Source organism: Mobula birostris, chromosome 10 (assembly GCF_030028105.1).
Source record: "Mobula birostris isolate sMobBir1 chromosome 10, sMobBir1.hap1, whole genome shotgun sequence".
In the NCBI taxonomy this organism is placed as follows: domain Eukaryota; kingdom Metazoa; phylum Chordata; class Chondrichthyes; order Myliobatiformes; family Myliobatidae; genus Mobula; species Mobula birostris.
Genome location: NC_092379.1, coordinates 41,049,774 through 41,121,862, shown reverse-complemented (window position 1 = coordinate 41,121,862; position 72,089 = coordinate 41,049,774). Strand labels below are relative to the sequence as shown.

The following is a 72,089-nucleotide window of genomic DNA, read 5'->3' as shown; positions in this document are numbered from 1 at the left end:
GCATTGTCTATAACTTTTTAAGTAGCGATTGCCTTTGTGTTTAGCATATAAATATTGAGCCCGCATTGGGCTAGCAGACCTTTCTACGGAAGGTGTTTCCGTCCGTAAGATGCCTGCTGTAGCTTTTGTCGAATAAAGAGGCTGCTTTTTACCTACCAGTGACTCTGTCTCTCTGATGATTTCGTCCACGCTCCAACAATGAATAAACTGTTGATGCTTCAGGCTGGGACATTCCATCAGGACTGGTAAGGAAGGGGGAAGATGCCAGAATAAAAGTGTAGGGAGAGGAGAAGGAGACCGAGCTTGAAGGTGATAGGTGAAGCCAAGTGGATGGGGGAGGGGGGAATGATGTAAGAAGCTGGAAGGTGACTTGCAGATGTCGGTGGGATGCAACTGAAACAAGAGGGATAAAATGGAGTTGTGGTATGTGGATGTGAGAGCAGGCAGAAACAATGGGCCTACCCAACCATTCAGCTTTGTGAATCTTGGGACCAGGTGTCAATTCTCTGGACACCTCCTCTTACTGACCCCTTGAAAAGGACCTCACTTGGGACCATCAGGATATTGTCTCTAACACCACCAACAACCTCATCGACTCTGGAGATCTTCCATCCACTGCCACCAACCTCATTGTTTCCGTATCCCACACTGCAACACCTCGTATTACAACTAAGTAGTCTTTAAGCTGATGGCATGAACATTGATTTCTCTTACTTGAATTACTTACGGTAATTTTGCCCCTTCCATTCCCCACTCTAGCCTCTTACTACCTCTCCTCCCTGTTTATCACCTCCCTCTGGTGCCCTTCCTCCTTCCCTGTCTCCCATGGTCCACTCTCCAGTCCTTTACCTTTTCCACCTGTCATCTCTAAGCTTGTTACTTCCTCTCTCCCCCACCCACCTGTCCACACCTATCACCTTCCAACTTGTCTTCCTTCCCTTACCCCTCCCTTCATATTCTGGCATCTTTCCCTTCCTCTCCAGCTCTGATAAAGGGTCTTGGCCCAAAACATCAGCTGTTTATTTATTCCCATAAATCTGCTGAGTTCCTCCAGCATTTTGTGTGTACATCCCTTTAAGACTTTTCTGCACCATCATTAGAAGCCATACAGACCCCAACTTGGTATCATTAGCAAACATGGATACTGTATATTATTGTAAACCCTCTCAACAAGATCATTGATATTGACTGAATATTAGAGCTCAACATCAACTCCTGCAACACTAGTCAACAACCTCCCAATCTCAAAGTGACCTATTTATTCCTAGTCATTATTTTCTGTTTATTAACTGATCCTCAACGCACACAAGAATATTTCCTTCAATCCCATGTGCTTTATGATTTCTTCTGTGGCACTTTATTCAAGGTCTGAAAGTCTAATGAGCAGCATAGCTGTCTTCCTCATCAATTCTCAGCAAACTTGAACAAGTTACACGCCAATTCTGATCAGTCCTATTTTTTTAAATGTGCTGTTGCCACTCACTCAATGATAGGCTTTAAGTATTTTCTCTGCAATTGTCTTCTCCTAACTTTGTTAAAGAGTGGGGTTACGTTTACTTCCTTCCAGTTGAGGGGAACCTCAAGAAGAAAGAGGTGGGATTTTGGAAAATGTATTCTTTATACCATAGTACTATGGTAATTTTGCTCATCCATTCTGCAGTCTCTTGAATAGATACAAGGACTGGAGTTTCCTTGGTGTTGTCTGGATCCACATACTAGCCTCATTTGTAATTTCAATCTGTTCGCCTTACTCACCAGTTCTACAGTACTTATTGTTAAGGGCATGACGAGCTCCTGGAGCAAAGTCTCCAGTCAGACCATAACCAGGTCCATTAATACTGTCTCATATGACAGGAAATTAGCTGCTTTGCAGCAATTGTAAAGTGCAAAGTTGCAAAAGTACAGCCCAAAGACAGTAAATTGCTACAAGTTTCAAAATAAATAGTGTTTAAAATGCATAATGATGCGTTGTTCGTGGACCTTCATTATAAAATCAGAATCAAATTTATTATCACTGGCATATGTTGTGCAATTTGTTTTTTGTGGCTGCAATACAGAAAACAAAATAACTAAGTTACAATAAGTCTTTGATGATTGTCTTGGAGGCGGAGATGTTATTTTTGATCTCCCGATCAGGAAGTCGATGGTCTAGTTGCAGAGGGAGGTACAGGAGCTCAGGTTTTGAAGCTTGTTGATCAGTAATGAAGGAATGATGATGTTGAACACTGAGTTATAATCAATAAACAGTAGGCTGACGTAGGCATTGTTGTTGACCAGCTGGTGCAAGGGTGGGTGCAGTGCCAATGAGATTCATTCCCTATAGAACTGGTTGGTTGTGTGGCACAGGTTTTCAGTGCCAATGAGATACCTTCCCTATAGAACTGGTTGGTTGGGTGGCACAGGTTTTCAGTGCCAATGAGATACATTCCCTATAGAACTGGTTGGTTGGGTGGCACAGGTTTTCAGTGCCAATGAGATACATTCCCTATAGAACTGGTTGGTTGTGTGGCACAGGTTTTCAGTGCCAATGAGATACCTTCCCTATAGAACTGGTTGGTTGGGTGGCACAGGTTTTCAGTGCCAATGAGATACATTCCCTATAGAACTGGTTGGTTGGGTGGCACAGGTTTTCAGTGCCAATGAGATACATTCCCTATAGAACTGGTTGGTTGTGTGGCACAGGTTTTCAGTGCCAATGAGATACCTTCCCTATAGAACTGGTTGGTTGGGTGGCACAGGTTTTCAGTGCCAATGAGATACATTCCCTATAGAACTGGTTGGTTGGGTGGCACAGGTTTTCAGTGCCAATGAGATACATTCCCTATAGAACTGGTTGGTTGTGTGGCACAGGTTTTCAGTACCAATGAGATTCATTCCCTATAGAACTGGTTGGTTGGGTGGCACAGGTTTTCAGTACCAATGAGATTCATTCCCTATAGAACTGGTTGGTTGGGTGGCACAGGTTTTCAGTGCCTTGCCAGGTGCACCATTGGGCCTGAAGCTTTGTAAGGGTTCACCCTCTGGAAAGCTGTTCAGATGTCGGCCTCTGAGACAGATATAAGATGCTGCACGGAATTACACATGTATAATTTTATTCTGCCTTTCAAAGTGTACATAAAAGGCATTCATCTTAATTCAGCCATTTATGATGTTAGGTTTCACCTTGTAGGAAGTAATGGCATGCAAACTCTGCCAAAGCTAAGGTGCATCCGATTCTGTCTCTAGCTTCCCTTGGCACTGTTTTTTCATACTTAAGATAGCCTTCCATAGGTCATACAACACAGGAACAGGCCCCAGGCTGATCTATTTCATAGAAAACCATTTAAGCTGCCTACTCTCAGCAACCTGCACTGGGTTAATAGCCCTCCACACCACTGCCACCCAGGTACCCATCCCAACTTCTCTTAAATGTTGAAATTGAGCTCACATGCACAGACATCCCGCCTCTCGCGGAAGTTGCAGGAGTCACCCGCACATTGACAGCGGCTCCCTGATGGCTGCAAATTATGTACAATATCCTGGAAATCGATTTTTTTTCACACAAACACACACACAGATGGGGGAGGGGGGAGAGAGGCGGAGGGGTAGGGAGGGGGGGAGAGGGGGCGCAGGGAGAGAGGATGGATGGATGGCAGAGTGTTCCAAAAAAAGAAAAAAGAAAATATAAAACGTACTTCACCCCAGACTACACTAAAGTGTACCCCTGCCTAACAGGTGTCAAAAATAATGACAGTGTTGCTCGCTGCACTGCTTGCAACAGTGACTTTTCTATTGCCCATGGTGGGTTAAGACTGTAAAAGACATGTTGAGGTGAGTTTAACAGGTGTCATTCATTCATTATCATAACTAATGTTATTTAAACTAGCCGGCTATCTGCTAAGGAGCTGCTCTATTGCAGCTATCCCACCTCTCTGGAAAGTTCCAGGAGTCTCTCGCAAATTGATGGTGCTACCTCCCTGAAATGAGTTTTTGCAGGGTGGGATGTCTGCGTGCACCACTTGCATTTGCAGCTCATTCCACACACTCATGACCCTCTGAGTCTCCCCTCATGTTCCCCTTTAAGCTTGTCACCTTTCACGCTTAACCCACGACCTCTAGTTGTAGTCCCACCCAACCTCAGTGGAAAAAGCCTGCTTGCATTTCCCCATCTATACTCCTTCTGTGACCCGACTGGTGGTGTAGTGGCATCAGAGTCGGACTTGGGGACGAAAGGTCCCCAGTTCGAATCCAGCCGGCTCCCCTGCACACTGCTCCATGCTAGGTCACATACTTCTCCTTATTTAGTGTGTTTCCACTTCTCTCCAACAGCACTCCCTGCAAGAAAACACACCAATGAAGACCAGGATTCAGTGAGAACAACCTGATTACCCCACTGCTCTTAACTTGAGTGACCTTGAAACTGGAATCTTTCTTGTTGGAACAGCACAGCTCACACTAACACAGGACTTTGGCAGGTCAAGCACCATCTCTGGACAGGAATAAACAGACCCCTCATCAGGACAGACTGAAAAGGAAGGGGACAGAAGCTGGAATAAAGTGGTGCGGGGACAGGAAGGAGTACAAGCTGGAAGGTGATAGGCGAGACCAGGTGAGGGGGAAGGGGGAGGGGGGTGTGAGAGGCTGGAAGGTGATAGTTGGAAGAAGTAAAGGGCTGGAGAAGAGGTAATCTGATAGAGACCATGGAAGAAAGGGAAGGAGGAGGTTGTCTCCTCTACTGCTTGAAGAGGCCACCAATCTGAGTGTGGCCTCTTCAAGCAGTAGAGGAGACAACCAACACTCCAAAATGGGAATAGGAAGTTGAATTGAAATGGACAGCCACTGGGAGACCCTGCCTTTTGTGGCAGATAGAGTGAAGGTGCTCAAATATATGATACCCCAATCTACGCCGAATCTCACCAATGTAGAGGAAGCTGCACCAAGTTACAGCAGGTGACCCAGGCAGACCTGCTGGTGAACTATCGCCTCACACGGAAGGACTGTTTAAGGGTCTGAATAGTGGTGAGGGAGGTGGTCTAGGGGCAGTTCACAGGGATAAGTGGAGGAGGGAGATCAGTGGGGAGCGATGAGTGGACAAGCAGAAAGCGAGAGTGGGGGGGGCAGGGAGAAGATGTGTTTAGTGGTAGGATCCCGTTGTAAATGGCAGAAGTTTTGGAGAGTGAAGTGCTGGACACAGAGGCTCGTGGGCTGGTAGGTAAGGACAAAGGGAACCCAGCATGCTGCAATGACAGTGTTTTCTCAAATGTTGCAAAGATGGACCAGTAGTAGTCATGGGATCGACTGCAAAGGCCCATGGATACAGCAGTAAATGCAAGAAACTTCAAACAAAAGACCGGAGATATTGGAGAAGCCATGGAATTAATTTTCATAGTTCACAGTTGCAGCAGAAAGACTGGACAGGTGCATGATGGAAACAAGTCTAAAGACAGATAGGAGCTGATTGGGTAAATATGATCAGTACTATTTTCTTGTATGGGGTGGGGGGCAAAACACTGAGACAGATTAGTTGAGCCAATTGGACTGTTTTGGAATTCAACTCCCATATAATACTATGGTACCAAAGACATTTCCACATCAACAAGTGCTAATAAGAACAATCTGTGCACTCAGCAGAGAGACAGGTGAATAGTTGCCACAAAGAAACAGCCGATCGAAGCCAGATGCAAGACGTCATCTGACTGACTTGGCCTCCACTTGTCCCTTCTCCACCCGCCCCACCGTTAAGGCTGATTTATGCTTCTGCGTCGGCTCTAACCTGTAGCCGATGCCGTAGCCTGTGCAAGTGGTCTATGCCCTTGTGAGCATTTATACTTCTGCACTGGTGTGTCCGCGTCGCTCTGCAATTCACCGCCAAAACGCTAGTTGGCGATGGGGTTTCTATGCCACTGTGTTGAGTTTCTTCGTGTACTTCAAGCAGTGGCGACTGAAACTGAGCGCATCATGTTGCAGTTGGAGCTAATAAATGTTGAACAAGAGTTACTTTTATTGAAGTTACTGCAACGTAGAAAGGAGCCGAGACGTGGGAGGAGATGGTGTGTACGAGCATTGAATGGATTGAGGCAGAAGGAGGGTGAATTTTCTGTGCTTGTCCGGCCACTGAGAGACAAAAGGCAACCAGAAATGCACAGGAGGAAATGCGATGCTACCAAGCCAACCAATCAGTTGTTGCTGTTTGCGTCACCGCAACGCGTGGTTACATTTTTCGGGAGGTGTACGTCAGGCTACGGCATAGCGTACGTGGCTACACCGTACCTACGGCGTAGATTCAATGCAGAAGTATAAATTGCCCTTAACTCCTTTCCCATGGGCTAGGGAACATTTAAGTGACACCCACCTGACATGGGAACACAAAAGAAGAAACTGACCAAAATAATTAAGAACCAGCAGGTAAAGATAGTAATATGCCTGAAGTCATTTTCAGATACGTCTGATAAAAACAAAACTGGTGTTTATAATGTAAAGAAACAATCTTTCACAAAGGTAGGGTCGAATTTGGAGTATCGTGTGCGGTTCTGTTTACCTACTTAAAGAAAAGATATCAGTAAGATTGAAAGAGCACACAGAAAATTTACAAGGACGTTGCCAGGACTTGGGGAACTGAGCTATAGGGAAAGGTTGAATAGGTTAGGACTTTATTCCCTGGTGTGCAGGGGAATGAGGGGAGATTTTATAGAGGTATCCAAGATTATGAGGGATGTAGATAGGATAAATGCAAGCAGGCTTTTCTCATGGTGGAAGGGTGAGACTAGAACTAGAGGTCATAGGTTAAAGGTGAAAGGTGAAATACTTAAGCGTGAACCTTCACTCAGAGGGTGGTGCAAATGTGGAATCAGCTGCCAGAGGAAGTGGTGGATGAGGGCTTGACTTCAACATTTGAGAGAAATTTGGATAAGTACATGGATAGGAGGGGTACGGAGGGCGAGGTTCAGGTGCAGGCAGCTGGGACTTAGTGGAATAATAGTTTGGTACGGACTGGACAGGACAAAGGACCTGATTCTGTGCTGTAGTGGCCGATGAGCCTAAAGGTGAATTATGACGGAACTGGAACTGACAGCTACACAGCAAAAGGTCCTGAGACACTCATAGCAGCAGCATCAAACACAATTTGACACCAGGCCGTGAAAGGAGATTTTAGAACAGGTGACCAGAGTTTGGTCGATGGGAAGTTTCATAGGAGCATCACAGAGGTGGGGAGAGAGGCAGAAAGGTTTTGGGAAGGGATTCCAGAGCTTGAGACACAGACAGCTGAAGGCACAGTCATCGATAGCAGAGTGCTTAAAATCATGGTTGAACAAGATGCTGGAATTGGAGGTGCAGAGATTGGGGGTGGGGTGATTTGTAGGTGTGGGAGAGGTTGCAGAAACAGACGGGATTGAAAGCAAGAGTCTTAAGATTGAAATGTTGTTTAACCAGGAGTTTAGGTCGTTTCGTGAGGACAGAAGAGATGGATGAAAGGTCTTGGTGCATGTTAGAACAAGGCAGCAGTGTTTTGGATGATTAAAAATTGTCAGTTGTTAAACAGGAGATTGGACAGGTGGTTTGACATTTTTTGGAAGGAGGTGCAGAGATAACAATGCAAGGTGGGAGTCTCAGAGTGTGGGAACATCTGGAGAATTAGAATCCAGAGCTGGAACAGGGGAAGACAAGATTTGGGATACTTGGCCGGGAAAGGCTAAGTGGGCTAGGTGGGATGAAGCCATGGAAGGATTTGTAAATAAGTACATGAATTTTGATATCAATCCCCTGTATTGCCAAGTCAATGGAAGTCAATGGGAGTAACTAAGGAGTATGGCATAGAAGCATTTGCAGCTCCTCAGTATGGCCATTTGCAAGAGTGCTACCGGACCTCTTCCTTAAAGCTGTGGATCAAAGGGCTCCCCTCTACCTTTTGGAAGAGGTAATGTGAGTACATCTCATCCCACTTCATGGAATGGATTCTGAGTCGGAAGATGATCTTGGAGGGTTCTGAGACAAAGACTGAGGCCTGTTGGCTCTCCACTTCTCGGTGTTCCTCCCTAATATCCACACCCTTGACTGCAACAGGAGAAGATTCTGCAAGCATGTCAGAAGTTGACACAAGTCCTGCTGACCCTGTCTTGGTTTCTGAATACCTTTTCATATGAAGGATCTCTTGATGATTTCAATGCATTTGTTCTATTATTCATCCAAATCAAACTGGCTTTATGCCAGGTAGACATATGCAGTTTAATTTGCGACATCCTTTCAATACTTTATACACAGAACATGCAGAAGAGGCTGTAGTCATTTCATTAGATGCGCAACATGCGTTTGACCAAGTGGAATGGCCATATATGATGTTTGCACTTAAGAAATTTGGATTTGGACCATCTTTCATTAAATGGATTGAGATAATTTATTCACACCCATCTGCTTCTATTATCACTAATCAGAATATTTCCTCCCCTTTTGCAATTCATCGTGGGACTCGTCAAGGCTGCCCCTTTCTCCATTTTTGTTTGCAGTTATCATTGAGCCACTGGCTGTTAGCATCCGACAGGACCCTTTGATAGCTCCTTTTGATATGCATGGACATAAACATCACCTTTCGTTATACGCTGATGATGTCAAGCCAGCGAGCACTGTGAGGGTCATGGTTTTTGACTTCTCCAATGCGTTCAACACCATCCGCCCTGCTCTGCTGGGGGAGAAGCTGACAGCGATGCAGGTGGATGCTTCCCTGGTGTCATGGATTCTTGATTACCTGACTGGCAGACCACAGTACGTGTGCTTGCAACACTCTGTGTCCGACAGAGTGATCAGCAGCACTGGGGCTCCACAGGGGACTGTCTTGTCTCCCTTTCTCTTCACCATTTACACCTCGGACTTCAACTACTGCACAGAGTCTTGTCATCTTCTGAAGTTTTCTGATGATTCTGCCATAGTTGGATGCATCAGCAAGGGAGATGAGGCTGAGTACAGGGCTATGGTAGGAAACTTTGTCACATGGTGTGAGCAGAATTATCTGCAGCTTAATGTGAAAAGGACTAAGGAGCTGGTGGTAGACCTGAGGAGAGTTAAGGTAATGGTGACCCCTGTATCCATCCAGGGGGTCAATGTGGACATGGTGGAGGATTACAAATACCTGGGGATACGAATTGACAATAAACTGGACTGGTCAAAGAACACTGAAGCTGTCTACAAGAAGGGTCAGAGCCATCTCTATTTCCTGAGGAGACTAAGGTCCTTGAACATCTGCCGGATGATGCTGAGGATGTTCTACGAGTCTGTGGTGGCCAGTGCTATCATATTTGCTGTTGTGTGCTGGGGCAGCAGGCTGAGGGTAGCAGACACCAACAGAATCAACAAATTCATTCGTAAGGCCAGTGATGTTGTGGGGACGGAACTGGACTCTCTCACAGTGGTGTCTGAAAGGAAGATGCTGTCTAAGTTGCATGCCATCTTGGACAATGTCTCCCATCCACTACATAATGTACTGGTTGGGCACAGGAGTACATTCAGCCAGAGACTCATTCCACCGAGATCCAACACAGAGCGTCACAGGAAGTCATTCCTGCCTGTGGCCATCAAACTTCACAACTTCTCCCTTGGAGGGTCAGACACCCTGAGCCAAAAGGCTGGTCCTGGACTTATTTCATAATTTACTGGCATAATTTACATATTACTATTTAACTATTTATGGTTTTTTTACTATTTATTATTTATGGTGCAACTGTAACGAAAACCATTTTCCCCCGGGATCAATAAAGTATCACTATGACGATGAGTATATCCCCAGCCCACAAACATCAATACCCGCCCTTCTGACTCTAATTAATCATTTTGGTAGTTTCTCAGGTTTCTCTGTTAATTGAGATAAGCGTGAACTAATGCCAGTCACTGCAGTGGTTTAATACAGCATATTTACAGTCCATTCCCTTTAAAATAATTCATGATAATTTTTCCTATCTTGGTGTGACTAATACAAAAAACCCAGATGACCTTTTGCAAGTGAATTGGCGAAACAAAGGTGAGCAGGTTAAATGCAATATTGACTTTTGGAAAACCCTTCCGATTTCTTTGGTGGGGGGGGTTAATGCAATCAAGGTAATTGTACTGTCACGATTTCTTCATCGTTTCCAGTCAATTCCATGTTTTATTCCTCTGTCATATTTTAAGCAATTGGATTCAATTATTATACCCTTCATTTGGAATTATAAAGCCATTAGAATTACTAAAAAGCACTTGTCAAAGCCCAGGGAAGCAGGTGGTTTTGCCCTACTGGACGTTAAAATGTATTACTGGGCTGCCCACCTATCCATGCTTGCATGGTGGAAAAAAGGCCCACCCTCTACCTCAGACTCGTGCCCAGCATGGTTACTCAGAGAGTGAGTGCTTTGTAAAAAGACTTCCTTACAAGCTCTCCTTATTAGCCCCACTGCTGTTAATAAGTCACATTTTAGTAACAGCTTTGTGGTTGGCAGCACTACAAGAATTTGGAAGCAGATTCAACTCCACGTTAAGGCCGCAAAAATTTATATTAACACTCCGATTTGACAATCATTCCTTTTTGCCTGGCCTGAATGATACTGTTTTTTGCTACCTGGAAACAGAGAGGCATCTGTAGTGTAGGTGACCTATATAGTAATGGAAGCTTTGCCTCATTTGCACAGTTACAAGCAGTTTATAATATCCCTGCATCTAGTTTTTTTTAGATATTTACAAATTCAGATTATGTTAGGAAATATATACCTAACTTCGAAGTTTTAGACAAACATGAGTCCCTGGAGGCAATAAATAAATTTGATCCTGTTACTCGTAGTGCAGTATCCTATCTTTGTCAGATTCTACATAATGGAGCTCGGGTGAATGCTGCAGGTCTTAAACAGGCATGGGTGGATGAACTGGGTATAGAACTGACAGAGGAGGTCTGGGATGAGTGTTTAAAGAGTATACATGATTGTCTCGGTCAACGTCAGACACAGACTTATACAGTTTAAAACAATACATAAACTTCATTATTCCAAAGTAAAGTTGCACAGTTTCTACTCTGATGTTTCACCACTTTGTAATAGATGTAAATCTGTGAGCAGTAACTTGTCACATTCATTCTGGTCATGTTGTAAGCTTTATGCATACTGGAAAAGTATTTTTCACTCTTTCTCTGCGGCTTATGGGAAGCGACGGGAACCAGACCTGCTTATAGCCATCTTTGGAGCAACAAGCTCCCTATCTTCAGCCAATAGGTATGAAAAAAAGGCTGTATTGTTTGACAGGGTGATTGCTAAGAAGTTAATCCTGCAAATGCCGAAAATGGACTCTGTGCCTACGTACGATCTGTGGCTGAGAGAACCGGCAAATACCGTACATTTGGAGAGACTGAGACTATGTAATGAGGACAGAGGGGACATCTTTGAAAGGATATGGGGCCCTGTATTGGACTTTCTCATGGGGTGAGGACTGAGGTTTTTTGGTGCGGTGCACCTCTGCTACGTATGTATACTTTAGCCTTCATATTTTTCTCCCTTTTGCTGCTCGATATTTAATTAGATTTTGTTGAGGTCGTGGTTTCTGTAGATGTGCTGTTTTGTTTTGTTTTTCTTGTTTGTAATAAAAAAATAAAAAGAATATGAAAATAAAAATAATTCAAGAAATATGTTTCAGAACTTAAGGAAAATACTCAGGTTTTAGGGTTGAAGCCCAGGGTGCAGAACTGCAACAACAAATAGAAGTACCCGACAAGAACAACTGTGAATTGGAAAGGAGATTGGGAAATGGAGGAAATTATTACAAGGATACAAAAAGAAAAGGAATGTGTTGCAAAGCGAATTATCTACATTTGGATTATAAAATGAAAACATGGAAGCAAATGAAGAAGAACTCCGAGGTCTCAGTAAACAACTGCAGGCTACGATCCAAGAAAAGGAAAACCTGAAAAAGCAGCAGACTTGGAAAAACAGCAATTTTAAAAGTATCACGTGCAATAGTTACTATTCTTTAACAAGACGATTTTAGTCTTACAAGTGATGCAGATGAAATCAATGTGACTGAGGTAATGCAACTACACGAAAACATCTGACAAAATTATGGAAGAATAGCAGTTTCTGGCATTATCTAATGAGCGCATTAAGCATTCACGAGGAATTGCAACTACAGAGTGATGCTAATAGAGAACTGCAGGCTGAACTAGATTGTCTAAAGTAGAGAACTCCAGGACATATTTGGTTGGAACACCACGAGTCTAGCAGATGGCCGTAATGCACTGAAAAACTGGTTGCCAACCGCCATAAAACAAAAAAGCAGAAGAAGAAGTAGAGGTCCAACTGCTGGTGAGTGAGTATCCTGGCAAAAACTACACCACGAAGACAAAAGAACACTCCAAGCAACTCCGCGAAAAGGTTATTGAAAAGCACAGGTCAGCAGATGGATACAAGAATATTTCTCAGCCGCAGAATATCCCTTGGAGTACAGTTAAGTGAATCATCAAGAAATGGAAAGGATATGGCACAGCTATAAATCTGAAGGGAGTAGGCCGTTCTCGAAAACTGAGTGACCGTGCAAGAAGGGGAGTAGTGAGGGAGTACATGAAGAGACCTGTGACAACCCTGGAGAAGTTACAAGCTTCAGAGGCTGAGACGGGAAAGTCTGTGCGTACAACAACTGTTGCCTGGGTGCTTCAAAGTTGCAGTTTTATGGAAGAAGAAACGATGAATTATGAAAGGAATCTGGTGACTAACATCAAAGAAGACACTAAAAGTATTTTTAAGTATATAAAGGGCAAAAGAGAGTTGAGGGTAGCTTTAGGACCAATAGAAAATGATGCTGGAGATATTGTAATGAGAGACGCAGAGATGGCAGAGTATTTTGCATCAAGTGGAGGACATCTGCGGTATACCGGACACTCAAGTGTGTCAGGGAAGTGAAGTATGTGCAGTGAAAATTACGACTGAGAAGGTGTTCAGGAAACTTAATGGTCTGAGGGTGGATAAATCTTCTGGGCCTGATGGAATGCACCCTTGGGTTCTGAAGGAAGTAGCTGGAGAGATTGCGGAGGCGTTAGCAATGATCTTTCAAGAATCGATAGATTCTGGCATTGTACTGGATGACTGGAAAATTGCAAATGTTACTCTGCTATTTAAGAAGGGTCGGAGCAGCAGAAAGGAAGCTACAGACCTGCTAGCCTGACATCAGTAGTTCAGAAGTTGTTGGAATTGATTGTTAGGGATGAAATTACGGAGCACCTGGAGGCACATGACACGATAGGCCAGAGCCAGCATGACTTCCTGAAAGGAAAATCCTGCCTGACAAATCTACTGCAAATTTTTGAGGAGATTGCAAGCAGGGTAGGCAAAGGAGATGCAGTAGACTTGGTGTATTTGGATTTTCAAAAGGCCTTTAACAACGTGCCCACAAGAGGCTGCTTAGCAAAATAAGCACCCATGGAATTACAGGGACGTTACTAGCATGGGTGGAGCATTGGCTGAACGGCATAAAACAGAGTGGGAATAAAGGGATCCTATTCTGGTTGCCGCTTACCAGTGGAGTTTCACGGATCGGTGTTGGGACTGCTGCTTTTTACAATGTACGTCAATAATTTGGACTATGGGATTAATGGATTTGTGGTTAATTTTGCCGATGATACCAAGATAGGTGAAGGAAATAGAGAGCCTGCAGAGAGACTTGGATAGTTCAGGGGAATGGGCAAAGAAGTGGCAAGTGAAATACAATGTTGGAAAGTGTATGGCCATGCACTTGGGTGGAAGAAATAAACAAGTAGACTATTATTTAGATGGGGAGATAATTCAAAATGCAGAGATGCAAAGGGACTTGGGAGTCCTTGAGCAGGATACCCTAAAGGTTACCCCCCAGGTTGAGTTGGTGGTGAACGCGACGAATGCAATGTTGGTATTCATTTCTGGAGGTATAGAATAAAGGAGCAGGGATGTGATGTTGAGGATCCATAAGGAACTCGTGTGACCACACTTGGAGTATTGTGTGCAGCTTTGGGCTCCTTATTTTAGAAAGAATATACTGACATTGGAGAGGGTTCAGCGAAGATTCACGAGAATGAGTCCAGGAATGAAAGGGTTACCGTATGAGGAACGTCTGGCAGCTCTTGGGCTGTATTCCCTGCAGTTCAGGAGAATGAGGGAAGGGGGGTCTCATAGAAACATTCCAAATGTTAAAAGGCCTGAACAGATTAGATATGATAAAGTTATTTCCCATGGTCGGGGAGTCTAGGACAAGAGGGCACGACTTCAAGATTGAAGGACATCCATTTAGAAGAGAGATGCGGAGAAATTTCTTTAGTCAGATGGTGGCAAATTTGTGGAATTTCTTGCCACGAGCAGCTGTGGAGGCCAAATCATTGGGTGTATTTAAGGCAGAGATAGATAGGTTCTTGATTAGCCAGGGCATCATGAAGAGGAAAGGGGAATGGGGATGACTGGAAGAATTGGATGGCAGAGCAGACTCGATGGGCTGATGGGCCTACTTCTGCTCCTCCATCTTATGGCCTTATGATTAAGGGGAGGTTTCTCTGGTGAGGGACACGAAGGTTGGGCTTGGGGCTTTTGTTAGGAAGAGATGAAGAGAGAAGATGCCAGAGAGAAGAGGTTAAGGGCCTGTTCCCTTGCTGTACTTGTCTCTCCACGTCGACTAAATCTTCAGTGACTAACTCTGATTTGTGTGCAAGACTTTGCTCTCTGAAACCAGGTGAACAGCACAGAAAGCTACCTCAAAAAGAAATTTAACAGAAGGAAAAAATTACAAGGAAACGAAACACAAGACATGTTTTTTACGTGTTTCTGCTCCGCAAAAGTCGCAAGGAGGTAAATCCTGCACCTCTCTGGTGTGCAACACGAAGCAGCGTTTACCTTAATCCACTTTATTAGGGAAAGCAGTCAAAACAACAAATAAGGAGAAAGACGTCCACTAGTAACAGGTTAAACGTGCCTAACACAATCTCTAAAATCATTCAAAAAGCTAACAGACATTAAATTACGTGATTTGCAATATCGAAAAATCATCCGAAATGTGACTAGACCACTGGAATGATACAATATTGTGTAATTCTGGTCGGGAAGAGAAGCTTAGCTATTGAAAAATCTACTTTAACTAAAACGTACAGAAGCAATGGCTGCCTAACCAAACCATCAGGTAATCACAGCATCCACTGGCACTGCTGTTCAAGTCACTGGAATAATGAGGTCGGCATTGAAAGTCATTTCAATAACTGTCTAACGGGCACTCTTTCTTTTAATGTTAAAAAAGATTAAAAGGGAAATTAAGGTAGGTCAAAACATATAGCACATCATTCAGCAACGTGGGGACAATGAGTGCAGACTCATGAGGCCCCATTAAATGTGGGCCCCACCTTTGGACCCATCAATGTGGAACCCACCCCTTCAACAGGCCCCATCAAATGCGAAACCCTCTCCTACATCAGGGTCAGGACCCATTAATGTGGACCACTTCCCCAAGCCAAGGCCCATCCAACGTGGGCCTCTCACTGGGCCCCTCCTCTGCCACCCCATCCGAGAACAGTTTCAGATTGGACAACATCTTCAGTTTTAATTCGAGCATCTGCCACTGGATGCTGGGAATACAAGCGAAGGTGTTTTGGGAAAGGAGGAGGAGGCATGCTGGATACAAGTGACTGTCGACAGAGCAGCAAAGCTAATAACCTCACATCCTTGTTAACAGTTAAACCCATCGGATACACAATGCCACTGGGTACACTACAGTCAATGAAAATAAATAGGGGGAGTAGACAGCTTGATATCTCAAGCTAAATTGAGACAGCAGAAAGACTGCAGACTAGAATCTACAAGGCAGCTAAAATCCAGTGACACTACGTACGAGACGTTTACATTTCCAGGGGTAATTCTTTAAAGAGTGTTGTGTGTGTGGCCTGGCTACACAACAATGCTATTAACAAAAATGCTGGAGACAGGAGCGAAGTTTCATGGTTCTTTACTAGTAGAAAACGATGCAGAACACACACATACGTATCAATGTGCGCCTAATAGCGCATGCAGCGATGTGTTACTACAACATAAAGTAGTCCCCATATCATACAGTAGGCTGACCCGGCTGATGCTGTAGTGGGGTCACCCCGAGTTTGAATCCAGCCGGCTCCCCTGCACGCTTTCCATCCATGCTGGGTTACGAGCTGGTGATCTCTTTGGAAACTCACCCGGCAGAAGGCAATGGCAAACCACTGCTGTAACTTGCCTCGTACGCGGTTCCCCACTATGTCAGAGGCGTGGAGGGAAATCATCCGCTAACTGGAGAAACTCCGGATGTGACGTAACTTTCCTTTTTCCTATACGGTACAAAGAGAGAGTGAAGAAGGTTTTCAAAGATGTCAGCGGCAGATCTCGTGGCCAGATACGGTTTAGAGCTCAACTAGCAGAGTACGGTCACAAACTGCAGCTGAGCTCATTTGGGTTAGTGGATGCAAAAGGAGAATAATTCGGATGCCGCATTTTTATGCCGTTGAAGAGAGGGGGCACTGAATGCATAAACTTGCTTTTAATGCAATCCATCTGTTATTGCTTTCCACACAAATTCCAATCAAATCACAAACGCACAATTTCACAAAAATCGTTCACCGGACGGGTTGACGGGGTGGAGATACGTCGCTACCAAAGGAGGTGCAGGGTGCTCCTTCCCTCCGCAGACCTGCAGGTCACCCTTGGGCAAGGTGCAACACCTGCTTAAGCCTCCCCACCTGATCAGGGTCACGCAATGCCGTGGGAGCAGATGGTGGACGGTCATGTGTGCAGCCGGTGCAGATCGCAACTCCCAGTCATACGACCACTGACGCCAGGCAGACAATCTCTGAAGAGCACTGATAATGGCTGGGGGGTGGGGGGGGTCACCTTGTCTTGTAAAGACACACACGGCCCAGAAGGCGTCAATGGCACAAACCAGTTCTGCAGGATAATTTGCCAAGAACAATCGTGGCCATGGAGAGACCACGATCGCCCACGTCACATGATGATGAAGATGGTGGTGGCGTTAACTGAAATCTCACTGTGCGATTTTCACTTCTAACCAGGATTTATCTATCAGTGGTTGAAGGAGAGAGGGAAAATGTATTAAAGAAGATTGGAGGAGTAACCTTTTCATGCAGGAGTTGGTAGCTGAGCTGCCAAAGGAGGTGGTGGTGGTGGTGCAGGCAGGAACAAAACCTGGACAGTCACTTGATAAACGTCTGGTTAGGTCACGTTTGGAGTACTGAATTCAGCTCTGGTCAGCCCTTTAAAGGGTGTGGAGACTTTGGAGAAGGTACAGAAGATGTTTACAGGACATTCCCTGTGATAAACCTCTGCTTACGTCACATTTGGAGTACTGAATTCAGCTCTGGCCTCCCCTTTAAAGGGGTGGAGACTTTAGAGAAGGTACAGAAGGTGTTTACAGGACGTTGCCTGTGATAAACCTCTGGTTTGGTCACATTTGGAGTACTGAATTCAGCTCTGGTCTCCCGTTTAAAGGGTCTGAAAAAGGTACAGAAGACATGCTGACTGGTACTGCAGATGTTACCGGAGAGGTTGCTTTCTCCAGAGTGATGGAGTCTGAGGGAGGGACGAGCTGATAGAAGTTTACAAAATTCTGAGGCAAAGACAGACGGCTCACAGTTGAGATGTAAGAGCCAGAAGAGAACAGCTCAAAGATGTGCTGAGGATTTGAGTACCTGGAACACACCGACGGGTCTGGTGGAAGTGGATGCAGGTATGAAACAAGTGTTTACGATCCAAAGAAGGGTCACGGTCTGAAACGTCGACTGGTTATTCATTTCCATGGACGCTGCCTGATCTGCTGAGTTCCTCCAGCGTTTTGTGTGAGCATTGAAGTATTTAAGACACTGTTAGACAGGGAAATGAACGTGCGGAGAATGGAGGATATCGGCCACGTGCGGGCAAAAGGACACGGTTCAATTAGGCGCTGCTTTATTTATAAAGTCTGCAGGTGTTGGAAACCCAGAGCAACACACACAAAATGCTGGAGGACCTCAGCAGGTCAGGTAGCACCTATGGAAATGAATAAACAGGTGACGTTTCGGGCCCAGACCCTTCGTCCGGACTGAAAAGGAATAATTAGTTTGGCACAACATTGTGGGCCAACGGGCCTGTTCTACAGGTTCAGTGAGCAAGACAGAGGGATGTGGAGTTAGTGTGGCTGAGTGGGTTTACTATAGCAAGGAGTGATTGTCAGTATAGATGTAATGGACAAGAGGGCATGCTTCTATACAGTTCAACTGACTATATCCAGAACCCAAGCTTTGCTTGAAACACCCTCCACCATCCTCAGCCAACTTTTAACCCACGTTGCCAGCTTGCCAGAAGTTTTAACAATAAGGACCAGCCTCCCGTGCAGGATCCTGTCAAAGGTCTCACAGAAGTCCATGCAGACGACATATATTGCATGACACACGAACAAAATGGTTTAATTACTGTGTTAGGCTCCCAAAAGGCCACTGGGAGCTGGGGAACAGATATTTTGGCAGATACGACCAAAAGGTATGACCACACAGGAGCAAAATCAGGCCATTCAGCCCATTGAGTCTACTCTGCTATTCCATCACAGCCAATTCATTATCCCCCTCAACCCCAGTCACGGAAAGACTTAAAAACAGGGTCACTGAGTGGCTGATTTCAACTTCCCCAGTACTGAATGGAACTTCCTGAGCGCCAGAGGCTTCAATGGGTCAAAATTGATAACTGTGTCTAGTGGGGTAACACCAGACAGTATGCAGACACTCCAAGTTGGCATGGCGACGTAACACAGTTTACGAGGAAATGAGCCGGGCAGATGATCAAATTTTCAGCCATAATTGTAATTCCCTCAGTTTTAAGATGGTTACAGATTAAAACTGATCCTTGGGTGAAGGTACTGAGGTGCAGAAGAGCTAATTGCAACGGTGTTAGGCAGGAACAGGAGAAGGTAAACTGGGAAGCAGCTGCTCGAGGGGCAAACAACACTGGCCAATGATCAGTACAGGGATTATATTATTCCTGTAAGTATAGGAACATGGTTGAGGGATGGGAGCACAACGTCCTGGGTTACAGATGCCCTAGGGACAGGGGGAAGGGTTTGAGTGTTACACTAATCAGGGAGAGCATTACAAGTGACTGCTGAAGCTGGAATCTGGAGCGACAAACAAACTCAATGCAGATCTGTGGGAGGAAAGTGGACTGGATCAAAACCCTGCATCAGGGACTGGGGTGGGGGGGGGACAGTGGAATGGTGGGGAGAAAGGAGTCTGAGGTGACTGGTACACTGATGGCAGGAGAGGAGCGAAGGAGGAGCAGAGACAGTGACAGGCAGAGGACGACGGGGGGAATGAGGAAATAACATCGCGAGGGAGATGGGACAAGGTAGGGACAGTGTGAAGGTGCGGACTGACAGCAGGAACACAAAGAGCTACAAGGGTTGGACTCTGATAAATAATGGAGGTGGTAACAGGTTCGGGGAGAGGGGTGAACACTAGATGAATCTAGACAGGGGAGAGAGTGTGAGAGTGAGTGAGGCGAAAGAGCGAGAGTGTGAGAGAGTGTGAGTGTGAGGCGAAAGAGCGAGAGTGTGCGAGGGAGTGCGCATGGGGTGAGGGGTGGGAGAATGGGCCTCGGCCTTTCCTATCAACGTAACTGTACCTACCTCTGGAGATTTCTCTTTCAGCCCCACTCACATGCCCACTCGTGAAAATCTTGCTCCTTACATCCCTTTTTAACATCTTTCTCTCTCACTTTTAACCTCGGGGGCTTCAGACTCCCCCGATGATGCGGGGGCAGGGGGAGGGTCCAGTAAATTGGGGGATAGAGTTCAAGAGTGCGAGGTAATGTTGCAGCTCTATAAAACTCTGGTCAGACCACACTGGCGTCCAGCTTCGGTAGCCTTGTCATAGGAAGCATGGAGAAGATCTAGAGGGGACACAGAGGAGACTTGCCAGGCTGCTGCCTGCATTAGAGAGCGTGTCTTATGAGGAAAGGTTGAGTGAGTTGGGGCTTTTTCTCTTTGGAGTGAAGGAGGATGAGAGATGTGGATAGAGTGGACAGCCAGAGACTTTTCCCCAAGGCAGAAATGGCCAATACCAGAGGCATAATTTTGAGATGATTGGAGGAAGGTACACAGGTAAGATTTTTGTTTCACACACACAGAGTGGGTGGGTGTGTGGAATGCCCCGCCAGGCGTGATGGTAGAGGCAGATGCATTAGGGGCATTTAACAAACTCTTAGATAGGCACACAGATGATAGAAAAATGGAGGGCTATGTAGGAGGGAATGGTTAGATTGATCTCAGAGTAGGTTTAAAGATCAGCACAGCACTTTAACAGAGTGCTTTAACGTTCTATGTTCTAGGTACAATTGCTCTGCCTAGTTTGCCAACTAACCAATGCACCATCATTAGCACTAACACCGCAAGACAAAGCTCACATTTTTATGTCATCTGCTAAACTTCTAGCCACATCCAAATCATTTACAGGAGAGTTCCAGCACAGATTCCTGTGGTATGCCACGGGGTAATCACAAAAGCCGATCAGCAAATCCACTTTGAACCCAATTTGTGAAGTTACTTCGGATCCCTCGGTCTCTTGCTCGTTTGGGGATCTTGTCAAAAGATTTACCGAAGTCCCTGTAGACAACACCAGGTGCACTAGTACACCCGTAACTCCAAGAAACTCAGATTGGCCGACAGAATCACCACTTGCACGCTGACCATTTCTGATGAAGCTCTGCCTAAGTGCAGCTGAATCCCGTCCCTCGGGACTTTTTACAACACCCTTTCTGCCACTGATGTTAGATTCACAGCTCGGTGGTTACCAGTTGCTGCCTTCGTCAAAGAAAGGCACCGTACTGCTGGGATCCAGTTACCTGGCACCTGTTCTGTGACAATTTAGGATTTTAAACTACCAGGATCCTTGGAACACACACAAAATGCTGGAGGAACTCTGCAGGCCAGGTAGCATCGATGGAAAAGAGTACAGTCGACATTTCCAGCTGAGACACTTCGGCAGGAGTGGAGAAAAAAGATGAGTAGATTTAAAAATCCAGGGGGGGGATGGTGAGTGGAGAAAGAAATACAAGGTGCTGGGTGAAACCAGGAGCGGGGAGGGATGAAGTAAAGAGCTGAGCAGATATCACAGATTGAGAGAAGGTTTCACTGACTCCCATCGAAAGGAAGCAGAGATCACGGAGGGGGAGCAGTGAGAGAGGGGTTCACTGAACTCTCGAAGAGACCTTGGGAGCTCAGCCCTTCCTTCCCATAACAGCCAAGGGTACATTGCGTATCCAACCCCACTAAAGACTCCTAATACATCGGCTTCTTGCCCTGTTTGAGTTTTCCAGCCATGTCCCTCTCTCAAACAACAGGAATTCTGCAAATACTGGAAATTCAAGCAACACACATAGAAGTTGCTGGTGAACGCAGCAGGCCAGTCGACGTTTCAGGCCAAGACCCTTCGTCCTTCTCTCACTCTGTTTCTCACAAAGTTTTCCTGGATCCCCTCTCCTTTGGGCCATTCCCTTTGAAATCTTTCATACTGATATCAGAGAGGTTGAGGTTCTGTACTACTATAACCTGATAACTCGTACAACTGTGTTTTGCCTTTCTCCTTCGTATCCAGGACATCTTTGAGGAGCGATGCCTCAAAAAGGCAGCATCCATGGTGAAGGACCCCCGCCACCCAGGACATGCCCTCTTCTCACTGCTACCCTCAGGAAGGAGGCACAGAAGCCTGAAAGCACACACTCAGCGATTCCAGAACAGTCTCTTCCCCTCTGCCATTTCTGAATGGACACTGAACCCATGCTCTACTTCACTACTTTTTATTTCTGTTTCCACACTATTATTTCATATATTTACTGTAATTCAGTTTTCTCTGTTATCGTGTGTTGCACTGTGCTGCTGCCACAAAGACAGCAAATTTCACGACATTATGCCGGTGACGTTAAACCTGATTCTGATATCCTTGCTCCTGTACCTCATGCTGAATACTGGGAGAGCTGTCACATGTGACCACTCCTAGGGACTACCTGTACACTGTTACTTGAAGCTCTTTTTGCATATTCCTCCAAGGAATGTGTGGGCATCACAGGTTGAAGTGGTATTTAATTCCTTTGTGGTGGGCTGCAGTCCTTGAGGTGTGGGTGCACCCACAATGCAGTTAGGGTGGGTGATCCAGGATTCTGACCCAGTCAGAGTCAATGCCCTGGTTCAGATTTTTACTGCTATGCTGTAGGCATTTCATTTTAGCAGTTCTGTAAGAGCAATCTGTTCTGCTTTCAGCCTGTTTGGGTCTGAGCTCAGGAATGAGGTGTCACCCAATCAGGATGGTAGAATTGGGAGAAGGTGCTAGAGATTACTGGGCAGAGAGGTCTTTGTTTGGCCGGAGCTGGGAGAAGACAGGAGGAAAGATGGTGGATGATACAGGGTGCTTTGTGCAGATGAATGGCTTCGAGGAGGAAGGACCAATAATCCTGTGGGAAAGCCTCTTTGTTCAAGATGGATTTCCAGTGACCTTCGGAAGGTGGTGTGTGCTTTCACGCAGATGGAGGGAGGGTCCAGCACGCGATTTACAGAGAAGTTCAAGATTTGAGCTCCACTGTATACGTAGAATGGGCCCTTTTCGTTTTTTTTCTCTTTCTTTCCTTTAATAACTGTTTGCTTAAGTTAACATTCTTAAATATATTCTTGAATAATTCTACGCAGTGAACAATCTGTTATTTTCTGCTGACAGGCGATTGCCAGGGGCAGTAAATCACACAGCATTCACACAAACCGGGGTTTGGGTAGGCGAGACATCCCAACCTCACAGATTTTGCGGGACCAAAGTCACATACTCCTTAGATGTACGAAGCCTGAAGTTTCTCCCCGCGGAGTCCAGTGGCTGTTTGCGAGGGGCTAAAAGGCTGCATTTCCAGAGACGCCCAGTGAAAAGGGGGTTTCAGAAGTAATGGCAATATATTTCCAAGTCCGGTTGGTGTGCAGCTTGCAGGTAATATTCCAATGTTTTGCTGTTCTTGGCTGTTTACATCAAGTTCAAGTTTAATTGCCATTCATGAATACCCATGAATACATCCAAACGCAACAGTGTTCTTTCAGGGTCAAGGTACAAAACACAGTACCAACAGTCATACACAGCATGTGGCACGTATAGAGTAAAATATAGTCACACAACAAATATAGTCCAAGTCCCTGAGTCCATGAATGTTGCAGCAGTCTGTAGTTGAACACGTACATCCTGCCTTCTGCCAAGCAAACACTTGGGGGGAGAGGGACAGCACCAACGTTAGCTTAAACGCTGCGCTACACCACCTCCAGTGCCAGCTGTAGATGCCTCTCTCCTGGGTGGCTGCAAACAGGCGGCATTACACATTAGCAATGCTCAACAGGGTTTTGAGATCACAAGGAAAGAGACTAAGACAATTGCTCGCTGCCAGTCTGCACGCCAACCACATTGCTGACTCTCTGACGCGGGGAGCAGAACGATCTGCCCCAAGTCCAGCTTCTTCAGTTTCTACGCCAATGGGGTAGGCACTCTTAAAGTGCTTAACTTCCAGCAGGGTCTTGAGATTGTAAAGAAATAAACAAAAGATAGTAACACGTTTGGCTGGCCCTGTAGAACCCGCTGCGCCCCAGCACACCGCCATCTTACCGGAAGTTCACCAGTAGAGGCTTGTGGATTAGTAAGGTGTGTCCCAGAATGTCCTCCTCCTCGATATTTCAGTAATAAATCAATATTACGGTGCCACGCCCACCACACCATTCACTGAGTGAATCGTTCAGCCATTCAACCCTCTCTATGACAGTAACAATATCACCCTCCTGTGAGCTCATTTGCTTTACTAGTAACGTTGCTTACACCAAAATAAATATAATCTTGCATTTCTTATCAGACTGAGGTTTGCTCTCCTTACTGGGCTCACTTTGTTTCCCTTCGATATTTAACTGCACGGCCACCTTAACTGTAAATGTGGCCCGTGGCCCATCCCTATGAGTTTGAATCCCAGCGAGCACTCCCGCAGGATGTTAGCCCTGTTTTGGTCCAGCCCGCACAGGCATATCCTTCTGAGGTGTTCCTGCTGATCCAGAGGTCTAAAGTTCAAAGTACATTGCTACCAAAGTATGAACTCCATATACAAGCAGGAGATTCGTCTTCTTGCAGGCAGCCATAAAGCAAAGAAACACAAGAGAATCCATGGAAAGAGAAAGAATCCTACACAGCAAAGACCGTCAGACACGCAATGTGCCCAAAAAGAACAAATCGGGCAAACAAGAATAAAAAAAATAGTAAACCAGTAAGACACAGAACATGAAACGCAGGGTCACCGAAATTAGGCCCACAGGCAGGGAGCCAGTTCAGATCAGTAGATGGCTGCAGGCCACAGCAAGGGAGTCAGTTCTGTGCTGAGAGAAGTGAAACCAGTCCAGGGGCCCAATGGTTGCAGTCCACAACCAAGGAGCCAGTTCAGCATTTTATCTGAGCCAGGGGCCCAATGGTCGCAGGGCACAGCCAGCAAGTCAATTCAGTGCGGATACAAGTGCTGACAGTGACAGTCGGTTCACTGCTGATGTGTGTAAAGCCTCACAGAGAAGTTAGTCTTTCCCCCTGCGACTCTTTAAACCTTTTAACCTGGCTCGTTGCTGAAATCAACTGAACACCACTTCATTTTCCCCTCTCAGGCCACTCTCATCCAACCTGAAGTCCACTCCCAGCAATGGCCACGGCCACTGCACCTGCATTCTTGAGAGTCCAGCTTGCCAAATCCTTGAGGATACCGCAAAAACGCCAGGTCGTGTAGACCTCTCGACACCCTCCAGAACCTATCAAGCTCCACTTTAAATATACCCAATTACTTGGCCTCCATCACCGCCTGTGGCGATGAATTCCCTGGACTCACCACGCTCCGGCTAAAGAAATTCTTCATATCCGTTCTAAAGGGATATCCCTCTGTTCCAAAGGCTGTGCCCTCCAGTCCCAGACTCACCCACTTTTAGAAACATCCATTTTATCTAGGCATTTCAATTGAATCTCTCCCTCACCTTGTCCAAACTCCAGCAAAGCCCAGGCCCATCAAATAAATCCAAGGAAAGAAGTTAATTCTGCATCTGGAATGACTGGGGGCCGTTAAGTACACTTGTAAATTGAAACTAGTTGCGTCAAAAAACTTACAATTCCCTCAGCCAGATAATGTATAATGTCCACTTCAAGGTACTCAGATCTCTAAGCAAAAGACAGAGCCATAATCCACTACAGCACAGAAACAGACCCTTGTGAAATAAAACTTGAAAGCTGTAAGCCATCTGGTGGGTCAACAGGTCATTAAATCAGTTGTCCTTTAGCTAACACCATCAGTCCATTTCCACAAGGACAGTTAGGAACTCTGCTCCACGAAATCATAAAAAGTCTCACCCTCAACTCAATTTTTACTCCAGACACCTTGCAGATTAAACACAAAACACCACTACACCTCAGCAAATAACGCAAGCACAGAAGCTCATATCAAGCAGATGTCAATATTGGAAGGAGCAGCTTTGGCAAAGTGTTAATTTATTTTTTGCAGAATCTAAACATTCATAAAGAATATATTAAAAGAACATTTTAAACAAATCCATAATATTTGTGTTAAATTCTTTATTCTTTAGTGTGTGCTCTAACTGTACGTTTTATTCATGAAATATTTTAGCAGCTTGTGAAGTGTAATGGAAGTATTGACAAAGTTATACTCACGTTAATGCAGAACAGAGTGGTCATTCTGCAATGGTAGTCGGGGTCACTAGCCATGGGCAAGTACATTGTCAAACCTATACACACGTTAATGCAGAAGAGGGTGGTCATTCTGTGAAGGTAGTTGGGGTCACTAGCCATGGGCAAGTACATTGTCAAAGCTATACTCACGTTAATGCAGAAGAGGGTGGTCATTCTGTGAAGGTAGTTGGGGTCACTGGCCATTGCAAGTACATTGTCAAAGCTATACTCACGTTAATGCAGAACTGGGTGGTCATTCTGTGATGGTAGTTGGGGTCACTGGCCATGGCAAGTACTTTCGGCACAATGGTGGATTCTGCCCAGTCTTTGCCAAACTTCTCCACCAACTTGGTCAAGCTGTTGGTCGCGGCCTCGCGAATGGCGTACACTGCAAGACAGCATTCACAGGTCAAGAAATGATCTGATCGCTGTTACTACTTGATTTTCAAATATGTACCTTGCTGATAAAATACAAAGTTCCGAAATGAAATGTTCGTACCACCTTCTTCAAAGTGTCAACCTGTTCCATACCAAGTTACACACAGTGGAGGAAATTATGCACTTGGAAAGTAGCATTTTAATATACTTATTTATCATTGATTATTTATTGAGATACAGCGTGGAACAGGCCCTTCTTGCCCTGCGAGCCACCCCCCGATTATCCCTAGCCTAATTACAGGACAATTTACAATGTCCAGTTAACCTACCAACAAGTACGTCTCTGGGAGGAAACAGGAGCACCCGGAGGAAACCCACGCAGTCATGCTGAGAACGTATAAACTCTTCACAGGTGGCAGTGGGAATCGAACCCAATTGCAAAGTGTTGCGCTAACCAGACGCCATTGTGTTTCCCCATTAGATACTTAAAAAATACTTCGAATAGATTACCATTATTTATTACTAATTATTGTAATTGAATAATTAGTCATTGTTCAAGCCCTAACTGCAATATTCAGATTCCAGGGTAAAAGGGACCGAGACTAAAAGCAAAACAGTCCAAATCAGATTTGTTGTTAATTTTATTGGTCTTTAATCAAAATGCACTTTACTTTAAAGAAAAATCAGCCCTGCCATTTTTGGGAAATTACTTGCACAGGGAAAAAGATCCTCATCTGCCATTCATTTATAAAAATGATAAGGAATATGAATATCCCTTGCAAACAGTTGCAAGTATAAACTACATCTTGACTGACAACAGTACAGAAGCTCAGCTTGAAAGCTCCCATTTAAATGGCTGAGAGATAGTACGGTGGGTGACACACAGAGTACACCTGAGTGGCCCAAGTCTTAGGACAGGCTTCTGGCATCAATTAAATACCACAACTCGCTTACACCAAGAGAACGAAGAGAACTATCATTTACAAAACACACAGGACCTGAGTGATGTTGCCTTGAGCAAAGCCGGCTTGAGTACAGCATAGCTTCGACCGCCAGGCAAGAAGAAAACCAGGGAGGCACTGCAGATGGAACAGGCGGCTTCTGGAAACGTAGGCAGGATTAAGAACTTGTACGCAGAGGGGGGAGAAAAAAAGGTGTGGATGAGCTGGCATGAGATCATGTTGGGAGATGCACAGCTGTATCTGTGACTTTCTGCCCATTCATTGGCCTGCTCTGTTGAGTGTCTCCAGAATTTTCAGTTACTATTTCAGATTCGCAGCTCCGCTGCTTTTGGAATAAGAGGCAACAAACCGGAGTGGATCGTGTGTCTACCCCGGGTGCTCAGATTCCACCCCCCCCCCCAACACCCCACAGAGTCTGGAGACGTCCCGCTTAGGAGTCTCATTGGTCATTGTAAACTGTCCTGTGATGAGGCAAGGGTTAAATCAGCCGGTTGCTAGGCGGTGCGTCTCGTTGGGCCTGTTCCATGCTATTCTGGAATAATTAAATAAATAAACGTATCGGTCAAAGTCAAGTCTGTTTCTTGTTGCCATGTGTACAAGAGTGCGACTAGATTGCTTGCAGCAGTAATAACTGGGGGGGAGGGGGGCGCCGGTGTTTGAACTATGATGGTATTGGACATTGGGCAGGAACCTGGGAGTACAAACTGGGATGAATGCACTCAGAAACACACAATTCAAATGTGGAAGTCGTTTTGGGCTTCACTTGCATGGAGCTCTGCAGAGTTTTGTCCCACTGAGACAGGGAAAGAACAGAAGGGTGAAGGAGCCATGCTTGACAAGAGATGCGCAACAGCTAGTCTAGAAGCATAGGATGCAAAGATCAGCCTGGGCTCCAGAAGGTTACAATGTGGCCAGGGAGAGAGTGAAGAATGGACTTCGGAGAACTAGGAGGGGCCACGAGAAGGACTTGGTGAGTTGGATTCAGGAAAACATACTTGAAAAACAGGAGGATGGCCAGAGTGAGAGTCTGGGCCGGCCAGAGCTAAAAGAGGCAAAATGTTTGGAGTCGGAGACTTTGGGGGAGATCCGCAATGAATACTTTTCTTTAGTAATCACCAGTGAGAGGGACCTTGATGCTTGCGAGGGCAGTGATATGCTGCAACATGTTGACATTGAGAAAGAGGATGTTCTGGAATTTTGAAAAGCCCTAGGATAGATAAGTCCCCGGGGCCAGATGTGATAATACCCCAGGGTTACTACGGGAAGCAAGGGAAGAGATTGCTGCACCTTTAGTGACGATCTGGGCATCCTCACTGGCCAGTCCTCACCGGAGGAAGTACCAGATGATTGGAAGTTGGCAAATGTTATTTCCTTGTTCAGGAAAGAGAGTAGGGATGACCCTGGGAATTATAGACCAGTCAGTTTTACTTCACCGGTGGGCAAATTACAGGAGAAGATTCCTACAGACAGGATTTACAAGAAGCATAGTCTGATTCGGGAGAGTCAGCATGGCTTTGTGAGGGGCATGTCGTGTCTTGAGCCTGACCCAATCCTTTGAGGATGTGACAAAGCACGATGAAGGATTTTTGGTTAGGCACCTGGTAGGGTCACTCAGCATCATGGAAGCACCAGGAAGATGACTTTGACAACTTTGAAGGACTTTCGTTCAACAGAAGTAATGATTCATCAAGGCTATATTCACCGCGATCCACCAACCATGTCATGCACCAGGAGTTCAACTTCTCATCAAAAAACTCCACTCCCTAAACAGGTTTTGACAATAAAAAGAATGTTGATAAAATAACCCCTCGAATTTCTAGTAGAACATGCCAACTTGCCACATTTGCATTCTAGCCGTCTTCAACTTTCGCTCCTTACCAGTACAGTTTGCTAACTCCTTTGAGCCAATGGTGAAGGGGTCACACAAGAAAGACTGGCAACGTGCTCTAATAAACTGCACAAAACTAGATTGTGCCGTGGCAGAAAGCTACACAGAAGATACCCAATCTAAGGTACTTGCATCTAGTATTTTGACTATCCTTAATTAATTTCTTTGTGTCAATACCAGGACTATGATCCATGAAAAATAGGAAAAATCTTAAAAGTGTCCGATGGTTTAATGCAGACAGTAAGAACGTTACTAACCACTAACGGTGGCGTAGCAGTTGGCGTGACACTGTTACAGCTTGGGAATTCTGATGTCACCTGTAAGGAGCCAGTACATTTTCCCTGCGGAACGCGCGGGTTTCCTCTCACAATCCAAAGACGCACCAGTTGGTTTTTTTCTCCACTTGCCTCAGTGGAAAAAGCCTGCTTGCATTCACTCTATCTATACCCATCATAATTTTATATACCTCTATCAAATCTCCCCTCATTCTTCTACACTCCAGCGAATAATGTCCTAACCTATTCAACCTTTCTCTGTAATTGAGTTTCTCAAGTCCTGGCAACATCCTTGTAAACCTTCTCTGCACTCTTTCAACCTTATTTATATCCTTCCTGTAATTTGGTGACCAAAACTGAAGACGATACTCCAGATTCGGCCTCACCAATGCCTCATACAACCTCATCATAACATTCCAGCTCTTATACTCAATACTTTGATTAATAAAGGCCAATGTATCAAAAGCTCTCCTTACGACCCTATCTACCTGTGATGCCACTTTTAGGGAATTTTGTATCTGTATTCCCAGATCCCTCTGTTCCACTGCACTCCTCAGTGCCTTACCATTAACCCTCTACGTTCTACCTTGGTTTGTCCTTCGAACGTGCAATACCTCATACTTGTCTGTATTAAACTCCATCTGCCATTTTTCAGCCCATTTTTCCAGCTGGTCCAAGTCCCTCTGCAGGCTCTGAAAACCTTCCTCACTGTCTACTACACCTCCAATCTTTGTTTCATCAGCAAATTTTCTGATTCAATTTACCACATTATCATTCAGATCGTTGATATAGATGACAAATAACAATGGACCCAGCACTGATCCCTGTGGCACACCACTAGTCACAGGCCTCCACTCAGAGAAGCAATGCTCTACTACCACTCTTTGGCTTCTTCCATTGAGCCAATGTCTAATCCAATTTACCACCTCTCCATGTATACCTAGCGACTGAATTTTCCTAACTAACCTCCCATGCGGGACCTTGTCAAAGGCCTTGCTGAAGTCCATGTAGACAATATCCAATGCCTTCCTTTCAACCACTTTCCTGGTAACCTCCTTGAAAAACTCTTTAACCACAAAGGTGTAAATATTGACTAAATAGTTTTATGATTAACCATAAAGCATGGGAACACAGCACAACAGGAACATTGTGAGTTTCTAGCTCAGAAAATCTACTTTGTGTTTGCACACCGAAACTGAGAGCGATTTGCTTCTTAAAACCGAATACATACTAAATCGGTATGATACAGGAGAGCTTAAGGAAGCTACAGAGAATTATAAAATTAGTCAGCTCCATCGTGTGCTCCAGCCTCCATATTATCCAGGACATCTTCAAGGAGCGGTGCCTCAAAAAGACACTGTCCATCATTAAGGGCCCCACCAGCCTCTTCTCATTGCTACTACCAGAAAGGAGGGACAATTTGTCTGAAGACACACACTCACTGATTCAGGAACAGCTTCCTCCCCTCTGCCATACGCTTTTTGAGTGGACACCGTACCCATGAACACTACCTCACTACTCCTGCTAGTTACCAACACAGAGGCGGAATCTACAATAACCAGTTTACAACCAGCACGTCTTTGGGATGGAGGAGGAAATCGGAGCACCTGGCAGAAACAGAGATGAGGAGCGACTTCTTCAGCCAGAGGGTGGCGAATCTGTGGAATTCACTTCCATGGACAACCGTGGAAGCCAAGATATTGGGTATAATTAAAATGGAGACTGACAGGCTCTTCATTAATCAGGGCGTGAAAGGATATGAAGAGAAGGCAGGAGAATAGGGTTGAGAGGGATCACAAATCAGCCATGATGGAATGTTGCAGCAGAATCAATGGGCTGAATGGACTAATTCTGCTCTCAAGGTCATTTGCTTCCAAACAATTGGTTTATTGATCATTACAGAATATCTCTCTGGTGCTTCCCTCTCCCTTCCCCTTTTCCCAATCAAAGATTCAAAGGTTCACTTATTTTTTTTCAAACATCTCTTTATTGCTTTTACAGAATGAAAAGTAAACACATTCGATCATCCATAGGTTTGAAAGTGCAACAAGGTTAAAGAGAAAGGGAAAAATAAAATACATCAGAAATAAAAGGAAAAGCAACGCACAAAAAAAGCAAACACCCGGCCATTAAAAACAAGCTGTCAGTTCAATTTGTTACTTTCATCATCCCAAATATTGTTCTCCAGAAACTTGTAGAAAATATCCCAAATTTCCCAACATTTGCCAAGTTTGTTTTTCTGTGATGTAGTTGATCTTTTCTAGAGCAAGATACGAAGTCACTCCTTTCAGCCATTGTGAAAGTCCACTGGTTGTGGGTTTCTTCCATGAATAGGCTATGCAACGTCTGGCTTCCAAAAAACAAATATTAAGCAGAGACCTTGCATTTTTGGAGGTTACAAAGTCCTTTGGATAAATGTTAGAATACATAATTTAGGATCAAGGAGCACCTTTTTTCCAATAATCTGACTAATCAAATCCAGCACCTTCTTCCAGAAGCAGATTATCTGGGGGCACTCGCACATTCAATGGAACAGAGACCCCTTTTAGTGATTACATTTAAAGCATGTGTCTGGAATGTTGGGGTTCAAGTGACGAAACCTGACTGGAGTAATGTACTGTCTGGTTATCCGCTTAGAATGAGTGTTCACTGACTGGGTTTGAACGAAGGAACAAGCTTCTGACCACTGTTTTTCTGACAGATTCTCATGCAAATCAGTTCTCCATGCTTGTAGCATGTTGTTTGATGATTCTTTGCATTTACTTGCAAACAATTTGTATGTAGCCGCCCAGTAAGCCTAGACTCGCTCAGCTTGCTTTCGTCTAGGGGGAGCAGCCTTCGGCCCCGCCAAACGGGGAGATCAAGTTTGTGTGGATGCTGTGTGATGTACCCCACAGACAGTACGCCATATGCGATTAAATGATTACACTTTATAAGTATTTCTTGGTGATGGGTTAGTAGAAACAAATAGAATAAAGGTGCCAAGTCAGTAACTCTATCAGTTTGGTGCACACTCGTTGGAGCTCTTACAGAACCGGGTCCCCCTTTCTCCAATCGATGTCCTCCGAACTCCACCGACCCACGAATGGGACCACCCTCAGTGATCGACCAAACACTCCACACGAGTCTGTCCTCTTCTCCACTCCTCGCCGAAGACCCTGGGCCTCGGACTCCCGCACGGGGTCCGTGACGTTGCCCAGCTTACAGGATCTCTCTCCTCACGTCTCCTCACTCTGTCCCCATCGCGCCTTCTGCCCAAAGCCCACGAAAAACAATAGCTTACAGACACACAAGAAAGAATACCATCTTTCCCAATTGGTTAGCAAATGAATACAATTCCCAAATCAGTAATGATAACCCAAACAAGTTGCTATAGAGAACCACTGTCTCAGTAGTTAATAGTACAGAGAAGCCATTTTATTAGCCTTAGCAAGTAACATAAAAGAAGAAACCCTTACATGTATAATTCAGACACTTGTCCCCTAGCTTCAGATAATTTCAGAGTGAGGTCTTCTAGGGTAAATAAAGGAGGGAGCTTCAAACTGTAACTTTGCCTGGACATAATAAAACTTTGCAACTAAAGGCATTTAAAAAAGTGTTTTGTTGGAATTCCATATGTGGCCTTTGAGTTCTTCAAAAGACATAAATGAATTGCCATTATAAAGATCAGACACCTTAGCTATGCCTCGGGGCGACCAAGTTTTAAAACCAGGATCCCCTCTGCCGGGCTGGAGCTATCATTACCAAAGATAGGAGTAAACTGGGATAACTGTGATGTCTCTGCTATTTACGCAAGAGCATCGTGCCAAATCATTATTGTATTTTTTAAGAAAGGGATTTTAGATTGTGTGACCAGTTTTTTCTTATTTGCTGAATACATATATAGTTCTAGAGGGATATTGATCAACTGGGATTTCATTGAGACCCAAGGAGGGGAGTGATCCTTAACAAAATAAAACATTCCTGCTCTAATTTGGGCTGCCCAGAAATAACACATAAGATTTGGTAGCTGTAAGCCACCTCTATCATACGGTAGATATAACAGGGAAAGCCTGAGTCTTGGACATCTATTATTCCAGATGAAAGTAGAAAAAAATTTCTTTAATAAGTAAAAGAAAGATGATGGAAGAGAAAGTGGGATAGATTGCAAAAGGTACAGGAACTTCAGTAAAATTGACATTTTTAGAATGTTTATGCGTCCAATCAAATTTATGAGCAATTTCGTCCATCTGTTTGTAAGTTGAATAACTGAGTCTGTGAGAGGGTTATAATTAGTTGGGATAATTTTATCAATAGAAGGAGTAATTTTAACACCCAAATAGGTAAACCCTGTTCTGACAAAATGACATCATCCATGTACAGGGCTATGCGATGTTCTACATCTCCTATAGTTATTCCTGCTATGTTAGCCTGTTTTCAAATTGCCATAGCAGGTGGCGCAATGGCCAGGATAAACAGGAGGGGAGATAGGGGACAGCCCTGTCTTGTTCCCCGTTGGAGTTTAAAAGATGCCGAAAAAAGCTCGTTAGTTGAAACTTCAGCCTGTGGGTTAGAATACAGAAGCTGTATCTTAGAAATTTTCCCCCTATTCCACTCCACTCTGTCGAAGGCTTTCTCGGCATCCAATGACAGAATAGCGCTAACAGAGCTTCCAGATTTTTCATAAAGTATATTAAGCACTCTTCAAATGTTGTGGAAGCCCTGCCTTCCCTTACAAATCCATTTTGGTCAGGGTGGACCATTTTTGGCAACAGTGGCTCCAGCCTCCTAGCTAATACCTTACAGAGAATTTTGAGATCATTGTTCAGATGTGAGATTGACCTATAAGATCCACAAAGGGATGGTGGTTTTCCAGGTTTTAACAGTAGCGTAATTGCTGCCATATTAAGAGAGGGGGCAAGGGATCCAGTGTCAAATGACTCCTGATACATATCAAGCAGAGGTGGTATTAGCTTAGTCTTAAAGATTTTATATATTTTAATCGGAATTTCCATTGGGCCCAGGAGTTTTCCCTCCCTTAATGTTAGTTATAGCTGCAGACAATTCTTTAGCCTCTGAGTTAAACTCCAGTGAGGTCAAGGACGTTTCATCTCGGGGTATAAATTCTAACAAGTCGAGAAATTCCTTTTGTATTTCTGGAGCTGAATCTGAATATTCTGAGCTGTACAGATTTTGGTAAAATCTCAAAAAGATATTGTTTATTTCCTCTGGGACAACAGTTGTCACCCCCTCATCTGATTGTACGGAGTTTATTGCCCTTTCTGTGTTTGGATCTGTTTGATGTGCAGGCCAAAGGCTCACTTATTATCATGTACAACTCTGAAATTTGTTTTCCCCAGATAGCCATGAAACAAAGAAAAAACATGAAAGTCATTGAATGGCATCCTGATCATCAGCCCCCCCCCAAACCACCCCTCCCTCCACACAGAAAATGGAACAACAACATCCCCAGCCCACCCCCCACACAAAAACCAACAGAACATTTTACCCCCAAACACCCTCCCCTCGCACAACAAAATGAAAAGAAACAGGTGATATAAAAACAGAATATAAAATCCCTAAGTCTGACAAAGTCCGCAGTCCTTAAACAGGGGCCTAAACCTGATGGTCTAAACCAGGGGTTTCCACCCCTGCTTGGTTAATGGTCAATTAAAAAAAAGGTTGGGAGCCCCGAGTCTAAAGTAAGACTACCCATGTCAGTGGGCTACAAGTATAATTGTTACTATCGCACATTTGCTTCTGGTGCAAAAGGAAAGAAGATGTTCAAAGTTATTTCCATCTTTAAACTAAAGTTTCAATTTGATATGGGCAATCATTTCCATTCTGCAAACCATCCATATGGAAGCATTGCTAATAGACTATAAAAACATTTTAGAATAAACCACCCACCAGCAGCCCTGCAAGCAGAGGCATGTACTCGATTATAGCAAGGCGCACTCTCCATTTGGCATCTTCTGCTAATTCTACAATGGCTGGCAGGAGAGACTGTGATAACTGGCGAATTCCAATAACTTCATTCACGCAGTCCAGATTGGAGATAATGTTCAAATGGACCTCAGGGAACTAGGAAGGAAAGGCAATTTTCTGAGTACAGCAAAGGTGAAAAACATTCATACTGCGAACGCTGTCTGACAAACACACTGGCGCTCCCCAGACTCTCTGCTTTCAAAGTATCATCTTGGACATTTATGAAATATTAATCCCACAAAAGAAATATGAATGCTACTTTCACACTTACAGTACTTAGGCACATGCACATCTAGCCAGGGTGCCAATGACTTTTGCACAGAACTGTAGTTGCCAACGTGCAGTGGAGAGCAAGTTTGTAAATCTGGCGGGAGCACAGGATGTTGGGAATGGTGAGAGTGGAGCACCCACGGGAGGGGTGTGAGAGAGGTGGCTGAGGTGGACTGCCAGGGGCAGGAGGGGGTGGTGCGAGTGCAGACATACTCAGCCCTGAGAACCCAGGCAAGGCCATTTGATTCCAAACAATTGGCTTATTGGTCATTACAGAATGTCTCTCCGGTGCTTTCCGCTCCCTTCCCCCTTTTCCCAACCAAAGAGTCAAAGGTTTGTTTATGATCAAAGCATCTATCCCAATACAACCCTGAAATTTGTCTTCTCCAGATAGCCACGAAGCAAAGAAAGAAGATGAAAGTCACTCAGAGAGAAGCATGAAACCTACACCTCCCCAGCCCTGGTACAAAAAATAATGGCATCCTGATCATCTGATCCCCAAAACTACCCCTCCCTCCACACACAAAATGGAAGAGCAACATCGACCCCCCCCAACCCATCCCCCGCACAAAAAACTAACAGAGCATTTTACCCCCAAACACCCTCCCCTCACACAACAAAACGAAAAGAATAAGGCGATGAAGAAAACAGAATATAAAAACCCTAAATCTGAAAAAGTCCACAGTCCATAAACACAAATGCAGAACCACGATATCATCTTACGCTATCACCGACATTCACCAAAAGAGGGGGACAGGGACACAACTCCCCTCTCCCTGCCCCCTTCCCACTCTCAGTCCACATCAGAGACCCATATCAGACATCTGTGAGGTTTATCATCACTCACAGATGTCAAGAAATTTGATTTTTTTTTTTGCGGCAGCAGCAGCACAGTGCAGTATATAAGAATTACTACAGGACCGTGCAAAACTCAGACACCCTAGCTATATACACCAGCCTAAGACTTTTGCACAGTACTATACATTATGGTCCAAGTTATAGTCACACCAGCAGTATGCCAGAAATTCGAGAGTCAGTTAGCAGAAGTGAGTGCAGTTGCTTTTATTAAGGAGAAGGTGCTTGGGAAGCTGAAAGTTTTGAAGGTAGTCAAGTCACCTGGACTAGATGGGCTACACCGCAGGGTTCTGAAAGAGGCAGCTGCAGAGATTGGGGAGGCATTAGTAATAATCTTTCAAGAGTCATTAGAATCTGGAATGGTTCCAGAGGACTGGAAATTTCCAAATGTCACTTCACTCTGAAGGGAGGGAGGCAAAAGACATGAAACTATAGGCCCTTCCGCCTGACTTCAGTGGTTGGGAAAATGTTGGGAGTCCATTATTAAGGACGAGGCTCCCAGTACTTGGAGGTGCATGGTTTCCTTAAGGGGAAATTACAGGCAGGATAGACAAAGGAGGGTCAGTGGATGTTGTTTACTTGGAGTTTGACAAGATGCCGCACATGAGACGCCTTAGCAAGTTAAGAGCCCATGGTATTACAGAAGATATCCTAGTAAAGATAGAAGCTTGGCTGACTGACGGGAGGCAAAGAATTGCAAATGAAAGGGGTCTTTTCTGGTTGACTGCAGGTGACTATTAGTGTTCCACAGGGGTCGGTATTGTGACCGTTTCTTTTCCAGCAGATGTCAATGATCTGGACAACGGAATTGATGGCTTGATGGTGACATTTGTGGATGATACCAAGATAGGTGGAGGGGCAGAGAGTCTGAAGAAGGACTTGATAGATTGGGAGAATAGCAAGGCAGTGGCAGTTGGAATATACTGTGGTGTCCGAAAGTGTTTCGAGTCGGTAGGATTCCTCAGCCTTGGGCGGCAGCCCGCTTAGGAGAGGGAAAACCCTGATTTTAAACCTCCACTGCCTTGCAGTCATGCCCACCCATGGGAAAGGCTTTGGGGGTAAACCCCTAAGGCAGTTTGATGTTGTTTACAGCTTCACTCTGGCAACCTCTGCGATGACACTGGTGCCGAGCTGTATTGGCGCTTGCCCTTCCTTTCGACAACATGAGTGACGTGGAGAGGGGGAGCCTGCTGCATTGACCAGAGCCGGTCCTTCAAACCTTCTTGCCCAGGAGAGGACACAGTCCACCAGAGGCACAAACGCATCATCCCCGGGATCGAAGGGTGCCTACTACCAGAAATGTATGGCCATGCACTTTGGTAGAAGGAGTAAAGACGTGTACTATTTTCCAAATGGGCAGAAAATTCAGAAATCAGCGGTGCAAAGGCAATTGGGAGACCTCGTGTAGGGTTCCCTAAACATTATCTTGCAGGCTGAATTGGTGGTACGGAAAGAAAATGGAATGTTGGCATTCATTTTGAGAGGACTAGAAAAAATATAAGGGTAATGCTGAAGCTTTGTAAGGCATTGGTCAGAATGCAGTTGGGGGTATAGTGAGCAGCTTTGGGCCCTTTATCTAAGATGTACTGGTATTAGAGAGGGTTCACAAGGATGATCCTGGGAATGAAACATACAAGAGGAGTGCTTGACGGCTCCGGCTTTGTCCTCGATGGAGTTCAGACGGGAAGAAAGAGGGGTGAATCTCATTGAAACTTATGGAATATTAAGAGGCCTAGAACAGGGAGGACGTTTCCTGTGACCAGAGGGCACAGCCTCAGAATACAGGGACGTCCATTTAGAACAGAGCTGAGAGGAAATTTCTTCAGTGAAAGGGCGGTGGATCTGTGGAATCCATCAACGCTGATGGCTGTGGAGGACGAGTCACTGGGTATATTTAACATGGAGGCTGACAGGTCCTTGATTAGTCAGGGTGTTAAAGGTTACGGGGTAGAAGGCAGGAGAATGGGGCCGAGAGGGTAATAAGCCAGCCATGATGGAATGGCGAAGCAGACACGATGGGCTGAGTGGCCTAATTCTGTTCCTGAGTCTTAATTGTCCTTTATTGTCCGTTCACTCTCCCTGAGTGCAGGCGAGCTCCTCGGGAGGGCCATGGGAGGAAACAACGGTCATTTTGTGAAAAGCTGCATTTCACAAAAGAAAAACACTTGAATTTCTGCGTTTGAGAAATCTTTCTGCACCTTTGGCATAAATACATGCAAAATACTAATCACTATTAAATTATACAACAGTTCAAATCATGATTCGGCAGGCTTTTTTCTCGATTTCATTTCAAACTAACAAATAATTCAAGGCTTGAATTAACAGCTGACAATTTGAAGATGTACACTTGGAATCTGTCAGCTGTGCCTGGAAAATCGAGGCATTTCCAACATTTGGGGAATCTTCTGAGGTGTAGCACATGAAGGGAATCAAGTCTGCAGACGTTGGAAATCCAGAGCAGCTCACCCAAAACGCTGGAGGAACTCAGCAGCTCAGGCAGCATCTATGGGAATGAGTAAACAGTCGGTGTTTCAGGCCGAGGCCTTTTATCGGGACTGTAAAGGGAGGCGGAAGATGCTAGGATATAAAGGTGAGGAGAGGGGAAGCAGGCCAGCTGGAAGGTGTTAGGTGAAGACAGGTGGGTGGGAAAGGTCAATGGCTGGAGAAAAAAGAATCTGAGAGAGGAGAGGAGAAGAGAGTGGACCACAGGAGAGATGGAAGGAGGTGAGGACCCAGGGAGAAGTAATAGACAGGTGAGAAGTAAAAGCTCAGAGTGGGGAATTGAGGAAGGAGAGGGCAGGGGAGAGATTTTTTTTTACATATTTAAAAATAATTTTAATTCTGTAAAAATAATGAAAGAATGCAAATTTCCATATTAATTAAAAAATCCAGAATTTGCACATGCAGCAGTGTTGTTTAAGTTCACGACAAAATAAATAAGGAACATGATAGATGGAGAAATAACAGCTCCATCACACCATTAACCGATTGCCCTTTAATCCAGTATGCACTGAGATTACAAACCAGCTCACGTCACTGCTTCTAAAGAACGCACTGCACATTTGCTCTTATCTGAAGCTCTCAAACTAAAAGAACAGTTGGAGAGACTCCGGTGGAAGAAACAGTTGTTATTCCATTCATGATTCAGAAAAACATAAGAAATCGGAGCAGGAGTAGGCCATCCGGCCCATCAAGCCTGCCCCGCCATTCAGTAACATCATGGCTGATCTGTCCTTAAACTCAGCTCCATCTACCTGCCTTTTCCCCATAACCCTTAATTCCCCTACTATCTAAAAATGTATATAACTGTATCTTAAATATATCTAGTGAAGAAGCCTCCACTGCTTCCCTGGCCAGAGAATTCCACAGATTCACCACTCTCTGGGAAAAACAGTTTCTCCTCATCTCTGTCCTAAACCTTCTCCCCTGAATCTTGAGGCAATGTCCCCTAGTTCTAGTCTCACCTACCAATGGAAATAACTTTCCTACTTCTATCTTATCTATCCATTTCAAAATTTTGTATGTTTCCCTAAGATATCCTCTCATTCTTCTGAATTCCAGAGAGTATAGTCCAAGGCAACTCAATCTCAACTCATAGGTTAACCCCTTCATCTCTGGAATAATCTGGTGAACCTCCTCTGCACTGCCTCCAAAGCCAATATATCCTTCCTCAAGTATGGAGACCAGAACTGCACATAGCACTCCAGATACGGCCTCACCAGTACCCTGTATAGTTGCAGCATGACCTCTCTGCTCTTGAATTCAATCTCATAAAATGATCAAATGAAAACCTAGACAGATATCTCAGCCAACACGCACAAAATGCTGGAGGAACTCAGCAGGCCAGACAGCACCTACAGAAACATCGACTGTACTGTTCCCCATAGAAGCTGCCTGGCCTGCTGAGTCCCTTCAGCATTTTGTGTGTGTTGCTCGGATTTCCAGCATCTGCAGATTTTCTCTTGTTTGTCATTAGATATCTCCCTCATAATGCCATCCTGCTCCACGTTCTTCTGATCCACCTGGTCAGTCACGGATCATTCTTAAATAATTTTGTTTACAGTTTGATATTCTAGTTTATATAAATCATGGAACAGAAGCGGCCCTATGACCCACAATGTTATACTTAAATTCCTAATCAAGTGGGCAATCTTATCTACACGATGTCCATATTCTTCCGTTTTCCTCACATTCGTGTGCTTATCTAAACGTCATTAAAAGTCCCCGATATATCTGCCTCTCCCATCACTCCAGGCAGCCAACACCATGTTAAAAAACCAGCAACACACACAAGATGCTGGAGGAACTCAGCAGGCCAGGCAGCACCTATGGAGAAAAGGACAGTCGACATTTCTGTCCAAAACCCTTCCGCAGAACTCAGCCCTTTGGGAGAGGGGGATGGGGAGGGAGTGGGAGAGGGGGGTGGGGAGGGAGTGGGAGAGGGGGATGGGGCGGGAGAGGGGACGGGAGAGGGGGCAAGATGTGACTTGTGCTTGGACATTGAGCTTTTCCAGTTACAAGCAGTTCAGAGTGATAAAACTTGAATTAAAAGGTGCCTGAATCCTTGTTTCAGGCCCACCCAAAATACTGAGGGACTTTTTCCTGAAGTGAAATAGATGAGTTGCTACATTAATTTTAGATAGACTGTATAACCAGCCAAGAATTTGAGAAGGCATATTACCTTAACATACGGCAGGATGTGACTTATTATGACAGTCTCCCTGCAATCTCCTGGCAAGTTTTCACAGAAATCTGCAAGATAGAATACTGCACGTTAAGAGAGTTATTCTCAAACAAAACAATGGAGTCAGAGAAAAGTACAGCACAGAAATAGGCCCTTCAGCCCATCTATTCTGTGCGGATCCATTTAAATTGCCTACTCCCATCAACCTGCATCTGGACCATAGCCCTCAATACCACTACCATCTACGTACCCATCCAAACTTCTCTTAAACGTTGAAATCGAGCTTGCACGCACCACTTGCGCTGGCAGCTCGTTCCACACTCTCACCACAATGATAAATCAATAAAGTTTAACAGATTAAGCAATTGCTGAAAAGCATCTGCCTTAATATTTCTATCTTCTCAGAAGATAGTGGCAAGAGAAAACATACATTCTGAAGCACAATTTAAGTCGCACAAGGAAAAGCAAGGCCAGCACCTACAGTGTAAACATCAAGAGTCAGACAGCACAGGTTCAATTCTGGCACATCTGTACGGTCTCCCTGTGACGGTATGGGTTTCCTTCGAGTGCACATTTCATAAGTTAACTGGTCATTAACTGGTAAATCGTCCCGTGATTAGGTCAGGATTGAATTGGGGGATAGCTGTGCAGCGTGGCTTAGTGTACCTATTCTGCACTGTAATCTTACTAAATAGATGTTCAGAGGTATCACATTGGCCCACTCCTCCTCTAAGTTGTTCTGGTGCAAATGAACTCCATGAGTTGGCATTAATGTACCAGCTACTGAAGATGACTGGCAAAGAACTTTGGCAGGCACATCACAATTCACTTGAAACATTTGATTTATGGAAACTGGCCAGGCCAAGACAACTGATGCTGCGATACTTATCCCGGCCAGCTCCACTTTGCATGAAGGCATAATCCATGACTAAACTACCACAATCTGAGAGGCTAAATATAACTCATGCATTCCTTTTCAAAACGCACGATTGGAGCCAGATTTTGTGGATGAAGTGGGTCCATCTGGGAAGCAACATCACAATATTTCTACCTTTGTCTACTAGCTTGCTTACTCGAAAGTAGGGAATCAAAGCAAGGGCCTCACACTCAAGTGAATCTCCCTCTCTTCCCCCGATGCTGTCGGCCGATGGTACCTGAGCATGCTTTAATCGAAGTAGATTTCGACTCATTCAGGTTTATGATGTGCTCTAGTTTCTAGTTCCAGTTTATCTCTCTATGTGATGATGTGCTTCTGCAGACACAATCGGTGGACAGTGGTGTGGCTGGGTGGCCCGACATCCACCCCAGTTTCTCTGATGAAAGATCCGATCAAGTGACACGTACATGAGAAAAGATGCAGCTTATTAGGCAGTCAATGATTCCTTAAGGTTGTCATGGCCAGGGGCGGTAATGGGGACAAGCTCCCACTACAGACTAAATGCTCCTCATGGCATGCACCTCAAACAGCCTCTCACACCAAGTCCAGCTCCTGGCCTTTGCATGTGGCTTACTGAAGCAGAAGGCAGGTCACTGACACTTTAAAACTGGTCACTTCGGTCAGATGGGGCTCATGGTTGGCAGCTCATCTAGGAGAAGGAAGACTCTGAGCTCAAACCTCCAATGCCTTGCGGCTATACCCACTCACAGGAGTAAACCCAGAGGGAAAAATCCAGAGCCGGCTTCTCCGAGGCAGTCCTACGTTGAGTTCAACGCTGACTGTCAACTCCTGCGACGCCACTGGTACCAAACTGTATCGGTCTCTGCCAATTCTTTGGATTCATCAGATGCGTGGAGAGGGGGAGCCTGCTACATGGGCAACAGCTTACTCTCCATATCATACTGCCCTGGCTTACGTATCACGTAGACAGCTGCACGTAACATCCATGGTGGACCCTGACCAACGGAGGGCCTCGGGTTAGGCAGTCAGTGGTACAAACGTAAAGAACACCATTCACTCTTTTTCACAATCTCACAACCTTTCAAGACTCTGCACAAGCAATGAAGTGCAATTTGTAAGGAGCAGCCACCATCGAAACATGAAGTCAAGTGGCACACAATTCCTTTCCATTTGCTGTCATCCAGTTCTGGGATCAGATCAGGATGCCAAAGGGGAGGCATGCTGGCATGCTGTTCTCACTTGGAGAAGTGTCACCTGGATATGTGGTACCACATTAAATAGAGTCATAGAAAAGCACAGCGCAGAAAAGGCCCTTTGGCCCCTCTCGTCCATTCTGAACAATTCAAACTGTCTACTCCCATCTGCCTGCACCAGGACCACAACCACCCCCCGCCCCATATCCCTACTATCCATGTACCTATTCAAACTTCTCTTAAATATTGAAATCAAAACTGCATGGACCACTTGTGCTGGCAGCTCGTTCCATTCTCATGACCCTCTGTGTGAAGAAGTTTCCCCTCATGTTCCCCTTAAACTTGTAACCTTTCACTCTTAACCCATGACCTCTGGTTGTAGTCCAACCCAACCACAGTGGAAAAAACCTGCTTGCATTTATCCCATCCATACCCCCCCCATAATATTGTACCTCCATCAAATCTCTTCTCATCTTCTGCATTCTGAAGAATACAGTCCTAACCTATTCAATCTTTCCTTATAAGTCAGGTCCTCAAGACCAGGCAACATCCTTATAAATTTGCTCTGCATTCTTTCAACCTTGTTTACATCTTTCACAGGAGTTCAAAGTTCAGGGCTGTCCACGGAAGGGGTCGCACCTCTGGTGAAGGGGCTTGTCGTGTCCATTCCGGGGCAGCTCACTCATCTTTGCTCCCCACCGGACACTCATCTCTCCCCTGTGGCTGCAAGCAGCCATTTGCACGTGACAGCAGTCTCATACTCCAGTGAGATTGGGACAAGCCAGTCCTAGCACGCAAAGTCAGCCTCAGCGGACTGGGCGGGTGTGATCTACAGTAAAACCCAACGGCCAGGAAGGTGGCTCTGCATCGCTCTGTGGAGAACGAGGGGCATGAAAAGACACAGAAAGCATCCTGGTCATCCACTGCAAACAAGAAGACCCCTGTTTCTTCTGGCGCTTGTTCATACCACTGGACCCGGACTTCTGAGGCCGAGAGTGGAACTGCCACAGTGCAAAGGCTTTTCCATTTTAAAAACTCTCCCGCACAGGTTTCCTGTCATCGTCGGACAAAATGTGCAACCACCATGCGTACTATACACAACCTTGACATTTGCCTCCTTACAGGCAGCCACAAAGCAAAGGAACCCAACAGAACCCATTAAAAACAGAAAACCATCAATCACACAATGCGCAGGAAAAAAAGACAAATTGTGCAGACAAGAAACGGAAGCAAATAATGTTCAGAACTGCACTGCAAAATGCCAGGTTGTACAGCTGGATCAAAGGCCTCGCCTCCACTAGGAAAGTTACAGGCACAGATTGCAGTGTCATTGCCAAAAACGAGAGTCTATTACTAAAGTAATTGATAGTTGTTTCTGCTGCCAAAAAGTTGTCACTGTGCTTCACCAACAACATCTTAACCGGATGGAAAAGACAAGAATGAGAATTCCCAACCAACCTTTAACTTTGTTGGCCCCAGCTGCTCGCACTTCAGCCTCACAATCTTTCAACAGGTTTTGGAAAGCAGGAACCAGATCATTTTCCGCAATTTCAGGACCCACAGTTTTCTGAAGCCTTAAAGGCAAGAGAAACCAAATGAGTAACAAAGATAGAGCGGGTTTCAATAGCAGCAATCTGTGCATTAACACGTGAACAGGGGAATCACAAAGACATCACCATCTTTCTTTTCCACACTCGTCTCGCTGCTGCCATCAGGTAGAAGGTACAGAACCCTCAGGACCCACACCACCAGGTTCAAGAACAGTTACTACCCCTCAACCATCAGGTAGAAGGTACAGGAGCCTCAGGACTCAAACCACCAGGTTCAAGAACAGTCACTACCCCTCAACCATCAGGTAGAAGGTGCAGGAGCCTCAGGACCCACACCACCAGGTTCAAGAACAGTTACTACCCTTCAACCATCAGGCTCTTGAACTACAGGGGATAAGTACACTTTATCGATTGAGATGTTCCCACAATCAATGATCTTACTTTAATTACTCTTTATCTTGTTATTTCATACCCTTGTTATTTATTGCTATTTATTTATATTTGCATTTGTACTTTATCTTTTATTGATCCTGTTTACAGTTACTATTCTATAGAAATTGCTATGCCCACAGGAAAATGAATCTCAGGGTTGTACGTGGTGACATGTATGTACTCTGAAAATATGAACTTCAAAATTGAAAATCTGAACTGTATTTTAGCTACGGACTTCATTGCAAGATTAGTTTATATGTGGTCTTGAGCATAGAAAGTGCCTTCTGTTGTGGTCTGTCATTAGCATTGACAGCAGAACATTATAAATACAATAAACTCCGTACCGTTATAATGCAATTGTTTTCCAATAATGGGTTGGTGCCAATTTCACAAGTGCTCTGGCAACCTTTATCTTGTTCTGGCATATTTCCCCTTCCTTTCCAGTCCTGATGAAAGGTCTTGGCCGAAAACATCCACTGCTTATTCACTTCCATAGATGCAGCCTGACCTGCTGAGTTCCCCCTGCATTTTGTGTGAACCCTTTCCCATGAACTTTCCTTCAACTATCACTTTCTAGAATATTCCCCTTCTCCTCCACACCACCCCCCCCCGCCCCCCACGTTCTTATTCTGGCATCTTCCCCCTTCATTTCTGGTCCTGATGAAGGGTCTTGGCGCAAAACACCGACTGTTTATTCACTTCATTAGATGCAGCCTGACCTGCTGAGTTCTTCCAGCATTTTTGTGTGTTACCTTATATGGAGCTTATTTTTGAACACGGGTTAGTTATCGTATAAAGACAGACAATATAACGTCTTTGCCTGTTCCAAGGGTAACAATCCTAAGATGACAAAATGGCTGTGTTTTCTGTGTGCTTTTCAACACTGGTCCATCTGTAATTTGCTTTAATTTTCGATCAGGTTTACAGTTTTGAATTATGTAATTTTATCATGGGTGGCAGGGTGGAAATACATCTCTACCAAGAGAGGTGTAAGGCGTTCCTTCCCTCCGCTAGCCTGCAGGTCACCCTTGGGCAAGGTGTAGCACCTGCTTAGCCAACCCACCCCCCCAATCAGGGTCACGTGAAGCTATGGGGTAAGAGGAAAGAAACCCAGAGAAATGTTGCCATTGTGTTCAGATGTTTATCAATGAGTGGATACCTCATGCTCTGGTAAAGAAATAAATGAGAGGGGAGAAAAAAGGAATGGTTATATAAATGATGTCCATTTAGAAGCAGCAATCTTAAGTGTTACCCAGGTAAAACAGCTGTAATGATCTATCCTTGGTAAAATATCCACAGATAAACCAGCTGTTTCAGTACAGATTTTACACTTATGCAGAAAAGAAAGATTTAATCTCAATGCTTTGGGGTGGGACTGGAATTTCCTGGCCTCAAGAGAAGGAATTTTAAATTTTTAAAGAAAGGCAAAGTTGAGAAAATATTGTCGTTGATGGCTCTGAATCCGAAAGTATGGTACACAGACAACAACGTGAGCAATTGTAATCAGCTAGTTTCTCACGTCAAAAAAGCTAAATAATGTTACTTAATCATTAAATAATGCTTCTTAATTGTTAAATAATGTTAACCTGATTGTTATTGTTTGCAATTAACCTGTGTAGGCAATGTGCCTTTATTTTGAGGATTTGGATTACACTGTGGTGAGAAAAGCACAGAGATTTCAGTTGATCCGAGTGTTTTCCCAGGCTGGGAAAGTCTAAGACTAAAGGGCATAGATTTAATTGGAGACACAGAACAGAACAAGCTGTTCCGGCCCTTCAAACTGCACCGCCAGTAACCCACCAACTTGTGCAACAATCTACAATGACCCTTTAGCCTACTAACCAGAATGCTTTTGGACTGTGCGAGGAAACCGGAGCACCAGGAGGAAGCCTGAGGCAACAAGGTTTTATACTGAGAACAAAGACCATCTGGTTCAAAAAACATAAAACACACAGGAGATTCTGCAGATGCTGGAAACCTAGCACAAAATACTGGAGGAACTCAGCAGGCCAGGCAGCATCTATGGAAATGAAATAAACAGTCGATCTTTCGGGCCGAGACTGCTCTTCGGGACTATAAATCTGCCGATGACACAACTATTCTTGGCAGAATTTCAGATGGTGACAAGGAGCCGAAGAGGAGTGAGATAGATCAGCTGGTTGAGTGGTGTGGCAACAATCTGGCACTTTGTCAGTAAGACCAAGGAACTGATTGTGGACCACAGGAAGGTGAAGTTGAATCACAACCTCCCTACCCCATACCCGGTCTGTGTGAAGTCAGCAGTGGGAAGGAACCAGCAAGGTCCAGTCCATCAAAAGTTTTAAGCAGCATTTAATTAATGTACTACATCACAAAATTTACCACAATGACAGTAAGACCAAGGAACTGATTGTGGACGTCAGGAAGGGGAAGTCAAGGGAACACACATCAGTCCTAATCAAGGGGACTGTGGAAAGGGTGAGTAGTTTCAAGTTCCTGAGTGTCAAAGTCTCTGAGGATCGTCCTGGCTTTTCGACCTTTCGGCTCATTTTTAAACAGAACTGAAGTTCCCCTTAACTTCCTCCAGTCAAAAGTGAAAAATATCAGTGTCATCAACCTGTGCACGTGCTGAATCCCCAGATCCCTGGCACTATGCCAACAAGTTTGTTCTAAACCCCTGTCACAGGATTATCCTTCAGATACACTGAAAAAGATCTGAGCTCAATTCAGACCAACTTTGTTCTATTTCAGATCCATGTTTAAAAACAGGCTAATTAAATGAATCTGGTAAGAAATCTCAGCACCTTTTGGCATGTCAGTCAATTATATTAAAAATACGCAGGTGCTTGATTTAATGATTTTTTAAAACTATATTAGAGGAACTAATCGTGTTTTCATGACTTTTGACAGAATCAGAAGGGATTCCAGCTGGAACAGAAAACTTAAAGACTAGCTTTAAAACATAAATGCACCATATCATCATACCAAAGAGATGCACTTTGTGCTGTAGCAATAACACGTACTTCAGAAAATTTGTCTGCCACCACATAGCGAACACGCCAGGATTCATCGTCCACTGCCTGCCGGAGGGTCGGCATCACCAACGCTTCCAGGTCTTCCTGGGGCAGCAGCTGGGCTATGCTCACACAAGCCTCAACTGCCAACAGCCTCACCGAATCCTGTGAAAAAGATGTTCAAACCGGGTTTGAGCTGGTTCTTCATTAAAAAACAAAATTAATTTACTGAAGTTAACATTAGGAAGAACTAATCTCATCAAAAAAATCATAAAAATAAATACTGACAATATAACAATTGTTTCCCGGATGATATCCGTCAGATCACCTAGAACATAGCAACAGGTTTCATTACTTTGCAATGTGTGCTGGAATCTTCCCAGGATACAAGTACTGGAGTGTATCAACATGCAACCTTTGATGGAAGCATTCCTTGGATTAGTATATTCGCAAATGTCATGACAGAGCAAAATTTATTGATGAATCAATTTTCTTTCTCCTGCTCTTGAAGCACCACTCTCTGCTGAGTGAATCTCCAAGCTAATCACCCAAGTGGTCACTTTTCACCGTAGGATGTAGGAGCTGAATTAGGCCATTTGGCCCATCGAGTCTGCTCTGCCATTTCATCATGGTTGATCCATTTCACCTTCAGCCCAATCTCCTGCCCTCTCCCCATATCCCTTCATCGAAACATGGAAATCTACAGCACTTTACAGGCCATCCGGCCCCAAAGTTGTGCAGACCAAGTAACCTACTCGAGAAACTGCCTAGAATTTCCCTACCGCATAGCCCTCTATTTTTCTAAGCTCCATGTACCTATCTAAGAGTCTCTTAAAAAACCCTACTGTATCCATCTCTACCACCTTTGTTGTCAGTGCATTCCACACACCCACCACTCTCTAGGTGAGAAACTTACCTCTGATGTCTCCCTTATACCTACTTTCAAGCACCTTAAAACTATGCCCCCTCATGTTAGCCATTTCAGCCCTGGGAAAAAGCCTCCGGCTATCCACACGATTAATACCTCTCATCATCTTACACGCTTCAACCAGGTCACTTCTCATGCCCTGACTAATCAAGAATCTATCAAACTCTCTGCCCTGAATATACCCAATGACTCTGCCTCTGTGACAATGAATTCCACAGATTCTCTGGATAAGGAAATCCTTCCTCAGCTCCATTCTAATTGGATAAACCTCTGCTCTGAGATTGCTTCCTCTGGTCTTAGGCTGTTCCACCATAGAAAACATCCTCCCCATATCCACTCTAGAGGCCTTTCAGTATTTGACAGGTTACAATGAGATCCCTCCCCCTCATTCTTCTGAATTCAAATGAGTACAGGCACAGAGCCATCGAATGCTCCTCGTACGACAAGCCTTTCAATCCTGGAATCAGTTTCGTGACCCTCCTTTGTACCCACTCCTGTCTTGGCACACCCTTTGTTAGATAAGGGGCCCAAAACTACCTTCAATATTCCAAGTGAAGCCTTATAAAATGTGAACATTACATCCTTGTTTTCATATGCTAGCCATCATTGGTGGGGTCTGAACCTGAAGCAAGTGTGAACATCTCCTTGGCTACAGATGTGAAGGTTTATTTCCAGGAGTCACTGGACAGTAACCAGAAGAGAAGCTTACTCAACACCAAGGAGCACACGTCCAACTGTTAACCAGAAGCTAGGTGAGGGTCAAAGTGTCCATCCCAGCTCCCCTTCAGCGTACCATTTCTGTACGACTCTGGCTCCTTAGTACACGAGTATACTGCGGACTGCGTCAAGCCTTTTGCCCGGGATACTTTAGGTTGGAGGAATATGAAAGGACACACACTGATTAAACAGTTCGCTCTTCAGGCAAAAGCCTCAAGATAACCACCTTCTTGGAGGAGCATCTCCAGCTGGAGTACTGGAATGGTGTAATCATGCCAATAGATTGACAGGCACTGCTTTCATCTGCTGTGGACAAAGGAACTTTATACAGCAGGGGCTCCCAACCTGGGGCCCCTCAGTTGATGGTAGGGGGTCGATGGCGTAAAAGAGGGTTGTGAACCCCAGTTACAAAGGTGAACAGATGGTGCAGACTACGACAACAGAAAGTTTGCAAGCAGGAAGTAGCATTAATAAGGTGCAGCATATTGAGTACGTAGACATATTAACCAGACGCAACTCAGTTCTTTGCCACGGACACACCATCCGTACTAATCTTTCCCACCTCCAGCTCATCCATACAGTAAAATGCAAGCGGTAATGTGGGGGGGCGGGTGGGGGGAGGTGTGAAATCATGCAATTGCTCCAGTGGAGTAGTCGCCCATTGATGCAGAACTTAACAATTCGCAAGCAGAAATACAAGCACTAAAAATTGACATTTTTGCAATTAATGTTTCTAAATCAGAAGCTACTAAAATATTTTGCTAAACCCATCATCATGTGCTGTGTCATATGCTATGGGTGGTCACAGTCTTTCCATGACCCTGATTGTTCTCCGTAAAGTTTTCTACAGAAGTGGTTTGTCATTTCCGCCTTCTGGGCAGTGTGTGTCTTTACAAGGTGGGTGACCCCCAGCCCATTATCAATACACTTCAGAAACTGTCTACCTGGCGTCAGGGGTCGCATAACCGGGACTTGTGATCTGCACCGGCTGCTCATCCACCACCTGACCCCATGGCTTCACCTGACCCTGATCGGGGCGGGGGCGGGGGCGGGGGCGGGGGCGGGGGAGGGGGCGGGGGGGGAGGGGTCGATGGTATCGAAGCAGGAGCTACACCTTGCCCAAGGGTGGCCTGCAGACCAGCAGAAGGAAGCCTTACACCTCCTTTGGTAGAGACGCATCTCCACCACACCACCCAAAAATCCAATATTTGTGGTATTCAGATTTTATCCTGAGAAATACTTCAAGATAGCAACAGAACATAGAAATTTACAGCACATTACAGGCCCTTCAGCCCACAATGTTGTGCTGACCACATAACCTACTCTAGAAGCTGCCCAGAATTTCCCCACCATACAGACCTGTCTTTTTCTGAAACAACTGACTGTATCTGAAAGTTTACACAAATGACACCACAAAAAATTTTAATTCAGGGAGTAAAGCGGCTGGAAGTGAACCCCAGATGTGGGACTCCTGCACTTGGAGCAGAACAGAGCCATTGGTTGTGGACTGCAGGGGCACACAGTTACCAAAGCAACCTTCTCGTCCGACAAAACTCAAACACCTCCGAACAAGTGAAATCCTCTGCGCGCCAGATTAATCAAAATGGCCCTGAAGCAGAGCAACAGGCTTGACAAGACACGGCTCTCAAAAAGAGCACGCCTTTGTAAATGACAAGGCCACTTCAACCCCACAGCCGAGAGTAAGCGATGAGCACCACTCGACTATGATGCACCTCGGCTTTTGCTCCTTCCTCACTAAAAACACACAAAAAACCTTCAGTTTATGTCATTAAAAACAAAAATGCCACACTTTCTGTGCTATTTTGGGGCTGATTATTCTCTAAACTAGAAACTTCTACCCACTCAGTTAAAACAAGGTCCTGTCCACCATGGTGGTAGCATCTTATCGTCAATAAAACCAAATTATACTGAAATTGGGTGGCAGGAAGGAAATACGTCCCTGCCAAAGGAGGTGTAAGGCACTCCTTCCCTCCACTAGCCTGCAGGTCACCCTAGGGCAAGGTGTAGCACCCGCTTAGCCTCCCCGATCAGGACTACGTGAAGCCGTGGGAGCAGGTGGTGGACGGTTGTATGAGCAGCAGGTGCAGATCTCAACTCCTGACACTGACACCAGGCAGACAGTCTCGGAAGCGTATTGATAATGGGCTGGGGGTCACCCGTCTTGTAAAGACACACGCTGCCCAGAAAGAAGGCGATGGCAAACCACTTCTGTAGAAAACTTCGCCAAGAACAATCATGTCCACGGAAAGACCCACGATCGCCCACACCATACGACACGGTACATCATGAGCGATACTACAGGATGTAGATTTTCTACAATAATACAGTAATATTCCTAGCTAACTTCTATCATGTTCATTTGCAGCATTCCAAGGGAGGAAAGTACTTACTGACGCAGCTCGGTCTTTACAGAGCTGGATACCCGAGGGTAGCAGACACTGAAAAGGCTGCATGCCGAAGTCCTGGACGTGAACCAGTCACCACAAGTCAGGCGCTTGACCAGTGGCACAAAGTGGACTTCTAGGTCTGCAGGAGAGTGCTCGTGTGAGATGGCTCGCAGTGAATCGATGGCTTTATCTCGTACTACCGATTTTTCCACCGTTGCCAGGTTCTCCAAGGGAGGCTGATTAGTGGGAAAGAATTAAACTGAAACACATCTTCGTTTTACTCTACTTCTAAGAAACACAATATTTAGAAACAATCTTTAAGATAAATTCTTAAATTGCTGAGAATTAAGAATTCTCATAAAGAAAATGAGACAGAGAAACATTTAAAGGCAGAACAATATACAGCCGTGCTGGAGGACAAAACACAAACTATCAAAAACTGTATAAATCAAAGGACATATTTTCTCAATCACAGAAATTCTGAAGGTTCCTAACCCAGAAAACACTGTACTAATATTAAATAAATGGAAATTATACTGACACGTCCCTAATTATCAGCAATTACTATTTCGTCTTCACATTAAGTACCAATAATTGTTCAGCCTATGAGGTTTTAATATGCAAATAAACATGAAGCTGCCTGTCATAATAATTTTGCCAAAGTTTGAGGTAAGCCCATGGTCATCCACTTTGTAGGAAGAAATAAAAGTGTAAACTACTTTCTAAATTGGGAGAAAATTCAAGAATCTGAGGTGCAAAGGGACTTGGGAGTCCTTGTGCAGCATTCACTAAAGGTTAACTTGCAGGCTGAGGAAGGCAAATGCAATGTTAGCAGTCATTTCCAGAGGACTAGAATATAAAAGCAGGGATGTAATGTTAAGGTTTTATAATGTATTGGTGAGGCATCATTTAGAGTATTATGAGGAGATTTGGGCCCCTCATCTCAGAAAGGAGGTGCTGACATTGTGCAGAGTTTAAAGGAGATTCACAAAAATAATACTGGGAATGGAAGGCTTGTCACGTGAGGAGCGTTTGATGGCTCTGGGCCTGTACTCGCTGGAGTTCAGAAGAATGAGAAGAGACCTCATTGAAACCTATCAAATGTTGGAAGGTCTGAATAGAGTGGATGTGGAGAGGATGTTTCCTATGGCAGGGGAGTCTAAGGCTAGAGGACGCAGCCCCAGAATAGAGGGATATGCTTTTAGAATGAAAATGATGAGGAATTTCTTCAGCCAGAGGGTGGTGAATATGTGGAATTCTGTGCCACAGGTGGCTGTGGAGATCAAGTCATTGGGTATATTTAAGGCAGAGATTGATAGGTTCTTGATAGGTTCATGGCATCAAAGGTTACTGGGAGAAGACTGGGGAGTGGGGCAGAGGAGGGGAAAAAAGATCAGCCATGATTGAAAGACAAATTGATAAGACTCTTGATTAATCGCAGCATGAAAGGATACAGGGAGAAGGCAGGAGATTGGGGCTGAGAGGGGAAAATGGATCGATGGGCCAAATAGCCTAACTCTGCACCTATATCTTAATAGAACTATTCAAACAACAACTGTGCCCACGTTTCAGTTTAGAATTGCAGGCATCACAGGGGCTCCGAGAAAACGTTTCTGAATTGCTATTTTCTGTAATACAAAGCCACGCCATCTCAGCGTTCTTCAAGAAACACTGCTAAGAGTTTGTGATATTTTATATACAGCCTCCATCCACACATGAGCGAATTGGATTCCTTACGTAAATGCTTTAAGAATTCTCTGCCTGTACTCGCAGGTAATTTTACACAAAAAGAAAACAGTTTTGAAAGGAGTATCAATACAAAAAGAACGTACACACTCTATATGCAACATACTGACGCTGGAATGTCTAATTTGGAACAACTGCAAACAATAAAGTAAAACATGGAACAGTACAGTACAGAAACAGGCCATTCGGCCCACAATGTTGTGCTGAACCAGCTAAAAAGAAAACAGAAACCACCAAGAACTGATCCCTCCTACCTACACAATGTCCATCTCCCTCCATCTTTCTCATACCCATGTGCCTATCCAAAAGTCTCTGAAAAGCCTCTACCATCATACCAGTCAATGTATTCCAGGCATCCACCACTCTGATGGTAAAAAAACTTACCCCTCACATCCCCCTTGAACCTACCTACCCACTCTCACCTTCAATGCATACCTCTGGTATTAGACATTTAAATCCAGGGAAACAGATACTCTTCTCTACTTTATCCATGCACATGCTTCTCATAGTCTTACAAACCTCTATCAGATCTCCCCTCGGCCTCCAGCGCTTCAGAGAAAACAACATAAGTTTATCCAGCTCTCATGATCGCATGTCCTCTAAACCAGGCAACATTCTGGCGAACCTCTTCTGCATCGACTCCAAAGCCCCAACATCTTTCCTATAGTGGGACAATCAGAACTGCATGCAATACTCCAGACGTGGCCTACCCAGAGTCTGATAAAGTTGCAGCACTTCCTCTAAAGCAGGCAGCATCCTGGTTAGACCTCATTGATCGAGCTGCTTTGGTAGTTTCATAAATTGAGTTCGTTATTTTAATTCCGAATTGTCCTATGATGAACTGATCACTGAAAATCATTTTAATTTGAACTATGCCCTGTAATAGCCTGAGGCCCTCGTTATTTAATTTCAGAATCTTGTTCCCCATTGCGGGTATTTAAAACCAATACAATTATGTTATTTTAAATAAATATTTAATGCGTAGGCCCATTGCATCTGGGCATTAAAATCTGTGTTTTGTTTCCCCCAGTTGGGCTCATGTTGAACGTACATTTGGTCAATACAGAGCAGAGGTTTCAGTGTTTGGGGGACGGTATCAGTCCATGTACATTTTCCAACAGGCTGCGCGGGTGAACCTGGATCAGGGGTAGAGTAACTACACTTCACTGCAGCAATTCTCAATGAAACACCCCTCCAATATTTCAACCAGGTCCTGAAGAAGGGTCTCGGCCAGAAACATCGACCGCTTACTCTTTTCCACAGACGCTGCCTGAGCTGCTGAGTTCCTCCAGCGTTTTGTGAGAGTTGCTTTGGATTTCCAGCATCTGCAGACTTTCTCCTGCTTACAAATATGTTGGGGTGGCACAAAGCCTCATCTGCCTCAAAGATTTTATTGCAAACAATAAAAGCAGAGAGGGTTCTGTATGTGTCCATTTACCCCTCATTCAAGCAACCCATCATAACAAAGAAAGATTACAGGGACATTGCCGGGTCTACAGGACCTGAGTTACAGGGAAAGATTGAATATGTTAGGACTTCTTTAACTTGGAACATAGAAGATTGCAAAGAGATATGACAGAAGGAGACAAGATTATGAGGGGTTTAGATAGGGTAAATGCAAGCAGTCATTGTCCACTGAGGTTGGATGAGACTGCAGCTAGAGGTCATGGGTTAAGGGTGAAAGGTGAAATGTTTAAGGGGAACATGTGCTGAACTTTTCTATGACTAATTATTAAGTCATTTACTTTATCATTGCCTGTGGTACCCTGCTGCTTTGAGAATCATCTTCTGGAAATTAACCTTTATTAAGACAGTAATACCACTTCAATGGCATTAACCGCGAGTCCGTCTTGTGCAGTGCTTTGTAAATGTACGTCCGCTCTTACCAGCAAACAGTGAACATACTCCGGTCCGCCAACGAGCACCGTGAAGCTCCCTAGTTGCTCTGCTAATGCCAGCAGTGCCTCGTCTTCATCGAAAATGGTGTCTGCATCGAGACGAGAAATCAGTGGCAAGGCGACTCTGAGAGGCAGCTCAACCACACGCAGCTTTGTACCTACCAGTCAGAAGTGGGAGCAGCTCATTCCGGGTACGCTCTACCCCCAAGGCCAAGGCAGTTGTGGACAGTTGCTTTATGTTGTTCAACCGTAACTGGGGAAAGGAAAGAAATGAAATTGATCAATGCCATCCAACCCTGAACAGAATTCTGGAAAAAAAAAGATATTTTGCTTAAACTATGCTGCAATCAAAAATACACCACTGTAACAATTGTTGTAACAATTAAATGCAGGTAATGGCGAACAGAACAGAAACCCATAGCAGAAACCATTATTTCCAGAGCAGAGTGAGGTTATTGTTGTGACAGAAAGATTGGATCTCACGATTTAGCGATTCAATCCATTTCTTGCTTGGGCATTGTTGTGTATGTGGCCGGGTTACACAATAAAACGATAAATAAAAATGCTGGAGACTGGAGCCAAGTTAACAGGGTTTTTCTCACTGACGGAACCCGAACTGAACACAGATATACAGATCAATACGCGCCTAATAGCGCATGCTCAATAACGCGTTACTACGACATAAAATAGTCCCATGTTATACAGTAGGCTATATAGTACAGGCATAATTCATTAGTACAGTTGATGAGGTTGAGTAATAACACTGGCCACTCCACTGGGCACCGCACAACATTATTCTCATCAGCACAAGTCCTGAGCCCAGTCAGTAAAAGGTTTCTCCTTCTACAGGTGCCAAGCCTCTGCTTTGGTCACCCATTTCCATGAATACAGGACCATAATTCACTGAACGTGGTGCCATGGGTAGATATGGTCATGAAGAAAGCTTCTGGCACCTTGGCCTTCGTAAATCAAGGTAAGTTTGGATGTTATGTTGAATTTCTATAAGACAGTAGTAAGACCTAATTTGGAGTGTCGTGTGCAGTTTCAGCTGCCGACCCACAGGAAAGATGTCAGTAAAGTTGAAAGAGTACAGAGGAGATTTATAAGGATGGTGCCAGGACTGGAGGACCTGAGTTATGAGGGAAGATTGAATAGGTTAGGCCCTTATTCCTTGATACATAGAAGATTGAGAGGAGATTTGACAGAGGTATGAGGGATCTAGGGTAAATGCAAGCAGACTTTTTCCACTGAGGTTGGGTGGGACTACAACCAGAGGCCATGGTTTAAGGGTGAAAGGTGAGAGGTTTAAGGGGAACATGAGGGGGAATTTCTTCACTCAGAAGGTGGTGAGCGTGTGGAATGAGCTGCCAGCACAAGTGGTGGATGCGAGCTCGATTGAATTGACTTTATTACCAACATCCTTCATACACACGAGTAAAAATCTTTATGTTGCATCTCCGTCTAAATGTGCAATTTATAATGAATAGTATGTATGTATGGTTCACAGTAATGTTAACTGCTAAGGCTATTAAAGTGGCTTCTCTGTAATGTTAACTGCTAAGGCTAATGTAATATCTTCCCTGTAATGCTAACTGCTGATGTAATGGTTTCTCTGTAGCTGTGATGTTTGGGTTATAACTACAGATAATGGGGAACTAACCAATGGGAGACATGTTCTTCTATCTTGTATGTTTGGAAACTGAGTTGGTACACAGGCTTTCAGGTGAGGCGAGCGAAGAGGAAGGACAAGTGTGGGGAGCGCTCGGTGGTCACAGGACGGCATATACGGGAATTCGAGGGTCCGGAGGTTGCCGGCGGTTCTGCGGAGGTCGTTTATGGAAGAACCCCAGATGCATGAGCTCCAACAATTTTTGTGCACAAATTGATAACTTTAATAAGAGCGGCACCTTTGTCTTTTATAACTGGGGAGAGACAACCTAATGCACTATTGAATGCTACATACTTTTCAAAGACTTGTGAACGTCAGAAGCAATATAGCAATGCAAAGGGCCTTAAGAATAAGTTGAGGGTGGTATGAAGGATCTTCCAGCAATGGAACAGAAACAAAACGAATAAAGCTAGATCAAGTCCTTTGAATAACCATATACTTAATTTCTTCAACAATTTTCCAAATTAAACAATAAATATTGTGGATAGCAAATTGATTTTGGAGTAGTATATACATAGAACTTTCTTATTTCCCTAATCAAAGACTGGCAGGACAGTCAAGGTAAGAAGGTATAACAATAATCTTACCTCTAGTTTTTTAATGAGTCTGGCCTCCTGTGCCTTCAATCTCTCCTTCTGATACTTTTCATGTACTTCCTTCAAATTGTCTACAATAGATCTCTTGTCAGATGCTGTCTCTGTTAGGGATGCAATCAAATCAAAGTTATAATAGGTAGTAGCTTCCAATTCAACCAATTATTTATCATTCAAGATATACACCTCAGCAGGGAGAAATCAACTAACAATTTTATTTAGTTTCTATTCATTTATTGCTATCTGAAGCTTAAGTTTCCAATTAAAATCCATCTGATTCAATGCAGTAATATCTGCCAGAATTAAATGGAAACTCTCACATACCATTTTGTTTTGCTTATCACACATGTACTGAGAGCCCCAGTCTTAGAACACATACCGACTAACACATGTAGGGTTCTTGGTAATGTTAACTGCTAAGGCTAATGAAATGGCATCTCTGTAATGCTAACTGCTGATGTAATAGTTTGTCTGTAGCTGCGATATTTGGGTTTTAACTACAGATAACAGGGAACTAACCAAATGAGAGACACATTATTCTATCTTGTTTGTCTGGGAACCGAGCTTTTGCGGTTTTTCGGTCGAGGCGAGTGAGGAGGTAGAACGAGTGTGGGAAGTGCTCGGTGATCACCGAATGGAGTCTACGGGAATTCGAGGGTCCAGCGGTTGGCAACGTTTCGGCGGAGGTCATTGAGGAGGAACACCGGAGGCGTGAGCTCCAACGATTTTTGTGCACAAACTGTTAACTTTAACAAGAGTGGCATCTTTGTCTTTTATATTTGGTTTCTCTACTAACCACACAACAAAATAAGAGATATAAAGTGTAATCACTTAATAGCTAGATAGAATTGGGGACCACGTGGCCGAGGCCCCAGACTGTGATTACTCTGCGCTCATTCTTGGGGTTCTGTGGTTGGTATCGGAGATCCGTGAAGGGCTATGCCAAAGTGAGTCACCCCTTGAACCAGCTTCAGTGTGGTTACCCTCCCTTGGGGAAGAAAGGGAAAGGGAAAAGGGGACGGGAGGTTGGAGAATATCTAAACCCATCGGAGCCCTTTCAACAGATGCAAAATGCGAGGAGGCTTTTCAGTCGCTGAAAGAGTTGCTGACCCAGACACCGGTGCTGGCTTTTGCAGAGCCCCGACTACCGTATGTTGTATCAGGATCAGGGCACCGGGTTGAGGCCTGTGGTGTTCATCAGCTGGAGCTTGTTGCCCTCTGAGAGAAACTCTCCCACCCACAAGTTGGAATTTGTGGCGTTGAAATGGGCAGCGGTGGATAAGCTGAGTGACTGTCTCTCTGGAGCCAAGTTTGAGGTGAGGACGGACAACAATCCCCTCACTTACATCCTGACCTTGGCGAAACTGGATGCCACAGATGGTTGGCGGCCTTGTCGGTATATGATTTCAGCCTGAAGTACCGGCTGGGGAGCCGGAACATTGATGCAGATGCTTTGTCCCGACGGGTGCATGAGGGACTGGACATGGACGAGGAGTGGGAGAGTGTTCCTGCCCCTGGGGTGAAGGCCATGTGTCAGTTTGCCATCACCGTGAAGGCCGAGGAAAAGGAAAGGGCGGATCGAGCAGTGGATCATTTGGGGGCTTCTGATGACACCCTACCTCCAGTTTACTGTAACCTGACTGTTCTGAAGAGCAAGCAGCTGCCGGAATTGAGTTCTGGAGGAGTGGCAGCTGCTCGGTGAGATGATCCGGGCACTGGCACTATTTGGTATGTATTTGGAAAGGGGGATATGGCGCAGGCGGAGAAGACAAAACATGCTTCAGTACCTCCATTACTGAGAGAATAGCCTCGTTTGAAGTTAAAGAACCAAATTTTATACCGGCCACGTCAGCCCCGGACCGACCTCGGCCTTGCCAGCTGGTTCTGCCTGAGAAGTATCGGAGCATTGCGTTGAGGTCACTTCATGATGATTCTGGACATTTGGGGGTGGAAAAGACCTATGGTTTTTCTGGCCCTGAATGAAGTTGGAGGTTGAAGAGTATTGCAAATCGTGCATTTGCTGCATACGCTGGAAGACACTGCCTGTGCAGGCAGCTCCTTTGTCATACCTGCAGAGTGCAGGGCTCCTGGACCTGGTGTGTATGGATTTCCTGTCTATAGAACCCGATGCCAGCAACACGGCCAATGTCTTAGTCATCACGGACCACTACACTGGATATGCTCAGGCTTTTCCTCCCAAGGACCAGAAGGCGACTATGGTGGCAAAAGTGTTATGGGAGAAGTATTTCATGCATTATGGCCTTCCCCAGACGGATACATAGTGACCAGGGATGGGACTTCGAGAGTAGACTCATCTACGAGTTACTGGGCATGCTGGGAGTTGAGAAATTGAGGACCATGCCCTATCACCTGCAGAGCAATCCCCAGCCTGAGAGGTTTAAGCTTGGGCCCCTGGATATCAGCAAGGAGAGCAGGTGGAGTTAACATATCGGGCATCTGGTTCACTGTACCTGAAATGAAGCTACTGCGTGCACGCCATATGCAGGAAGCCAAGGCGTTACTAGTGAAGGCTTGAAACATGGATTGTCCCATATAACTGCTGAAAAGGCATGTTTAATTGGGGCCCATGCAACTGTCCGAGGCTACACCTTTAGTTTGGAGAAAGTGGGAGAAACCCAAGTCAAACTTGAGAGTAAGAACTAGTTCTACCAGGTGAGGAAAGATGGTGATGAAGGGGAACTGATGAGGTCTGTTGTCTAGAAAGAAGCAGAACTTTAAGGACTTCCTGGAAGGGGATGAAAACGTATAAACACTAAATCCACAGTGAAAATAAAGTGATCTGGGCCAAGTAACTGTAAGTGATTGAAGTGATGGAGAGATTACAGACCAGATAATGTTCTAAGTGTCGGTTGCCAGAAAAACATTGGCAAGAACTCGAGGAAGAATACTTCCTACTTCTTTTTAAAATTAGGACAACATTATTTGTTACATTGATAAAACCAGACAGGCTTCCGAATACCATTGCATCTCTATTGGTAGAGTAATCCTTCAATACCGAACCATGTGAATAGCCTGGATTGTGGGACTCCAGGTCGGTCTTACAAGAGATATTGTTAAGCCTGGAAAACTGTAGCTATGGAGGAAAGATTAGATAAGTTTGGGTTGTTTTCTAGTCTTGAGATGTATACAGTTGGGAGGATTAAATGGCAGAAATGAGAAGGACTTATTTCCTGAACGGGGGATTAAAAAAAAACTGAAGTCCATAGTAACTGCTGGTAGTATTAAAAGTATTTTCACTCAGAGGATGGTAGAGGGATCTGAAATACTTCCAAGGTATAAATTCCCCTCATATTTAAAAAGTAAATGAATATCTGAAGAGCTGCGATCAACTGGGCTACAGAGCCTGAGGTAGGACGTGGAATTAGAATGGGTAGGTCTTTTCTCGACCATCACAGATATAGTTCCCATCATATTTATTCTTATGGTTCTATGAGCTTTGCTTAGGAAATAGGCAGGTAAGTTTTATTTTTTATTTTTAGAAACACAATTTAGTTGTTCAACTAATTTTTAAAAGTATTTATACTTCTAAACTTTCAACTTAAAAGACTTCCTTTTATCAATTTTTTTGGAATGTGTCATCTCAGGTGTTTACAGAGAGAACATTTTGAGATGCAGATGTACCCTTTTTAACAATGCAACTCAATGACACATTAGATCCTTCACCCTTTCCAGCTCTTTGCAGATTCAGTCCTGAAAACAAAAAGCAGAAAACTAATTTTGAGCTTAAGAGCTTGGCAGATAAATATCATATTGTCTTTGGAATTTTGCAGAGCAGAGGATCGCAGATCGACATTGTAGACTGCTTTTCTTTTCACAAATTCTGCCTGATTCCGTGCACGTTACAGTAAGCTACTCACAACATTTCTGAGGCAAATCCCAGAGTCTCAACAGCACAGCAAATTTTACAGATTATCATTAAACTGCAGAATAGAATGAATTATGTCACTGGATGGAACAGTCAGCTATTGAAAGAAAACCTGCTAGAAATTTAGGTAAACTTTTTGAAAACAGAAATCAAAATATCACAGATGCTGGAAATGTAAAGAGAATGACAAAATATTCAGCAGGTGAAGCAGTGTCTAAAAAGAGAGAAACAGAATTGCTGAAATAATATTTCAAAAGTCACTGTCATTGTTTCATGCTCCACCTCCTCAGGAGAAAGTACTGTACTACTCTTTAAAGAAGTCTGCTAAATAAATGAACAACAGTCACGTGCAACCTAATTTAAAAATAAGTACTTTCAATAGGGGAGAAGGCATCCCATTATGTTTAACTTATAAAACAGTGATACTACCAATATTCTGAGAAGTCCTTTTCCAACTAAGGCTGTATTGCCCAGTGACATTACCTTTGTAGAGAAAGTGGTTCAGCCTTGGGCTTCTCAGCAGCAATGGAGGAAGGGGTTTTGATTTGTGGTTTGGTGGAACTGGACACTTTGCTTAGTTTTGCTTGAGTCCTTTTAATCGATTCATCACAGGACTGGTAATACAAGAGAAAGAAAACGGTGAAATGTTCAAAGGTTCATTTTATTGTCAAAGTATGCACGTACAACTCTGATACTTGTCTTCTCCAGATCGTCCTGAAATACAGAAAGACCATGAGAGTTGATGAAAGAAAAGACACCAACTCTCCCCCACCATCAGTACGAAAAAGATAAGAAACAGTAACAATCCCCGACTCCCTGACTCACATAAAAAAAACAGCAACAATAACAATCTGCAATCCCCTGACTCACAGAGAAAAACAGCGACAATAACAATCCCTGACCTGCTCACTTGCAGAAAAATCGGGGACAATAGCATTAAATCCACACTGCTCCCCCACAGGAAAAAAAGTTACAATAACAATCCCCGACCCCCTCACCTGCAAAACAGACCAGTGACAGTAACATCAAAACCCCCAACCCCACCTTACACACAAAATATTTACAGCTCACCCACCCACCAACCAGCCACAATTAAGAAAACACCAAAAACCTGAAGGAAACCAATATGAAGTACAGTCCAAAATTCACATATGTCTCAGAATATTGGAAACAGTTTCCATCGGCATACGAAGGCAGTGTCTGCAAACTCAACAAATCAGCAAAAGCATTTTCAACTTAATAAATCCAATTTTAGTTGGTAAATTAATCAAGGCTGACAACTAAAAATATTCAGAGGATGGCAAATCAATTTGGCTAAATGCTGTAAAAAATAAATTGTAAAGACTGCAACAATCCAGATTTCTCCAAACTTTCAGAAAGCGTTGCCTCCTGCTGCTTTAACATAGCAGATACAAAGCAGGAGAATAGCAGCGATTGGGGAGAGACAACCGAACGCACTATTGAATGCTGCATACTTTTCAAAGACTTTCGAAAGTCAGAAGCAATATAGCAATGCAAAGAGCCTTAAGAATGAGTTGAGGGTGATATAAAGGATTTTCCAGCAATGGACCAGAAACAAAAAGAATAAAGGCAGATCAAGTCCTTTGAATAATCATATACTTAATTTCCTCAAACACCAGGAAATCTGCAGGTGCTGGAATTTCAAGCAACACACATAAACGTTCACCAGCAACCTTTATGTGTTACTTAATTTCCTCAACAATTTTCCAAATTAAACAATTGTGGAGAGCAAATTGAGTTTGGAGTAGTATATACATACAACTTTCTTATTGCCCTAATCAAAGACTGGTAGGACAGTCAAGGTAAGAAGGTACGACGATAATCTTACCCTTAGCTCTTTAATGAGACTGGTCTCCTGTGCCTTCAATCTCTCCTTCCGAAGCTTCTGCTCTTTCTTCAATTTCTTTACAAAAGATTTATGTTTCCTCAGATCATCTTTCAGCGCATGAATCCTGCCCTCAATATGACTCTGCTCAGATACTTTCTCTGTTAGGGATGCAATCAAATCAAAGTTATAATAGGTAGTAGCTTCCAATTCAACCAATTATTTATCATTCAAAATACATACCTCAGCAGGGTGAAATCAACTACAATTTTACTTAGTTTCTATTCATTTATTGCTACTTGAAGCTTAAATTTCCAATTAAAATCCACCTGCTTCAATGCAGTAATAGCTGCAAGAATCAAATGGACTCTCACATACCATTTTGTTTTGTTTATCACACATGTCCTGAGATCCCCAGTGGCAGGAAATGCATTTTGATTTTGACACTGTCCTCCTGGTACCATTCTCCTGTAATTATAATCAAAAGCTGTCATTGTACAGTGCAATCAGATCCATAACTCACTAAATGCATTCTTAAAGCTCAGAATACTACAAACACACAGCTGAGCAAAGCAATAGACTCTTAAATGCCTTCTTAATTGGCCCAGTAAGCCAACAGATGAAGGGCAAACAGGGAAGGAAAGAAATACTGATATCCCCCAAAATACCAATTACGCACATAAAGCCCCAACCTCGTCGGACACCGACCGGCCAGAGTCACGGCCTCGTTGGAGACGTGGCTCACACTCTCAACAGCAAATACAGTTGTGGACTCATTGAGATCATAAGCAGGGAAACATCAGGAAACAATTTAAATATAAAATCAGATTTTTAAAAAAATCGAAGCTAATGGTGAGCATTGCATCAATAGGCAGAGAAACACTTGCTGCAAAATAGAGTACATGCAGCAGTTCACTAACCAAAGTTAGAACTAATAATACACTAATCTTGCTCAAAATGTTGAAAAGAATGTTTCATCTTCAACTTTATGATTTTTGGAGATCAGTTCATCTTCTACTCACTTAACTATTCACAGTAACAGAAATTTTGACCAGGGGTGCCCAAACGTTTTCCTGCCACTGTATGTCAATTTAGGCAGCTGCAGGTACCATGATGTCTACTTCTGCATAGACTGCAAGTCAACGTTATTTTTTTTTCAATAATATTACTGGTATTGTGAAAATGGTATTCTTCACCATCCACTTCAAGGTTCGACATGTGTGTTTAGAGATGCTCTTCTGCACACCACTGTTGTAACGTGAGGTGATTTGAGTTACTGTCACCTTCCTGTCAGCTTGAACCAGTCAGTTGTCGTTTTGGGCCAAGATGCTTCATCAGGACTAGAAAAAAAATAGATGAGATCAGAGTAAGAAGGCGGGGGAAGACGTACAAGGTTGTGGGTGAGAGGAGAAACCAGGAGATGGGGAGTGGTGAGGTAAAGAGCTGAGAAATTGGTGAAAGAGATAAAGGGCTGGAGAAGGGGGAATCTGATAGGAGAGGACAGAAGGCCATGGAAGAAAGGGAAGGGGGAAGAGCACCAGAGGGAGGTGATGGGCAGGGAAGGAGAAAAGGTGAGGGAGCAAAATGGGAATGGGGAATGGTGAAGTGGGGGGGGGGGGGTCTTTACCGGAAGCAGGAGAAATTGATGTTGATGCCATCAGGTTAGAGGCTACCCAGACGGAATAAGGAGTTGTTCTTCCAACCAGAGAGTGGCCTCATCGCGGCAGTAGAGGAGGCCATGGACCAACATGTTGGAATGGGAATGGCAAATAGAATTAAAATTGGTGGCCACCAGGAGAAGTGCCACACCTGCCCCTGGATCTCCTCCCTCACTACCATTCGGGGCACAAACAGTCCTTCCAGGTGAGGCAACATTTCACCTGTAAGACCTGGCCCAGATTGGGAGACCACTTTGACGAGCACCTACAGTCCATCCAGCAGAGGACAACAGGACCTCTCGGTGGCCACCAATTGACCTGGTTGAGGAAGTGGAGGGATAGGTTAGTAAATTTGCAGATGACACAATGATTGGCGGGGTTGTGGATAGTGTGGATAGCGGAACATTGACAGGATGCAAAATTGGGCTGAGAAGTGACAGATGAAGTTCAACGCAGGTAAGTGAGAGGTGGTTCATTTTGGTCGGTCAAATATGATGACAGAATATAGTATGAATGGTAAGGCTCTTAGCAATATGGTGACCTTTTATCCAATATTTTCATTTAATTATTTATTACTCTTTCAGTCTTTTTTCAAAGTTTTAGATTTGATCAGAAAGTCTTTCTTTCTTTCTTTTTTGATTGTATCCTCAAAATGGAATGCCCAGTCCTTTTTTTTTTGTTTTGTTTTTTAGTGCAGTGGGTTTTTATTCCTTTTCATTTAAAACCCAATGATTTTCCCTTTCTCTTCATAAACTGCAAAGAGAATTGTTATTTTCATTTTTTTATTATATATTTTATACTAGTTTAACAATATCTATGATTTTGACAATGTCTATCTTAATCTTGGATTATATTGTTACTGATATATATATTTGAATTAATTCTCTTCTTGATTGTATTTATGCTTTTTTTAAATCAATGAAAAGATTAATGAAGAAAAAGACTCTTGGCAGTGTGGGGGATGAGAGAGATCTTGGGGTCCGAGTCCATAGGACGCTCAAAGCTGCTGCGCAGGTTGGCTCTGTGGTTAAGAAAGCATACAGTGTATTGACCTTCATCAACTGTGGGATTGAGTTTCGAGCCCCGGGGGGGGGGGGTAATGTTGCAGCTATATCGGACCCTGGTCAGACCTCACTTGGAGTACTCTGCTCAGTTCTGGTCGCCTCACTATAGGAAGGATGTGGAAACCATAGAAAGGGTGCAGAGGAGATCTACAAGGATGTTGCCTGGATTGGGGAGCATGCCTTATGAGAATAGGTTGAGTGAACTCGGCCTTTTCTTCCTGGAGCGACGGAGGATGAGAGGTGACCTGATAGAGGCGTATAAGATGGTGATTGATTGTTTGGATAGTCAGAAGCTTTTTCTCAGCTAACACGAGAAGGCACAGTTTTAAGGTGCTTGGAAGTAGGTACAGAGGAGATGTCAGGGGTAAGTTTTTTATGCAGAGAGTGGTGAGCGCGTCAAATGGGCTGCTGGCGATGGTGGTGGAGGTGTTCTAAGAGTAAACCTAAGAGTAAATTGCTAGGTTCTAAGAGTAAACCTAGCAATTATCGGCCTGTGAGTTTGACATCACTGGTGGGTAAATTAATGGAAAGTATTCTTAGAGATGGTATATATAATTATCTGGATAGACAGGATCTGTTTAGGTACAGTCAACATGGATTTGTGCATGGAAGGTCATGTTTGGCAAATCTTATTGAATTTTTTGAAGAGGTTACCTGGAAAATTGACAAGGGTAAAGTGGCAGATGTTGTCTATATGGACTTCAGTAAGGCCTCTGACAAAGTTCCACACGGAAGGTTAGTTAGGAAGGTTCAATTGTTAGGTATTAATATTGAAGTAGTAAAATGGATTTAACAGTGGCTGGATGGGAGATGCCAGAGAGTAGTTGTGGATAACTGTTTGTCAGGTTGCAGGCCAGTGACTAATGGTGTGCCTCAGGAATCTGTACTGGGTCCAATGTTGTTTGTCATATACATTAATGATCTGGATGATGGAGTGGTAAATTGGATTAGTAAGCATGCAGATGATACTAAGATACGTAGCATTGTGGATAATGAAGTGGGTTTTCAAAGCTTGCAGAGAATTTGGGTCAGTTAGAAGAACGGGCTGAAAGATGGCAGATGAAGTTTAATGCTGATAAGTGTGAGGTGCTACTTTTTGGTAGGACTAATCAAAATAGGACATACATGGTAAATGGTAGGGCATTGAGGAATGCAGTAGAACAGTGTGGTCTAGGAATAATAGTGCATAGTTCCCTGAAGGTGGAATCTCATGTGGATAGGATGGTGAAGAAAGCTTTTGGTGTGCTGGCCTTTATAAATCAGAGCATTGAGTATAGGAGTTGGGATGTAATGTTAAAATTGTACAAGGCATTGGTGAGGCCAAATTTGGAGTATTATGTACAGTTCTGATCACCGAATTATAGGAAGGATGTCAACAAAACAGAGAAAGTACAGAGGAGATTTACTACAGTGTTACCTGGGTTTCAGCACCTAAGTTACAGAGAAAGGTTGAAGAAGTTAGGTCTTTAATGTTTGGAGCGTAGAAGGTTGTGGGGGGACTTGATAGAGGTATTTAAAATTATGAGGGGGATAGATAGGGTTGACATGGATAGGCTTTTTCTATTGAGAGAGGGGAGATTCAAACAAGAGGACATTAGAACAAGAGAGTTAAGGGGCAAAAGTTTAGGGGTAACAGAATGGGAACTTCTTTACTCAGGGAGTGGTAGCTGTGTGGAACGAGCTTCCAGTAGAAGTGGTAGAGGCAGGTACGATTTTGTCATGAAAAAAAAATTCGTTAGGAAAATGGACAGGAAAGGAATGGAGGGTTATGGGCCAAGTACAGGTAGATGGGCCTAGGTGAGAGAAAGCGTTCGGCACGGACTAGAAGGGCCAAGATGGCCTGTTTCCGTGCTGTAATTGTGATATGGTTATATGGAAAGCAGGAGATTGCAGCTGAGAGGAAAAATGGATCAGCCATGATGAAATGGCAGATCAGACTTGACGGGCCAAATGGCCTAATTCTGATCTGCATCTTATGGTCTTAACCACATTCTCTACTACCCCTTTATAATCCCTCCCCAATCCTATCGCCCTCTTTCTAATCCCACACCACTTCCCCACTACCCACAACACAATTGCGTCGTGTTCTGGTTGCTTCATGATTGGAAAGGTGCAGAGGAGGTTTGTAAACGTAACTTTGCTGGATCAAAGAACAACAGTACAAAAAAGATCGTTACTTATCTTTCCACCCGTTTATTTCTTCGAGCTCAGCCGGCGAGTGAATTGGGACCCGACATCAGGGAGAGAACCTTTCTGATCTCCCCGGCAGTTCAACACATTCACTGCCTGATGTCAGAATTGTCAGAAGTTATAAGGCCACCGATACAAAAGAACAATCAATTTGATAATTATTCCAGCCAAGTCAATGGACTATTGATACAAAGAATAATCAGTTTGATAATTATTCCGGCCAAGTCAATGGACTATTGATACCAATGAACAATCAGTTTGATAATTATTCCGGCCAAGTCAATGGACTATTGATACAATGAACAATCAGCTTGATAATTATTCCGGCCAAGTCAATGGACTATTGATACAATGAACAATCAGTTTGATAATTATTCCGGCCAAGTCAATGGACTATTGATACAATGAACAATCAGTTTGATAATTATTCCGGCCAAGTCAATGGACTATTGATACCAATGAACAATCAGTTTGATAATTATTCCGGCCAAGTCAATGGACTATTGATACCAATGAACAATCAGTTTGATAATTATTCCGGCCAAGTCAATGGACTATTGATACAATGAACAATCAGTTTGATAATTATTCCGGCCAAGTCAATGGACTATTGATACCAATGAACAATCAGTTTGATAATTATTCCGGCCAAGTCAATGGACTATTGATACAATGAACAATCAGTTTGATAATTATTCCGGCCAAGTCAATGGACTATTGATACCAATGAACAATCAGTTTGATAATTATTCCGGCCAAGTCAATGGACTACTGATACAATGAACAATCAGTTTGATCGACACCCCAGCCACCTGAATTAAAGTAAGGAATGTCCTACCTGGTTTGCTGGAGCCACAACATAATTACAAAGATAAGTCAAATTTGTGTTTTAATTAAGAAAGCAATGTTCTGTCTAATTTCCATCAGGTACTGCTTTTTGTCAAAATCAAAAGGTGTGAAAAGCCCAGAGACATCTTCTGTGGATCTGGACGAACCTTAACCCTTATCTTGCTCCAAAGAAAGCAGCTGTGAGACATTATTCAAACACACTGCAGTCACAGACATAGTCAGTACCGAGTCCATTGTTTACAGGGATCTGAGAATCCCCCATTCCCTTAAACTTTATCAGGTTTACCAGGATGCTCCCCAGATCAGAGAGCATGTCTTTATGGGAATGGGTGAATGAGTTAGGGCTTTTCTCCTTGGAGTGAAGGAGGGTGAGAGGTGACTTGATGAAGGTGATGAAAAAGGCATAGATCAAATGGGCAGTCAGAGACTTTTTCCCAGGTTGGAAGTGGCTAATGGGGAAGGGGGGCATCATTTTAAAATAATTGGAGGGAAGTATAGGGGGGATGTCAGAGGTAAATTCTTCACACAGAGTAGTGAGTGTATGGAACACCCTGCCAGGGGTGGTGGTAGAGGCAGATACATTAGGGACATTAAAGAGACTCTTAGATGGGCACATGGATGACAGAAGAATGGAGGGCTCTGTGGAAGGGAAAGGTTAAATTGACCTTAAAGTAGGTTAAAGATTAGCACCACATCGTGGGGTGAAGGGCCTGTACTGTGCTGTCAGGTTCTATGTTCTGTCCCTCCACAGCTATATATTCTTACCATCATTAAGGACCTCCACCACCCAGGACATGCCCTCTTCTCATTGCTACCATCAGGGAGGAGGTACAGGAGCCTGAAGACCCACAGTCAATGATTCAGGAACAGCTTCTTCCCCTGTGCCACCGGATTTCAGAATGGACATTGAACCCAAGAACACCACCTCACTGTTTCTTGCAGTCTTTTTGCACTACTCATTTAGTTTAATTTTTAGTATGTTTCCTATTGCAACTTACAGTGTTTTTATGTCGCAAGTTTCACAACAACTTTCCCAATATATGTCAATGATGTGAAACCTGATTCTGATCAAGTGTGGTGATTCATCATTGGTGATACGGAACAGAATCAGAATTTGGTTCATATCACTGGGGTACGTCGTGAAACTTGTTGTTACGTGGTAGCAGTACAATGTGATACATAATAAACAAAACTGTGAATTACTGTATATATATATATATATATAATAGTTAAATTAATTAAGTAGTGCAAAAAGAGGGGGAGAAAAGTAGTCAGCTCGTGTTCATGGTTTCATTGTCCATTCAGAAACCTGATGGCTGAGGGGAAGGAGCTGTTCCTGAGTTGTTGAGTTTGTGCCTTCAGGCTCCTGTACCTTCTCCCTGACGGTTGTAGTGAGAAGAGGTCATGCCCTGGGCGATGGGGGTCCTTGATGGTGGAGGCCGTCTTTTTGAGGCATCGCTCCTTGAAGATGCCCTGGATGCTGGGGAGGTTAGTGCTCATGATGGAGCTGACTGAGTTCACAACTTTCTGTAGCTCCTTTCGGTCCTGTGCAGTGCCCACCCCCACCACCATACCAGATGGTGATGCAGCCGATTAGAATGCTCTCCATGGTACATCTGTAGAGATTTGCAAGTGTGTTTTGCAGACATACTAAATCACCTCAGCTTCCTCATGATATATAGCCGATGTTGTGCCTTCTTTGTAACTGCATCGATATCCTCAGAGATGTTGACACCCAGGAACATGAAATTGCTCACTCTCTCCACTTCTGATCCCTCTGTGAGGACTGATGTGTGTTCCCTCATCTTACCCTTTGAGGTCTGCAATCAGTTCTTTGGTCTTACTGACGTTAAAACTAGTGATCTTGTAGTTAGGGACCCTCTTGGAAAGATTGATCACAGTAAGATTTAGTTTCCCATACAAATGGAGGGTGCAAAAGTTTGATATAACACTAGTGTATTATGCCTAAACAATGGAGACTACAATGGGATGAGGAAGGATTTGGTTAGTGTCGACTGGGAACACAGGCTATATGGCGGGACTACTGAGGAACAGTGGAAGACTTTCAAAGAGATTTTTCATGGTGCTCAATAAAAGTATATTCCAGTAAAAAGCAAGGACAGTAAAAGTGGGGAGAGCCAGTCTTTGATGACTAAGGATATAAAAGAAGGCGTCAAACTAAAAGCCTGTGAATAGAAAGCCTCCAAGAGTAGTGGGAAACTGGAAGACTGGGAAAATTTTGAAAAGCAACAAAGGGCCATCAAGCAGGTAATAACGAAAGGGAATAAAGAAAGAAAATAAAGAAAATATAAAAACTGAGAGTAAAAGTTTTTATAATTATATAAAGTGGAAAAGGGTGGCTAAAGTGAACGTAGGTTCCTTGGAGGGATGAGAAGTGGGAATTGATATTGGGTAACGAGGAAATGGCAGAAGCTTTGAATGACTATTTTGTGTTGGTCTTCATGGTGGAGGACATGTTTAACATGCCAAAGAGAGATGTTATGGAAGTGATGGGAGGTGAAGACCTCGATACAATAGCTATCTTTAAAGAGGTAGTGCTGAGCAAACTTGTGGGCCTGAA

At 44.1% G+C, this 72,089-nt stretch overlaps 1 protein-coding gene across 1 annotated transcript; it reads right to left on the bottom strand.

Annotated features, from left to right (window-relative positions):
• Positions 1 to 22,805: 22,805 nt before the first annotated feature.
• LOC140203619 (serine/threonine-protein phosphatase 2A 65 kDa regulatory subunit A beta isoform-like) lies at positions 22,806 to 57,609 on the bottom strand. The gene is made up of 9 exons (XM_072269667.1): positions 57,541 to 57,609; positions 55,916 to 56,006; positions 55,742 to 55,842; positions 52,113 to 52,345; positions 51,435 to 51,456; positions 48,066 to 48,221; positions 44,643 to 44,715; positions 26,008 to 26,099; positions 22,806 to 22,871 (listed from the first exon to the last, which is right to left on the bottom strand). Exons 1-9 carry the CDS (start codon positions 57,607 to 57,609, stop codon positions 22,806 to 22,808), a joined length of 903 nt encoding a protein of 300 aa, XP_072125768.1.
• Between the last annotated feature and the right edge of the window lie 14,480 nt (positions 57,610 to 72,089).

What these genes read in the sequence shown, in the direction of transcription:
- LOC140203619 (XM_072269667.1), bottom strand. Translation starts at nt 57,609, where the DNA reads ATGCATCTGGGGTTCTTCCATAAACGACCTCCGCAGAACCGCCGGCAA. An exon ending in GCTGCTCCCACTTCTGACTG is followed by an intron (nt 55,843 to 55,915) that starts GTAGGTACAAAG and finishes GTCTCGATGCAG; the next exon opens with ACACCATTTTCGATGAAGAC. An exon ending in GTAAAGACCGAGCTGCGTCA is followed by an intron (nt 51,457 to 52,112) that starts GTAAGTACTTTC and finishes GTGTGTTTTTAG; the next exon opens with TGAGGAAGGAGCAAAAGCCG.